Source organism: Quercus lobata, chromosome 9, assembly GCF_001633185.2.
Source record: "Quercus lobata isolate SW786 chromosome 9, ValleyOak3.0 Primary Assembly, whole genome shotgun sequence".
NCBI lineage: Eukaryota > Viridiplantae > Streptophyta > Magnoliopsida > Fagales > Fagaceae > Quercus > Quercus lobata.
In genome coordinates, this window is record NC_044912.1 from 29,855,676 (window position 1) to 29,927,764 (window position 72,089).

The 72,089-nt window shown below is 36.1% G+C and overlaps 2 protein-coding genes across 2 annotated transcripts; both read right to left on the reverse strand.

Moving 5' to 3' along the window:
* Window positions 1-16,490: 16,490 nt before the first annotated feature.
* Window positions 16,491-34,898, reverse strand: LOC115959796 (putative wall-associated receptor kinase-like 16). Its single transcript, XM_031078381.1, has 3 exons — window positions 33,872-34,898; window positions 32,156-32,353; window positions 16,491-18,004 (listed from the first exon to the last, which is right to left on the reverse strand). Exons 1-3 carry the CDS (start codon window positions 34,692-34,694, stop codon window positions 16,797-16,799), a joined length of 2,229 nt encoding a protein of 742 aa, XP_030934241.1. The 5' UTR covers window positions 34,695-34,898; the 3' UTR covers window positions 16,491-16,796.
* A 31,363-nt stretch (window positions 34,899-66,261) lies between these two features.
* On the reverse strand, window positions 66,262-67,883 carry LOC115961545. Its single transcript, XM_031080515.1, has 2 exons — window positions 66,894-67,883; window positions 66,262-66,342 (listed from the first exon to the last, which is right to left on the reverse strand). Exons 1-2 carry the CDS (start codon window positions 67,881-67,883, stop codon window positions 66,262-66,264), a joined length of 1,071 nt encoding a protein of 356 aa, XP_030936375.1.
* Between the last annotated feature and the right edge of the window lie 4,206 nt (window positions 67,884-72,089).

Consider the following 72,089-nt stretch of genomic DNA (forward strand, 5'->3'; position numbering starts at 1 on the left):
GTATTTTCTAGTGGATTGTTTACCGCTTGGAGGGCGGCGGAGAGGTTTTACGCCGAGGGCTTCGGTTTCCTCTTCGATAACACATCACGTGTTGTCTTTGTGTTTGTATCTTCCTTCCTTTCTATCTTTGCCCTTTTATTATCTGCTGTGGATTGTATTTTATTTTGGCTTAAGATAGTTTTTACCAATTCCATATTATAGTTTATGTTAAGTTTCCGCATACTAGTTGTTTGACATATTGCTTGAATTGGTTAAGTTGTAATTTGGGAGTCTAAACGTTCAAGGGTGTTTATACACGTTTTGAACTTTCACAAAACACTAAAGAGCTTTTCAATTAAAGCTTTTATCACAAAAGCTCTATTTATAAAACTCTATCATTATTGCCAAAGCTTTAAAACTTTACTTTCTATAATAATGCCAAAGGCGAAGTTAGTATTTATAATCTTTGGCAAATTACAGTGATAAAGTGTTTTAAAATTGTTGTCCCTATAATTTGGTTATTGGGAACCGTATAGATAAGAAGTTTTTGTTTTTGTTTTTGTTTTGTTTTTTGGTTGAGGAATATAGATAAGAAGTTTTTAAATGTGAGAAATGACAAGAGATGACTTATGTGGGGCCTGAAATTTGGAATCCCGGCCCACTTCACCTTAAGGGCCCAAAGCCCAAGCCGAGGAGCCTTATTGCCGAGGAGGTATGATGAGAACCCCTTAATGGCCCAAGAATGTAGCCGAGGATAATCTCACGCTCAACGCCTCACAAAACGCCTGAAGGAAAGGACAAAATCAGTACAAGAGCAGTACAAGCAAGAAAGCTGCCAACACCCTAACGTGGAGCCCAGCACCTGACAAGCCCATATCCCATACCATGCTATCCAGCTTTTCCCAACCACTCTGACGTGAGGATTGATAAGACGAGTAACCACCCCAAATAAGGAGAAACTGACACGTAGATGAAGAAAGGAAAGTGAATACTAGTATAAAAGGGAAAAGAGAGCTAAAAAGAGGGGACCGGGAAAAAGGAGGAAGAAAAGGAGGAAGAATAGTGAGAAGGTAATGCTCCTCGGAATAATTCCGAGGAGCCAAACCTTTCAAACCACATCCATGTAAGGCTTAGCTATACAGGCCAAATCCATCTCCGTATGGGCCTCCATGAAAATCCTGACTAAACCGCTCCCCAACGACCAAGGTCCAGCCTTTCCAAACCTACTCTCTACAAATCATATTGTTCGGGCCCTTTATATACGAGCCCAATGTCATCCTTGGGTCGTTAAAAATTGTGTCCTTACAACTTAATAAAAATGTTTTGTATTTTCATACTTTAATAAAAAATGCTAAGATTCATTTTATTATTATTATTAACTCTCCATCCCTCTAAAAGTAGGTGGGCATTGAGTGTCAAATTAAAAAAATAAAAAGAATTAATATTTATTTCAAAGAGAAATGCTAGGTCCACAACCTTCCACAAAAGGTTATAGACGTAGCATTTCTCATGTTAAATCATTATCTGTACTATCTATAATATGTGTTTTAGATTTTTGCTATTGTGTCTCCTTATGGATAAATTATAAGGTCTACATGGTAGATAAATGACGTGGACTATCATTCTATTAAAAGATTCACATTTGTTTAAAATTACTAAGTTAGAAATTTTTTTTAAATAGAAACTGATTACTGACTCAGCAATTTTAAACAAGTGGGGGTCTTTTAGTAAAATGGTGAACAAGTAGCGTTGTCCATCAGAAGACTGTATAATTTCTCCTCCTTATGGTTTTTAAATAATTGTTAATTATTAAAATATTTAGGGTATTGCACCAGGTGCAATTCACCCTACCATCTCTCACCAAAGAAAAAGAAAAAAAATACTTTTTACTTTTTTAATTTTTAATTTTTACTTCTTTTTACTTTTTTTTTCTTAGTTTTTTTAATCAATGGTTGAGATTGAAAATTACTTTTTGCAACAATCAATTTCAACCATTAATAGGAATTGAAAATTGTTAATTATTAAAATATCTATTTGCTAAGTGAGTATATTTGGATTAGGATCCGGTACAATACCCTAGGTATTGCACCAGGTGCAATTCACCCTACCATCTCTCACAAAAAAAAAAAAAAAAAATTACTTTTTACTTTTTACTTTTTTACTTTTTAATTTTTACTTCTTTTTACTTTTATTTTATTAACTTTTTTAATCAATGGTTGAGATGAAAACTTGCTTTTTGCAACAATTAATTTCAACCATTAATAGGAATTGCATCAAGTGCAATACACTAGATATTGCACGTGATCTCAATCCAGTATATTTCTTTCAAAAACAGTTAGTCATAATATATACATATATAAAAAAGTTAATCATAATATATTTTCTTCAATAAAAGTTTGTGAATAAATTTTAATATACATCACATTACAAAATAATTATATAGCGTTTGGACTCTGCAACATTTTCTTTCAAAAACCTAGAATAGTACATCGAAGAGCTTTAATGTTGAAAATTAGAATTACAGCTTTAACCTGAAGTTGTTTTTCAGTTTTCTTAAATGTGTAAGGATACCAAAGTCTCGTAGCTTAGTAGGATTACTTGCTTTTCTTTATGAAAAGAACGAGGATTCAAGTCTCTTGTACCCATTGTTGACGCTATCGATTTTTTAATTTAACTTTATTTTTATAAGGTCTAGCAGCATATGCATAGTCATTCGTGTACTGTGCAGGCCTATCTAACTTTATTTTAATATATATTACGAATGTAGCCAATGTCAATTTCTTAGCAGAACAATCCCACCTTTGATAATGTAGCAGTTGTGCACATAATTATGGTGTATGAGCCCGTGTAAAATTTTCCGACAGCAAGACTTTCAAGGAAGATATGAGCATATCTTATATTTTTATTAAGTGAGCATTCCCATACCCAGGCTGACAAAATAATCTTAAACTACTTCATTCACAACTTCCCCATCATTCTCATCCTTTACCTTGTCTCTGTTACTTGGAATGTTGGAATAATTGTACTTTGTTCATTTTGAGTCCTTGATTTTGGAAGATCCTAGGTGGACCAAGGGATCTAGCGACATTGAGAGCAATGTCAAAGATGAATGACATGTTGATGGAGACAGTAGTGACTTTTGGTGGAAAGTAAATATTTCCATTTGATATGGATTTTTTCTTGATTTAAATTAAGTGTTACAAATATAAATATTTACCTAGCACCACTTCATTAAAAAGAGGTAGTTAATGAAATGTTAGATTTAAGAAATAAAATCTTAACTGTGAAATGGGCTATTCCTATTTCAAATAAATTGAGAGGATTCTATAATTTTTGGGGAAGAAGTAAACTGCTTAAATATTCAGTTCTTTAACCTAGTACAGCACAGTTTTTTCCTGTGCAAGAAAATTTACAGGGCAAAGTCTTACCGCAGGTTCCTTTAGTGTTACAAATTCTAGGATAGTTGGGTTGTATGCATGCATCTGTTATTGTTATTTCAACACTTGTGTGGCTTGCACAAGATTCCATGAATATTGAAATCACAAGAGCATGTGCATTGGGATAAATAGTACAAGAATTGCTCTAGTTAGTGATGGTCACTAGCTCTGATGCAAGGACATAAAAGAGTACAAGTTGAGGCATAACAGATTCTACATCACAATAAGCGTAAGATGTTTTTCAAAGGTGAAAATGTTGTTTCTCAAACATTCTAATAATTGAAGACTTTAATGGGACCTTTTTCATAGATCCACTTGAAAAAAAGTTAAAAATTAGTTTTTTGGGTGGTCGAGTTCTAGAACAGCAATGCATAGCTGAGAATTCAAACTAGGGGCAGATGACAAATTAACTCTACATTTGTCAGTTTAAGATTAAATATTTTATATGGACATTAAAGCATTTTGATTACTGAATTAGTAGTTAGTAAGACATGGAGCACTTTGAGCAAGAATGGACCCTACCACTTTGAGAAAGAAGTGCATTGTACACATTCCAACTCCTTTTGTCCCAGATTAGCCTGCACAAATGTTAAATATAGTCTTTCATCCGACATTCCTTCAGCTAACTGCAATTAAAAATTGTGAGCTCACAAGCACTTCAAAGTTTGGTGCAGCAGGCTTCTTCTTTAGTATATTGAAAAAGCTCAAATAGCCCCTTTTGACAGAATGGTAATGTTATATCATTTTCAATGGCTAAATTCTGGTTTGATCTTCTTCCGGGGTAGAATAAATATTCGCATGGATTGATTTAATTATTATTTCTTACATCTTAAGTTGGGAGGGAGATTTGATCCTTGGATATCTTTGTTGGAAACAAACAAAAGGAAAATATGTCAATTGACCTATAAGTCCTTCGTGAATAATTTCAGAAGTAATATTTTTTTAATATGTTGTAATAGAGCGAGGATTTTGATTTTGTCTATTATAACTGACCTATGTTTTTCCTGAAGAAGAGAAAAGGACCATATACCTTGTATCTTAATTAAATTTTGTTGCTTCACTGACTCTACTTAGCTTTGGGGTGCCCCGATCACTGGTCTTTACACAAAATATTAATTGATTTCCCAGTGACAATGCTGATAAGTGATGACCATTATCCTTTTGAGGTAAAAGCATTTCTTTGTTGGCAAAATAGCATACAAAAGTGCCTAGATGCTTCTTTCGACTCCTTTAAATTTTTCTCAAGCTTTTCTTACTGAGGCTTGCTTGGCTTTTGAACTATCTAAAATTAGTGAAAAGGGTACTCTCCTCGTGTTTGCATGATTGATAGATAATAATAATACCAGAGTTAGGTGGGGTTTCTATTTTCTAAACTGAAGGCTTATAGGGCTTTAGGGAACATTTTTTATTATTGACACATGCTTCATCAATTCTAGTGTAGAAGTGGATATTTACCCATGCATGATTCAATGCAGTCATGTAAAACCAAAGAGGATGCATTTGCAATGTATTGAAATGATTACCCTTGTATATGTCGAGACTCAGACAAAGCTTCAAGGCGATTTTGATTGAGTTTTAAAAACTCTGATACTGAACATATTATGAACACGCTAACCAATGCTATGTATTTTCATGCGCGACATGAAATCAATCTCATGGCATGCATTATATGTAGGGAATATGTATGCTTACAAAAAAGTGCAAACCAAAATGGTAAAATACTGTTTCATTAATGTCACATATTGTCTAAGTGGCATTACTAATTATATTGCTTGATTAAGTCTGACAGCAAAGATTTCTTACCAGACAGAAGATTAAACAATTGTAGTACTCAACCAATTTGGGGTACGAAATATTAAACTCCCTCAAATTCCTCAATCTCACACACACAGATTCTATTTCTATATTAGACAATGAGAGCAACAACATGAGCTGCTCAGAAGATTAGTATTATCAAATACCCCATTGTCTGCCATTAAGTCATCTTTTCTCAAACACACAAGTTGGCAGTCTCCATACATTACTCAACATGTCTGCTGCAACAGTCTATCTAAAGCTGCAAGCTTTGAAAGTTAAAGCAGAGCTCTGTTCATTTCCTGAGTATTCAACATGTTAGGTTCTTGGAGGCACAAGTGCTTGCTCTTTACTCTTCTTGCTTTCATTGTTCTTTCAGAAGCATCAAGATTGCCTAAGGAATACTGGGAACAGATGCTACCTAAGAAGCTCCCATGCCCTTCCTCCTCTCCCTCCAAAGGCACCAATTCTCTATCTAAATCATCTTCCAAAGCCTTGAAGGCCAACAGAAACCTTCCTTCATCAGATGGAAAGGTCTAGTTGTGATTTGAAGAACTCTAATTCGGCACTTCACTCTTAGTTGTAAGAAACGCAATTTTAGAGTTGCACTGATGAGAAGGAAGCATGCAGAGTTTTGTATACTAGCCTTTTACAGCGATTTTGAATCGATCTGATGTGCTTATCATCAACAGACTCACACTCCTGTAGATTTGTTTCACTTGGTCAGCGGGTATAGTATAGTCTCTTGTAAAGATAGTTGAATTGGGGTCCTCATGAACAGAACGAGTTTACAGAAGATAATTTCAGGATGGGGAGGATAAAACACCCAGATTTTAATCGATTTACTTCTCTTTCCTTGAGAGACATTGCTCGAAATGATGAAACTAAATCACCTTACCATGGTGATAATCATTATTATTCTTCAATTTAATGTCTCTTAGAATCTGTATTTTCCTCAAAAAATAATGATATATAATAGTTAACAAAGTGTACTGTCTAGATTTTCATTTTCCCACCTTTTTGTGTCCCTGTAGTGTTTTAAATGATCTATATCGGATTTCTTGTGGTAGTTACAATTTTCCAAACTCTCACAAGAGCATAACAATATGTAATAATAATATGAATTTGTGGAAAACTGATGCCCAACACCTATGATGTGTTTCCAAAATTTTTTGTTACATCATGACCCTGACAAGTATGTTGTAGGATAATCATGCCAATATAAAGCTGGAAGATAGACTAGGAAGTGTGTTAAAGATCAGAAACTAAAACAGAGCATTCAGAACAAGCAAAGAAATTGAGAAAGAATGCAAAAGACTTCAAGAACCAGAGAGAGAATTTTCTGAGTAAGAGAGAAAATTCTTATTGCTAAAATTCTGTATTACAAGAAGTGATTGAAATACAAAGTACCACTGTACATTTATACTACGATTACAGCTCTACCAGAAGATGAACGAGCGGGAAGATCAGTAACCGTTTCTAACAGACTTTCTAACTGATTTTCCTATTTACAAGCTACCAATAATCATTAGCCATCTGTCCAATAACTCAGCCAAACCTCCCATATGCATGTCACGTGCTCCACTTATCCTTTCAATGCTGCGAGTAGTTTTCTTAACAAAACATCAATACTACTGTCGTTTAGTCTTATTATTTTCTTTTGTTCTTTAGTTTTCTTCACACGAGTCTTGCTGACTTTCTTCACCATTGCTCCATCCTTACTCTGTTGATCATGCTTCTTAATAGTCCCCCTCAAGACCAGAGCTGCCTCTGAAGTGGAAACAGCTACTGCGTCTTGGAAAGGCTTTGGATAAATGATACAGTTACTGAATATGTTCAGCAAACCCAATCTACTTATCAAATTCATGAAAGCTGATACACCTAATGCCTTTGTAAACACATCTGCTAACTGCATATCTGTCTTGACATGGAAAGTCTTAATCATGCCTGATTGAATCTTCTCCCTTATCAAATGACAGTCAACTTCAATGTGCTTTGTTCTCTCATGAAACACGGGGTTCGCAGCTATGTGTAAGGCAGCTTTATTGTCACAATATAAAAATGCAGCTTTTGAATGTTGGATTCTGAAATCCTCAAGCAAAAAGAAAAGCCAAGTGATTTCACAGCAAGTTGATGCCATGGATCTGTACTCAGCCTCAGCTGAGGATCTTGAAACAACATTTTGTTTCTTGGACCTCCATGAAATCAAATTGTCTCCAAGAAATACACAATATCCTGTAACTGACTTTCTTGTATCTGGGCAACCTGCCCAATCTGAATCACAGAATGCTTTCAACTGGAAATCTGATTGAGCTGAGAAGAAGATACCCTGCCCTGGAGTACCTTTAACATATTGTAGAACCCTGTATGCTGCAAGTAAATGGGGCTGCCTTGGTGCACTTAAGAACTGACTTAGCCTATTTACAGCAAAACATATGTCAGGTCTAGTCAAGGTTAGATACATCAATCTACCAATCAGCCTTCTGTATTGAGATGGATCATCAATCAAGCTGCCTTCACCCTTGGACAACTTAACATGCTGTTCCATAGGAGTTTTCATAGGCTTGCAACCAAGCATTCCTGCATCAGTCAGCACTTCTAAAGCATATTTTCGTTGGTTAAGACTTATCCCTTTCTCACTTCTAGCTACTTCTAACCCCAAGAAATACTTCAAACCACCTAGATCTTTTATACCAAACTTAGTATCCAAGATTCTTTTCAGGTTTGTCACACATTGGGCATCATTACCAGTGATTAAAATGTCATCTACATATACCAAAAGGGCTGTGAAACTTGAATCCTTTAAATGCACAAAAAGAGCATAATCTGACTTGGATTGTACAAAACCAAGTTCACTAATTGTGGCTGATAACTTTGCATGCCATTGTCTGCTTGCTTGCTTCAAACCATAAAGGGATTTTCTCAACTTACACACAAGAGGTCTACAACCAGAACCAGCAGCTAAACCATCTGAACCAGCAACTGAACCATCAACAGAATAGTCCCCCTTGCTGTGAAATCCCTGGGGCAAGGACATGTACACTTCCTCATCTAAATCCCCATGTAAGAAAGCATTATTTACATCTAATTGATGTAAAGGCCACCCTTTGACTGCAGCAATGCTCAACAAGACCCTGACAGAGACTGATTTAGCAACAGGAGAAAAAGTCTCAGAATAATCCAAGCCTTCCTGTTGAGTATAACCCTTTGCCACCAACCTAGCTTTGTATCTCTCCACTGAACCATCAGGATTATATTTGATTCTATAAACCCACTTACAGCCAATAGGACATTTACCAAAAGGCAAAGGTACAATGTCCCAAGTGTGATTCATTTCCAATGCTGAAATCTCCTTGTCCATTGCAGCTTGCCAAGCCTTAGACTTCATAGCTTGATGGAAAAACTCAGGTTCAACCTCAGCATTTACAGCAAGGGCAAAGGAATGATGGGAGAGTCCAATGTTAGCATAAGAAAGATGGGCAGCAATATCATATGGACTTCCTGAAGAGGGCTTATGAGAAATGGAATTGCAGGAGTAATCTTGCAGATAAGATGGAAGTCTATGTGGCCTAGTAGATTTTCTAAGTTGAATAGATGAAATATCAGGATTATGAGAGTCTAAAACAGTAGGAGTAGGAAGAGGGTCTAAGGTTGCATCAGGTTGGGCAGAGACAACATCTGTAACACATGTGTCAAGTGGTCTAGATTGAAAAAGACTAGGTTCATTTGGCAAGGGAATTGAATCTGTGGGAGTAGGAATAGGTATGACAAGTGGAGAAATTGAGTGAAAAGGATCAATGTGCTGAGAAAATAAATCCGATTGAAAAGGAAAAATAGTCTCATGGAAATGTACATCTCTTGAAACAAAAACTGAATGTGTAGCAAGGTCCATCACTTTATATCCTTTAATTCCAAGGGGATAACCCAGAAACACACACTTTACTGCCCTAGGTGAGAATTTGTGCCTGTGATGTGCAAGTGTGGAAGCATAACAAAGGCAACCAAAGACTTTGAGATGGGAAAAGGATGGAACTTGACCAAATAAAACTTCATAAGGTGTTTTGTTCTCAAGGACAGAAGAAGGGAGTCTGTTTATGAGGTATACAGCAGTAAGTACACAATCTCCCCAATATGCTAAAGGCACATTTGATTGAAATTTAAGTGCTCTAGCTACATTTAGAATATGTTGATGTTTCCTCTCTACAATTGAGTTTTGTTGAGGGGTTTCAACACAACTCAAATGATGAAGTATGCCTTTGGACTTGAAGAAGTCTTTCAACAGAAACTCTGTACCATTATCTGTCCTAATGCATTTAATTTTTTTATTGAATTGAGTTTCAACAAAAACATAGAAATGCGGCAAAAGAACTTGTGTTTCTGACTTAGACTTCAACAAATATATCCAAGTGCATCTAGAGAAATCATCAACTATTGTAAGGAAATACTTGTAACCATCTATGGTAGGAATAGAGAAAGGACCTCATAAATCACAATGAACAAGATCAAATGGAAAAATAGAAATATTATTGCTAGAAGGAAAGGGCAATCTTTTCTGTTTTGCTATTGGACATACATCACAATGAGCATTCTTATTACACTGTACAAAAGGCACAACTTTATTTAGAAGCTCAAGTTTACCACTTGAAGGATGCCCTAGCCTGAAATGCCAAAGATCAAGCTGAGTGCAGACAGAATGACAGAAAGGTAAAGCTGGAATATGAGACAAATCCTTGTTATTGAATTTGGTATCCAGCAGGTACAGTCCATTTTGCTCTCTACCCAGACCAATCGTGCTCCAAGGAGCAAGATCCTGAATGAAGCAAAATGAACCAAGAAAAATAAGGCAGTAAGCTTGTGTTTTGTTCAATTGACTGACTGAAATTAAATTGAAAGTGAAAGAAGGAACACACAACACATCAGTGAGGATTAAAGTTTCTGTGAGATGTACAGTTCCAATATGAGTTACTAAAGCCTTTTCACCATTAGGTAAGTGAACAAAAGAGTTAGAGACACAAGTGACAGAGCTAAAAACTGATATGGAGTGCACCATATGATCAGTGGCTCCTGTGTCAATGATCCAACTGCTATTGTGAAAAGCTGATCTATTAACTAGCTTGGCATTAAAAACAGTGGAATTTGGCATGGGAATGGTTGAAGGACAAAAGACTTTACCTGAAAAGTTATTCAGATAGTTTGAGGTAGAGGCACTTAATGCCAAAGGCTGCTGTGAAGTGCCTGCTCCTCCAGAAGGTAAGCTAGCTGACTGCTGAGAGGTTGAATGCTGAGTATCACCAACAGACTGTGAATTCAAGAAAGCCAAAAGCTGCTCACATTGTGACTTGGAGATTGGAAGCTGTGGAAATGAAGAGGTTAAGCCTTCACTGGTTTGAGCATGAGTGACATTCCCAAAAGTTGGCACCTGATTCCCAAATTCTGGTACTTGATTATGAGTAACTTGATTTGCCATAGACTTGTTTCTGAACTTAAATCCTGGTGGAAATCCGTGTAGCCTATAGCACTTCTCCACAGTATGTCCTGATTTCCCACAATGACTGCAGATTGGTCCTTCCTTCTTGAAATTTCCTCTGCCATTGTGTTTTGGACCAGATCTTGCATCAGAATAGAATGCTGTGGCTTCAATTGGATGAGTTGTGACTGCTCCTGAGAAGTCACCATTCTTGAAGCTTCTTTGTTTTTCTTCTTGCAAGATTAAGGAAAGAACTTTGTTGATGTCTGGTAGGGGCTCATAAAGCAAAATTTGGCCTCTAATTGCTGAATAGGAATCATTTAATCCCATCAAGAATCGCATCACCTGATCACGGCCATTGAGATCTGAACCAATCCTTTAAGATCCACAAGTACAGGGACACTTGCAAAGAGGAATGGTTTGATAATTGGCCAACTCATCAACTAGAGCTTTGAACTTTGTATAATAATCCTCCACTGAGAATTGGCCTTGCACAAGATAGGCAGACTCCTTTTGAAGCTCAAAAATTCTTGGTCCACTTTTCTGAGAAAATCTGTGGCGCAAATCAAGCCAAATTGCTCTAGCATTATCAGTGTACATGATACTTGAACCAATTCCAGGTGAAACTGAGTTGATGATCCAGCTCAAAACAGCCATGTTGCATCGAGTCCACAGAATGAATTGTGGAGATTCTGGATCTGGAACTGGTATTGTACCATCGATAAATCCAATTTTATGTCTCACAGTGAGAGAAATGATCATCGATCTAGCCCATGGAAAATAATTCCTTCCACCAACCAATTTTTCAGAAACAAGATGAACTGTGTTGCTGTCGCTACTGCTAAGAAGAAATGGATTGACAGAATCTTCATTCACAGTAGAAGAAGATTGATTGTTAGAAGAAGTTTGATTATTGGATGCTTCTTCTGTGGACGCCATTAACGGAGCTTAGAATCTTGAGAAAGCAAGATGAATTTTGGAAATTCGAATCGGAAATCAAAGAAAATTTCTGATCTGATTTGTTTAGTGCTCTGATACCATGTTAAAGATCAGAAACTAAAACAGAGCATTCAGAACAAGCAAAGAAATTGAGAAAGAATGCAAAAGACTTCAAGAACCAGAGAGAGAATTTTCTGAGTAAGAGAGAAAATTCTTATTGCTAAAATTCTGTATTACAAGAAGTGATTGAAATACAAAGTACCACTGTACATTTATACTACGATTACAGCTCTACCAGAAGATGAACGAGCGGGAAGATCAGTAACCGTTTCTAACAGACTTTCTAACTGATTTTCCTATTTACAAGCTACCAATAATCATTAGCCATCTGTCCAATAACTCAGCCAAACCTCCCATATGCATGTCACGTGCTCCACTTATCCTTTCAATGCTACGAGTAGTTTTCTTAACAAAACATCAATACTACTGTCGTTTAGTCTTATTATTTTCTTTTGTTCTTTAGTTTTCTTCACACGAGTCTTGCTGACTTTCTTCACCATTGCTCCATCCTTACTCTGTTGATCATGCTTCTTAATAAAGTGACAGAAGTTATAAATCTCATCAAAATATATTCTGATGAGCTAGAGTAGATAAATTTCATCTTAGTTGATAGCAGTTGATTGTAATTTGGATTCTTACACGTTTTGTACATACCTATCAACAGCCTCTAAGTAATCCAATGATGTATTCCTTCACCATGTTTAGGTGAGGTGGAAAGTTCAATTCAGTAGTTGTAAACTTTACATGGTATCAGAGCCAAACTGAAAAATATCTGTCTTAAACAACATCATTGATTTTGACAAAATCTTCTTAACACTTCATTCACAACCATCACCTTCATACACCTTTTGATAACTATTAAGTTCACAAGAGACAATTATCTCTGGTGGAAAGCGCAAGTGTTCCATGACCAAAGGATCAACATCTTTATGGATTTGTTGATAGATCAAACCCGAGTCCACCACAGGTTATCACCATTCAATCAAATTGTGAAACTAATGCCATATATCCTCAATCATACCTTCACATAACGGTACCTACAAGACCAAATCGTCCTAATTTCACTCATCTCATTTCTTTCAAAAAAAGTTATTGTGATTCTATATAATATCTAAAATCTGAAGTGTAGTATTTATTATTAATGCGTCCTGTTGAGCCACATTAGTGTAGTATTTCGTTCCACTTCAGTTAATTTGATACATTTCAATCCACTTTGGTCAATTTAGTCAATTTTGGTCCACTTTAGTTCACTTTAGTCCATTTCGATCTTTTCAGTTCACTTTGGTGATGCTTTGGGAGTAGAGGTTTGTGTAAAAAGAGGAGTTGCTTCATTGACAATTATGTCACATTTTTGTAATGAGATTAGTAGGTTTTTGTTAAAATTACATTTTTCTGTTGTTATTAAAGTCTTGTATTTTTTTTTCCTTAGATAAATGGTGAATTTACTTATATATGCTTCTTTTTTAGGACATTTAAGATATATAGAGGATTCTTCTAAAAAAAAGATATATAGAGGATAAATTGTTTGTAAGGTACGTTAGTAATAAATTTTAACCACACATTACATTATTTATAAAATATCTCGCCTATATAATAATTGAATGTAAAATGCAATATGTTTCTTTGAAAGAAAAAAAATTTACAAAATTTAAAATACTTTTAAATAACAAATATAAATAGCTTAATTTAGAAAATCTATATTGTATTAACCATTCTTTGTTAGAAAATAATTACATCATTTTAAAGGTTTTAAACTAATATTTATAACTCTTGTCTACTATTTTTATTTTCAATTAACCAAAAAAAAATGTTAATTTTTTCCACGTCGCACAGGTCTGCAACTAGTGTAGTTAAATGTGTGACCTTGTGAGAGGTTTAGCTAACCGTAGAACTCATTGTCATCTCAATATCCAGTGCTCCAACTATGCAGATTTGATATCAGCTTGCCTCCTTTAAGAAAGAGAACCTCTCCATAGCTGATTATTTTCACTTTTTAATAGCCTTTGTAAGAATTCTTACAAAATTTTTTAGAGAAAGTAGAGAGTCTTGGGAATTTTCTTCTATTTTATGTTGCAATAATGAATCTATACAAGCATCTCTGTTATATACACTAAGAAAACAGAAAAACTAACTTTCCCTCTCTTTTTCCAAACCATATGCTAAGTTACTTACAACACGTGTGATAAAGCCACGTGTGTTTTACACGTGAATAATTAGACTACTTAAACAAGGATTCTGGCATTTTACCCCTAATTTTGAAAAAAATTAGCAACATGCCCCTGTTTGCAAACTATATAGAAGCGTGCCCCTGTTTCGATACTCGATTATCCTAAAATCGAGTTTAATTAAATACTCGATTTGTAGAAAATCGAGTTATGCCCGATCAAACTTAAAAAAAAAAAAAATAAAATAAAAATTTCCATGGAACTCGAGTTTCAGGAAATCGAGTTCCATGCAAAAATTTTTTTTATAAGTGTGATTGCTCTATATTCAGGGAGCCCTATAGTGACGTTTTAAAGCCCTATAGCGGCGTTTTCCTGCAAATATTTTTAGAAGTGTGATTGGCCCATATTCACGGTGCCCTATAGTGGCGTTTTTAAGCCCTATAGTGACGTTTTAAGGCCCTATAGCGGCGTTTTTCTGCAAAATTTTTTATAAGTGTAATCGCTTTGTTCTGGGTGCCCTATAGTGATGTTTTTAGGCCCTATAGTGACGTTTTTAAGCCCTATAGCGGCATTTTCCTGCAAAAAATTTTATAAGTCCCCATACCAAGTTCAAGGGGCCCTATAGTAGCATTTTTAAGCCCTATAGTGACGTTTTAAAGCCCTATCGCGGCGTTTTGGAACTCGACTACCCTAAAATCGAGTTCTATGCTTTTTTTTTTTTTTTTTTTTTTTTTTTTTTTTTTTAGTTTTATTTGAAATAACTCGATTTTCTACGAATCGAGTATTTTAATGAAACTCGATTTTAAAGTAATCGAGTATCGAAACAGGGGCATATTCCTATATAGTTTCGAAAAAGGGGCATATTGCTAATTTTTTTCAAAATTAAGGGCAAAAGGCTAGAATCTCCCTACTTAAACTACTTGCAATTTAGCTAACTCTTCTGTCGTAACTGCTGTGTTGATCTTCAGGTTCTTTCTTTTCTTTTCTTCCCTTTTGATCTTTAGAACTTTGACACTCCCCTCAAGATGAGAACCAGAACTATGAATGTTTACAATGCTCAACTTGGAAAGTAGAGAAAAAAATTGTTGAGAACTAAGTGCTTTTGTAAGAAAATCTGCTAACTGAGAATGTGTTGGTGTATAGAACAACCTGTTGAGGTTGTCTTGTATCTTATCTCTGACTGCATGACAATCTACCTCTATGTGCTTAGTTCTTTCATGGAACACTGAATTCTCACCTGTTAAGAGTGTGATTGACATGACTTTATTCTGTGTCTTAATCCTGAGTTAGTGGTGCTTCCCAAATTTAAGTGTAAGATGGCATTCATGGGCTCAGGCGCTCATAGCACTCACCAACAAAGTCATAAACTCATCATTGGATGCCTAAACAATAGTTTGATGATGAAAAGCAAAGAAAAAAAAATTGAGAGTTGTATTTATTTTCATCTTTAAGGCTAATGTTATTTGGAAAATCCGTGCACATATAACAAAAGAAAAAATTGATGACTTATGTTTTCAGCCGTGGCTTGAATCAAGGCGTGCTTTCAATTGAAGAATCTCCAAATTGAAATGGTACTATTTCAGAGGGTTTGGAAATTACAATTTTATCTGAGTAATGCTATGCTTATAATATTTTTACAACAAATCTTAAATGTTAAATTATTATTAGTTATAATTTGACTCCACTACTGACATTATTTTTTTATTAACTAACTAATTATCTAAGTCTCTCAGAAAAAACTTATTATTTGAAATTTATTATGAAATTATCATTAAAATATTATGTACGTAATACTATTCAACTTATCAGGAGGGAAAAAAATTAAATATGACAATGATTAGAATGTGATTTGCGAAAAGAAGGAAAGAGGATAGTTGAAGGGATTTTTCATCCCTTTGGTCTCGTAAGTCGGTAAGTCACAGGTGGGCCTATCTGTTGCCCAAGGAAGGAGAAGAAATGGTGGGCTTTACTGCCACCAATCCTCCTTCGTGCAAGGCCCTTGGGTTTTAAATTTTTTTAAGATCATATCCAACAAAATTGACTTTGCAAGCACGTTCCCTTTTTCCGTATACTGTTAGGATATTAATTAAATATATGTTTTTTTTTTCTTTCTATTCTATAATAATTGTTTTAAGATATCAATTATTTTTTAGTGTAAACATGATTAATTTGAATATCATATTTTTTTTTTAAATGACAATAAATTTTATTAATTGAATTAATTGGAAACCATTTTATAGCTTTACTTTATAGTGTAATTAAAACATTAAAACTATTGGGGTAATTGATCATTTGTCATATTCTAGTTATTTTCAATCTCATTAACGGAATAAAAGTGGGGGGGGGGGGGGGTGAGGGGGGAAGTGTACCTCGCAATAAGTACTAGTTTAAAACATGTTCAAAAGCAATATAGTGTCATACAAAAAAGTTCATTTGCACTTCCACTTCGATCATCTAGTCTAAGTCCAACTAATTATTGGCATCCAAAAGAGATATATCAATAACTCTAATGTGTGTGAAAAAGGGAGGAAGAGAGAATTAGAAAATTCATAGGTTTACTGGTTTAGCAATAGAAAGAAATAGATAAATGGAAACTACACTAAACCAAATGATCACAATCAATAAGAAATCAATATAGAAGACTTGATCTTGATCGGACTCCTACGTCTTCATCATATATATAAACTTAAATACAATCACACTCTTAATTACTACATCTTCCAATATTCGAAATATAATTCACAAGACAAATACAATTGACAATACTCACACGATAGTATTTAATAAATACAAATATTATTTCAAGACAGACCCAATTGGCGTCAAACTTTCGAAACAATTTTTGACTTCCAAGATTGTTAGTTGATTGCTTACTTGGAAATTATTTTGCCCATCATAACACCATGTCAAATTCGATTGTCAATCGATACCAATATATTACGAAGGAGCAAGTAATTATCTCCCATTATCCACGAGTTTCAGTAACTGGTCATTCATGCTATCATATTCAGCAGTTGTACTGGTAGAACCACCGGTGCCAACATCAATATCGAAAGACTTACTAGTTGCACTGAGCAAGTATTCAGTCTTGTTCGCATAGACATCAGTGTTTTCCGATGGCTTTTTTTCCATTTTTTTCAATCTTTCCAGCTCTGCTGCCACCTCTTTCATAGAAGGCCTATCATCCCCTCTCAACCTTAGGCACCTTTTTGCAAGATTAGCAACTTCCGTTAGTTGCTCAATATTACCATCATTAACAATGTGAACTTCAACAATTTGAAGTAAGCGGTCCTCTTTTATGGCAGAAACAAAGGATGTTGCTAAATTTCTATCAATTTCAGGCCTATCAAAAGAAAGTGCCTTCTTACCTGTCAGTAGCTCTGCCATAACAACACCAAAGCTATAGACATCACTTTTTTCTGTTAGATTGCTAGTTTGTAAGTATTCTGGATCCAAATACCCCAAAGTTCCTTGCACCAAAGTGGTCAATTGTGTTTGATCAAGTGGAACTAGTCTTGAAGCTCCAAAGTCAGCTACTTTTGCTGTATAGTTATCATCTAACAATATATTCGCAGTTTTAATATCTCTATGTATAATTGGCATAGAAGTTGCAGAATGCAAGTATGCAAGTGCTTCAGCTGTTTCTGTAGTAATTTTCAAACGTTTTTCCCATGAAAGTAAGGATGATCGGCCTTTATCATGTATGTGGTCACAAAGAGTTCCGTTTGTGATGAATTCATAAACAAGTAAAGGCACTTCTGTTTCTAGACAACAACCAAACAACTTAACCACATTCCTATGGTTAATTTGGGTAAGCACAATCACTTCATTTATGAATTGCTCAATTTGACTCTGATCACCAATTTTAGACTTCTTAATGGCAACAACTTTGTTATCAGATAATACTCCTTTATACACTGTTCCATAGCCTCCATGGCCAAGGACTCTACTCTCGTCATAGTTGTTGGTGGCCTTTTTTAACTCTTCTGCAGTAAAGATTTTGGTTGTCATGGAACTTTCGTGATTAGAGACTCGTTGTTTTAACAATAAACCACCATTCTGCTGGAAGAATTTTTCTTTGATCTTGAGGTGCTTTCTTCTTTTTAGACCCCAATATATCCAAGAGCCTCCCAAAAGCAATATTAAGAGGCTTACGCTGATACCTGCACATATTCAAACTTGCATTTTCACCAAGTAGAACGTTTTAACTTCTTTAAATTTGTTAATACCACTGTCTCTGTAATGGCACAAATTTTGATACAGTTGAGAAGTATATTTAACATACGTATCATATGAAGACGCAATCAAGATTGGAATTATAATAGTTAATGACTGCCACAAAAACATATACTCCGCTATGAGCGGCTCTCAAATCTGGTAATGACAAATTATATCAAAATTAAAAATATACAATTGAAAGAGAACTGGTGAACCAGGTTTTGAATTGACATCCTTTTATAAAACCACGTTGAGTTCCTTTGTTAATTATGAAGAAGACATTAGCGAAGCTAAGAATGCATAATTTTTTCTTTAAAAAAATCATGGCATATATATCAAAGATTGGACCTCCCACAAGCAAGTATTAAGAGGCAATCCGTATGGTTTTTGAACTTGTTTGGATAGCGAACCTAGCTAGTTGAGAATCAAAAGCATCGTTTATATAACGAAATGCAGGAACCGTTTTTTTTTTTTTTTTTTTTTTGAAAGTCTAAATTTCTTATTTTCTTCAAAATATCTTATTTTTGCATAGTCTATGACAGTGAATTCAAAAAAAAAAAAAAAAAAAAAAAATAGCAAGCAATAAGAACATCGGATTGATAACATCTGTCAGTGAAGACCTCAACTCTTCACCAAGTCAATTGAAAAACAAAAAACCAACCCTCAAGTCTAACATTAAGGGTCTGTTTGATAGTAGAGTAATTTTTTTTTTTTTTAAATAAATAAATAACTAAAAATAGTTTTAGCTTTTAGAGCGTTGGACAAATTATAAGATAAAATGCTTTGAAGTTGATACCTCATTTAGGTAACCGACTGAAAAAAAAAAAAAAAAAAATTGTAAGAGATGATATCAGAGGACATAATACAAAAGTTTTGTATTTTCATGAACTCAATTAATTCAATCTAGTGCTAAAATTTATTTAATCACTGTTAATATTATGAATATCATCGTCATTCATCATATTCATTTGAAATAAAGAGTTTTAAACGTTAAAGCCCTGAATTTCAATATTGGTGTTTACTTAGATAAAACACAATAAAAGATATAATTATCATTGAACTATTACTTGAATCTCAACATTTAATTTAGTTGAAACCTCCTAATCCCCTCCAACATAGAGATCTAAGTCATTTTTCACACTAACAACGATGTCTGGTGAATAAAATTTGGGACATTTGCATTTACATCATTTCTCACTCTACCCGGATATTCTCTTGGAAATATAAAATATTTCCGTTAGAGCATCAGTATCTGGGCTTCTATCTGGGTTTCAGTGGTTACAAGTGGTTTTCGATTTTGGTGGTTCTGATTTCAGTGATGTTGCTGGATTAGTGGCAGTAGCTTGGGTTTTGTTGGTCATTTGTGGGTTTTATGTTGGCGGTGGTGGGTGATGGGCAGTGAGGCATTGGTGGTTTATTTGAGTTTCATTAGCTTTTTTTGGGTTTGTTCATGGTGGTGGTGGTGGCAAGTGGTTGCAGTGGCAGTGATAGGTGGGTTTTGAGTTTTAGTTGGGTTTTGGGATTTATTTGGGTATCGGCTTTAAGTTTTTGTTTGGGTAATTGGGTTTCGCTTGGGTAATTGGGTTTCGCTTGGGTATTATGTTTGAGTTTGAATCGGCAGCTGTGTCGACAAGTGGTTCTATTGGGCTGCTCAGCGGTGATAGGTGGTTGAGAGAAAGAAAGAAAGAGTCAAAGAGGAAGAGAGACAAAAATTAGAGAGAGGAGAGAGATGATTTTGGGTTATAGTATTTTATTTTGTAGATATATTATTTTAATGTGTTGCATGATAAAATAAAAGTTGAGATATTAGGTGTATTGTAAAATAAGATGTTATAATCATTGTTTTTAAACTCAGACCGGACTGGCTGATTTGACCGGGTTAACTGGGAACTGGTTCTATAAGAACCCAATTTTGCTGGCAAGACTTGAACTTGCTCTTAGTAAGTGAAATAACATGTCTAGCATGCAAACCATTGGGGCACGCATATCAGTTGAACTTGGGTCTGATCTCAAAAACATTGAACCTTTCATTTTTTTAGTTCATTAAATGGTTTGAGTTTCAAAATCAAGGTTTGTTGAGCACTCTTTTTTCGGCCCACATGGCAATATTTCATTGGCAACCCATGCCACATCAACATATTATTGATTTTTGGGTAAATCTCTTTAAGGTCCAAAATAAGCTCATATCTCGTTCAACTACATGGATTGGGCTCACATGGCCTGCGAGATCCTTACTTCAAGAGGCGGATTCATGGTTCACATTTCCTTTTCATTAATTGGGATCGTAACCCATGATATCATCAACATCAACGTATGGATCAGGCTTGAGCAATGAATCAAAACTCACGGCTCATATTACCTCTCTTACACATGCCAAGCGCTTTCTTCAACAAGAGTCTATATTTACACAAAATGACAACAAAACCTGAGGTATGTTATCTCATCTTCGGCTTATGATCCTAGCTCATAAGTCTCTTTGGGGAAACTTTGAGAGTCGTGGTTTAGAGGGCCAAGAGGTATATTCAGTAAAGGTCCAGCAGTTTAAAGTTGATAAAAGAGACATGTTGCTTAGCGTGTCTTTTCTAACTCCCTGAACTCTGATGAGTCCGTGTGTAGTGGGTAACATATGGTAAACATCTTTTATCACATAGCACTTTAGATGATAAAATTCTCTATTGTTCTTTTCCTAAAACTTAATATTCATCATGTGACAAATACTCAATATCTCCAGCCATCTAAATGCTGAGAAAATAACTATTTATTTAATCTCCAGCTGTTGCTATACAAATTTAGAAACTTCATTATATTATTCTACATAAATCTTATTACTACTTTCAGCTAAAATGCAACTCAAACACATGGCCTAATCTGATTGGTTATCTTTAATCTCCAACTATATACAAAATATTCATGATATCTTTAATACTCAGCTGTTGTCTCCCACAATCAGACCATATATTTTTTTGCCAGCTGCTAGAGCAGAGCATTAAATATTCTTTTTGCTCACCAAGATTATGTCACAACACAATGAGACCTTAACTAGATCTCTAAAGCTTCATTAACTTTCAACCAAACATTCTATTACTTACTAGAAATGTGTTGTAATGGAACCTTGCACCAAAAACACAAACACCCAAAAAAGGAAGCATTTCCAGCAAAACCCCAGCAGTGTATTCAGCACTTGACACCTGGCTGGAAGTGATATCATTAGCCATTTAATGCTGAAATCTCAGCAACCAGCTGCTATACCAAAAATAGCAAGAAACCCTTGAAAGAGATCTTACAATTTTTCAGCCAAATCTATGAAATAAATGCTAAATGTCCTCTCCAGCAGTCTGAAATCAACCAATTGACCTCATCTACCTTTGCCCAAAGCAATAGTTGTTTTATGACAGCTGTAACATCTGTGTCATGATTCATTGCTAGTTGAGACATATTTTAGCTGATATTCTTACTTTTCTTGAAAAAATACTTTCCTTTTCTGTTGCTCTTTCCCCAGCAGCTCTTACCCAAAACAGTAAGAACACCTTAAACCTAAACATACCATTTTTGCCCAAATCTTAAGATGGATTTTCTGAAGATTCATTTCTAGTTGAGACAGATTTTGGCTAATATTCTTTGCTAAAATACCCCTTTAAACTTAGCTCTAAGGGGACCCTGGATCAACACCTCAAAGGGGGGACCAAGGGAGAAGAACAACTCTCTCATAAAACTTCTCTATTCTCTCTCCCTCTAATAATCTTCGGAAGCTCTTAATGAAGTTCTGAGCTTCTGAGTTTTTAGTTTCTAAATCAGGAACAAAACTCTTCAGCCCTTGGCTCATAAATGCCCTTTATAAGCCCTCATACATCCTCCAGCAGAAAATCCCAGCGACATTGCTAAACACACTACAACATTATTACCCCTCTTATACTTATTCTCTCACTCTCCATGTTCAGAAAATACACCTATCTTACTGCTCCTATCTCCAAATACCTAAACACATCTCTATACCCTTCTCTTCCAAACTCTTTCCTCTTGGAAAGCAATCTCTACAACTTCTCCAGAGGTTATAATCTCATATTTTTACTATCTTTAACCTCCATATCTCTCATACTTCCATATATCATACATATTACGAATATTACATCCCACAAAACATCTATATCTTTTACTATCTCCACACTTCTCAAGAGATATCAAGCACTCGTACTAAAAGTCTTTCTTATGGAAGGCATGAACTTCTATTACTAAAACCCTTTTCTTAGAAGGCACCATGATCTCATATCAAAGCCCTTCTCCTAGAAGGCCCAAATCCATCTTACATAAAGCCCTTCTCTTAGAAGGCACAAGTACTCCATAAAAAAGCCCTTCTTATGGAAGGTAACACTATTCATAACTTCACAACAACTAAAAGAGCATTGTCAAGGGGAAAACTCATTTAAATGCATGATAAGAGGGGCAAACCTAACCAGCCCCTATACACAGTTGGGCATACTCTCTCTCCCTCCAGTTGTACCAATTTTTCCCCTTCAATCTTGAAGTCATCATGGCAAATTGCCTCTCTACTGCTAGAGTCATTCTGTTGGAATCCTATCAGCTCACTGACGCTATACAGCTGGGGCTACAAACCATACAAAGATAAGTGACTTTGCTTCCATATCTTTAAATTTACGTCATTGAGTACATGATTACTTTACATTTAAATACATATTACTTTATTCCAACTACTATTACAACTGTTAACCAAGGCTTAAACTCATTTAAATGCATGATAAGAGGGGTAAGCTTAACCAGGCTCTACCACTGGCATTCTGCTGGAATCCTATCAGCTTATGATGCTACACGACTGGAGCTCCAAATCATACGAAGATAAGTGACTTTGCTTCTATATCTTTAAATTTGCATCATTGAGTACATGATTACTTTACCTCTAAATAAATACTACTTTATTTCAACTGTTATTACAACTACTAATCAAAGCTATCATTTGAAATGCATATTATATATTTATTCGACTATTATCATGATTCTTAGACTTTGGTTTAATGGTTTTGTAAGCTTAAAAGTACGCCGGTAGCCACTGGACCACGTGGCCCAATGTTGAGTTCCGGATGCAACTCCCCAAACAGAACCAGGGCCTAGTAAGGTTATCACTCTAACGGACCACACATAGCTGGGCAATCGAAAAAGGCCTGCCCTCGAACATTTGGCGACTCCACTAGGGAGTTGCATGTATTGCCATGTCATGCCTCCAAAGTCTAGAATCACATATCATAGAGGAGAACTTGATTCTGAATACTTAAAATCTCTTGATCTAGCAGCTCACGACGCTGAGTTACAATAATATTACATCATTATTATTCAAGAAAATGCTATTCCACGTGTCCCTCTATCATTCGAGCTGCACCAAGGCTTGCAACATACTTATTACAAGCTTATTAACCCCATAAAAGATGATCTCTTCCCCAAAAGCAAGCTTATCCATCATACCAGCCATAGAGGGCTTCAGCAACAGAAAACCCTCTTACCGCTGGGGATATACACTCTTATCTGTCATACCAGCCACAGAGGGCCTCAGCAATAGAAAACCCTTTTACCGCTGGGGATATTCACTATTATCCATCATTTTAGCCACAAAGGGCCTCAGCAGGAGAAACCCCTCTTCCCGTTGGAGATATTCGCTATTATCTATCATTCCAGCCACAGAGGGTCTCAGCAGCAGAAACCCTTCTTACCGCTGGAGATCTTTACTACTATCCGTCACTTTAGCCACAGAGGGCCTCAACAACAGATTACCCTTCTTTGGCTGCACTATTACCCAATAGTTTAACATTAGAGGGCTTTATCAGCAAACCCTCATACAGTTAGGCAGATCTATTATTATCCAGCAATCCAATAAGCAAGGGTCTAATCGATAGCAACCCTTTTTACCGCTGGACATGTTCATCTCTCCAGTAGCAAAGGGCCTCAGCAACTAATTACCCTTCTTTGGTTGCACTATTACCCAATAGTTCAACATCAGAGGGCTTTATTAGCAAACCCTCATACAGCTAGGCAGATTTATTATTATCCAGCAGTCCAACAACAAAGGGCCTGATCAGTAGCAAACCCCCATGCTACTAGACATATTCATTGTTATCCATCACTTCTGTAGCAGCAGGCCTCATTAGCAGAAAACCCTCTTTTTGCTAAACAATCTATTTTCTCTAGTAGTTCAATAAAAAAGCCTCCAGTAGAAAACACTTCTTCAGCTGGATGAATTATTATATCTCAAATCCCTATTTACCCACTCACCAAATACAAAATACTTCCCACATATTACCCAAATACTCTCCACATTATTACCTAACTTGAGCTCCCACAAATATTCCTATATAAGCCCCATAAGTTACCTTGAGCCCTCTCACAAATACTACCAATTATATCCTACATATTATCCAACTTGGGTTTTCCACAAAAATACGTATCACATTACTATCAAAATTGGGCCACAAAATTATACTATCTCTACAAAAAAGCCCAAAATCATTTACCTTGTGGGCAAAACCTAAAAAACCCAACAAAACCTTCACACAAAGCCCGTTGCTACACGACACCTCTAAAGCCCGTTACTACACAACACCTCTAAAGCTCGTTGCTACACGGCATTCTTACTAAGTCCATTGCTACATGACAATATTTTTTACAAAATCCTACAAAGTCCAAATACTAATTTGGCATCTATTTTATAAAGCTCAAATACTAATTTGGCGTCTATTTTACAAAGCCCAAATACTAATATGTCACCTATTTTATAAAACCCAAGTATTACTTTGGCACCTATTTACAAAAGCCCAAATATTATTTTGGCAAAAACAATTGCATTATACTCAAAAGCATAAATACTATCATTGGCAATATTTTACAACTGTCCAATACTATTTTGGCAATATCTTATCAACAACCCAAAACTACTACTTTTTGACAAAAAATTATTTCATAACAGCCCAAATATTATTTGGCAAATAATATTATATTATGCTCAAAGTCTAAAGTTAATACTTTGGCAATAATATATTTCAAAAGCCCATGATTCAAGTCCATGGCAAAACTATCTTATCAATGGAATTCAATTCCAATTAAAAGTCCATGGTTCAAGCCCATGGCAATTACTTATCAAAGCCCATGGTAAATCTCATGGCAATTGTCTCTGTTTCACTAACATATAGGTTATCATTTGAGGCCTACATCCAAGAAATGGAGAACTTTGCAAGAGAACTTTCCTAATTCATCACGGATCATACCAACATTTTGCCACATCACTATTCAACCTACTTCCATTGCTACATGGGGAATCTTTACCGAAAAGTGTTTCTCATGAAGAATTGAGGATCACTCTTGCTGCTCTCCATAAGCAAAAATCAGATCCAAGTCTTACTTGAATCCATCCAGCAATCTCATGGCACTATTCCAAACTACCTACTGCTGTATCTTCGCATCACACAATCTCCCCAGCTGCTGCAAAGGTCTAAAAGTTACTGCATCAATAAAAGCCTTGTGCCGCTGGAAAGTAAGATGAGTAATCCACAGTCCTTGTTACTTCTCATCATAACCCAGCGAATTGTGAAAAATGCAAGAAGCCAATGGCCAACAACTTGACAAGAATCCACCTACCACTGGAAAAGATGAGGTAGTCTCCAAACTATCTAAGTCCAACAAAGAATCACCTACCAACATTGTCAAGTGGCACCCTCGATTCTTACTTAAGGGCAACAAGAGGTTCAATTGAACTCACTTCCTAAACACGAGGGGAAAACTGTCACCATCAATCTGGTATTTCCTGTTTTACCGCTAGAACTCATGCCAGCCATACTTTCCTAGAAGCTGCCAATGCTATTTCCTTCATAGACAATGACACAAAGATCAAATATTCTCAACCATTATCATTTACTCAATAGTCATTACATTCAGCAAATCAAAAAGTCATCCAGAATGATGAATCACCTATTCAAATCAAGAAAAGATTACTCCAGCAGTAAACTAACACACACCCAGCAGCTTGCTTGGGCAGATAGAACAAACCCCAGCTACTCATGTTCAGAACTCCAGCAGATCCATCAGTTTATACAGATGCCTCCAGCAAATAGACTTACTGATTCCAGCATGCTCAATCAAGCAATCATCATACGAGATCATTACCACAAGTACCTACACTATGTCAAGTAGCAAAAGTGCAAATTTCACTGCTGAATTTGTCAAGATACTCCTCACTTGCTAATATATGCTTATCCAGGGCCTCTCTACACTTGGGGGCTTGATCTCATTAATCCTAAGGTTCCATCTCTGGGGACTACAATTGGATATTTATCACAACAAAGTACAACAATATCACTAGAGTCATTTCCACTATACAAGTCTATTGGTCCAACGGCAGCCAACTTCTTTCAAGAACACATTACTTATCAATTTGGCACTCTCACAAAATTACAAGCAACAAATGGAGCTCTATCCCTTGAATTACTATTATGTCAAGTCGTGGAAGTCCCACGCACCCTCTTCAAAGTCGTGTCCCACGCACTACACTATTAGAATCATAATGGTCTTATGCATCACATCGCTGGAATCTTTGCAACGTCATCATCAAAGTTGCAGTAATCTTACACTTGGGGGCTTGGATTCTCACTATCCATTTGAGAGGACTACATATAAATCTACATGAAGACCAGTCACTCTACCAATTAAATCAAGGTTACTACTCCAACTATGGACTTTCTACTACATTAAATCTCTACATGTCCAGCGACACCTATTTTATTACTCTAGCAGTACTATCAGATCCAGCAATATGATCATTACCTACGACTCTATTAATACAATCATGATCATGCAGCCAATCCTACAAGTGGCCATTCAATCTCTATGCTTCCTAAAGCAACTCTTCCAACAAGGACGAAATCTCAATAGGAAGCTCATATTATCTTGGCCATCTCCATCAAACTTCTTCAAGAATTGACTACAATTAGCGATATGAGCAAAATATTCATCTGCTATGATATCAAAATACATCCTAGACTGCCCCAGCTGTAAACTCAGTATTCAGACATTTAGCAGTGACAACTTCAATTCGCTGAAGCAAGAGTAGTATCCTTTCTAGCCGTAGCATTGAAAGTTGGGCTCATACTATTTTCGAATGGACCAACCGCGATTGCAACTACAAGAATGAAGTTAGCTCCAAATGCATCAACTTCAACAAACACAATCATAATTGAAGTAACACCACATCCAGTTGCAATCCTGACCAACTTTAACATTACCTTGCTGCCCTCAATCGACAACACCACATCCAGCTCCAATCGTAACCAACTTCAACATTACCTTGCTGCCCTCAACCCAGTAGCACCACATCCAGCTGCAATCCTCACCAACTTCAACATTACCATGCTGCCCTCAACCCGGCAGCACCACATCTAGTTGCAATCCTAACCAGCTGTAACATTACAGTGCTGCCTTCAATCCAGCAGTATCATCTCCAGCAGTTAACAATCATAGATTGCCTCATCTAAAAAGGTCTTCAAGCAAACCCGTTACTCGTGCATGCCTTTGTAGTATAAGCCCATGCACTTAGGGGGCTAAATGTTGAGGACTCTTTTTTCAGCCCACATGGCATTACTTCATTGGTAACCCATGCCACATCAACATATTATTGACTTTTTGGATAAATCTCTTTAAAGCCAAAAATAAGCTCATATCTCATTCAACTACATGGATTAGGCTCACATGGCCCACGAGATCCTTACTTCAAGAGGCGGATTCATGGTCCACATTTCCTTTTCATCTATTGGAATCATAACCCATGATATCATCAACATCAACATATGGATCAGGCTTAAGCAATGAATTAAAACTCACGGCCCATATTACCTCTCTTACACTCATGGCAAGCGGCTTCTTTAACAAGAGCCCATATTTACACAAAATGACAACAAAACCTAAGGTATGTCATTTCATCTTTAGCTTATGATCCAAGCTCATAAGTCTCTTTGGGGAAACTTTGGGAGTCATAGTTTGGAGGGCCAAAAGGTATGTTCAATAAACCTCCAGTGGTTTAAAGTTGATAAAAGAGACATGTTGCTTGGCGTGTCTTCCAACTCCCTGAACTTTGACGAGTCCGTGTGTAGTAGGTAACATATGGTAAGCATCTCTTATCACATAGCACTTTAGATGATAAAATTCTCCATTGCTCTTTTCCTAAAACTTAATATTCATCATGTGACAAATACTCAATATCTCTAGCCATCTAAATGCTTAGAAAATAACTATTTATTCAATCCCCAGCTGTTACTATACAAATTTAGAAACTTCATTATATTATTTTACATAAATCTTATTACTACTTTCAGCTAAAATCCAACTTAAACACATGGCTTAATCTGATTGGCTATCTTTAATCTCCAACTATATACAAAATATTCATGATATCTCTAATACCCAGCTGCTGTCTCCCACAATCAGACCATATATTTCTCTACCAGCTGCCAGAGCAGAGCATTAAATACTTTTCTTACTCACCAAGATTATGTCACAACATAATGAGACCTTAACTAGATCTCTAAAGCTTCATTAACTTTCAACCAACCATTCTATTACTTACTAGAAATGTGTTGTAATGGAACCTTGCACCAAAAATACAAACACCCAAAAAAGGAAACATTTCCAGCAGAACCCTAGTAGTGTATTCAGCACTTGACACCTGGCTGGAAATGATATCATCAGCCATTTAATGTTGAAATCCCAGCAACTAGCTACTATACCAAAAATAGCAAGATACCCTTGAAAGAGATCTTACCATTTTTCAGCCAAATTCATGAAATAAATGCTGAATGTCCTCTCTAGTAGTCTGAAATCACCCAGCTGACCTCATCTGCTTCTGTCCAAAGCAACAGCTGTCTTATGACAGCTGTGTCATGATAGTTGTCACAGCTTTTCCTAATAGCTGGGATAGCTTTTTTAGAACAAATGTAATAGCTGACCCAGCAGCCTTAGCATTACTGATTTTCCACATTTGGCTAAAACCAAAACCAACTAAAGTAATTATCTTTTTCTTGCCAAAATACTTTCCTTTTCTGCTGCTCTTTCCCCAGCAGCTCTTACTTAAAATAGCAAGAACACCTTAAACCTAAACATACCATTTTTGTCCAAATCTTAAGATGGATTCTCTGAAGATTCATTGCTAGTTGAGACAGATTTTGGTTGATATTCTTTGCTAAAATACCCCCTTAAACTCAGCTCTAAGGGGACCCTAGATCAACACCTCAAGGGGGGGACCAAGGGAGAAGAACAACTTTCTCATAAATATTCTCTATTCTCTCTCCCTCTAATAATCTTTGGAAGCTCTTAATGAAGTTCTGAGCTTCTAAATTTTTTAGTTTCTGAATTAGGAACTAAACTCTTCAGCCCTTGGCTCATAAATGCCCTTCATAAGCCCTCATACATCCTCCAGCAGAAAATCCTAGCAACATTGCTAAACACACTATGACACTATTGCCCCTCTTATACTTATTCTCTCACTCTCCATATTCAAAAAATACACCTATCTTATTGCTCCTATCTCCAAATACCTAAACACATCTCCATACCCTTCTCTTACAAAATCTTTCCTCTTGGAAAGCAATCTCTACAACTTCTCCAGCGGTTATAATCTCATATTTTTACTATTTTTAACCTCCATATCTCTCATACTTCCATATATCATACATATTATGAATATTACATCCCACAAAACATCTATATCTTTTACTATCTCCACACTTCTCAAGAGATATCAAGCACTCGTACTAAAAGCCCTTCTCATGGAAGGCATGAACTTTTATTATTAAAGCTCTTTTCCTAGAAGGCACCAAGATCTCATATCAAAGCCCTTCTCCTAGAAGGCCCAAATCCATCTTCCATAAAGCCCTTCTCTTAGAAGGCACAAGTACTCCATACAAAAGCCCTTCTCATGGAAGGCAACACTATTCATAACTTCACAATAACTAAAAGAGCATTATCAAGGGGAAAACTCATTTAAGTGCATGATAAGAGGGTGCAAGCTTAACCAACCCCTACACGTAACTCTGCATACTCTCTCTCCCTCCAATTGCACCCATTTTTTCCCTTCAATCTTGAAGTCATCATGGCAAATTGCCTCTCTACCGCTGGAGTCATTCTGCTGGAATCCTATCAGCTCACTAACACTATACAACTGGGGTTACAAACCATACAAAGATAAGTGAATTTGATTCCATATTTTTAAATTTACATAATTGAGTACATGATTACTTCACATTTAAATACATATTAATTTATTCCAATTACTATTACAACTGTTAACTAAGGTTTAAACTCATTTAAATGCACGATAAGAAGGGTAAGCTTAACTAGCCTCTACCGTTGGCATTTTGCTAGAATCTTATCAGCTCACTGATGTTATACAACTGGAGCTACAAACCATACGAAGATAAGTGACTTTATATTTTACCTCTAAATAAATACTACTTTATTTCAACTATTATTACAACTATTAATCAAAACTATCATATCAAACGCATATTATATATTTATTCGACTATTATCGTGATTTTTAGACTTTGGCTTTAATGGTTTTGTAGGCTTAAAAATACGCCGGTAGTCATTGGACCACGTGACCCAATGTTGAATTCCGGATGTAACTCCCCAAATAGAATCCGGACCTAATAAGGTCATCCTTCTAATGGACTACACATGACTGGGCCCTCAAACAAGGTTATAATAAATAAAGTATCTTTTTAGACGGTAAAATATGATATAATTTGCAATTGCATGCTCTTACGCTTCATTCATTCTTAAAAGTTTTCTTTATTTATTTAATGGCCTGGCCGAGAAAAATCAAATAGAATGTTTTATGGTAGATTAAATCATTACTCACAGAGGATAACTTTGCTTTAAAATAAAAAAATAAAAAATTAGAGATGATAATGATGATTCTGGTGTCCAGCAGACAACATGAGTTACGTGACCAAAGAAAGAGGCCAATGGGCAATGGCAATCCATAATAAGAATGAAAAAAGTTTCGTGATAATTCTCCGTTTGGAATCTTTGGATCAATACATCACAGACTTTGACTTGTGTAAATATGTCGTTTTGTTTAAAGAAGCGATAAGTGACATATTGTCGGGTATTGTAGCTGGTAGGGACTAGGGAAGTCTGTGTTTCTCCTTTGGTTGAAACTTGAAAGAAAGTGACATGAAGTCATAGTGCGTTATCAGAAAGAAAAAGTGAGAGAGCATGGAAAAGTAAAGAGGGGAAAAAAAAAAAAGATCGATATTTTGTTGGCCAAATTATACTTTTTGTCAGTTTCAATTTGTTTCTTTTATATTATCTCAATTTTAAATTAATTGATTTCAATTTTTTATTTATTTATTTATTTTTATACAAGATAGAATTCTATTTTAGTCTAATCTAAGTGTATATGTGTGTGAACCTCCTTCTTGAAGACTTGAACCTCAGCCCTTGTCCCCCCTCACTCTACAAACATTTATACTTGTGGAGTGACCATCGCATTAAGAGAGTACGGTGGTTCAAAATTATCTTTTAACTAAAACAACTTATATGCATAAAATTGAATTTATTTTAAAAGTTGATGGATGAGTTTGACTATATAAAATAGAGTATTCTGTTAATAATAATAATAATAATAATAATAGTAAATTCTTTTTTTTGGTAAACATAATAATAGTAAATTCATTACCTTAATCCTTAAGATATAGAATAAAAAATGACTAACAAATGTTTAGGAACTAAGTTAATTTTAGAAACCAAATTAATCACTTTTGAAATGTATTGATGTATCAATCTAAATTTGAGAAAATTATTAAGTATTCCTGAAGTACCATAAATGCATACTCCCTCCTCTCACATGAATGGTGCATACTCCCTCCTTTCACATAAATGATGGGTTCTACCAAAATTTAATTAGTGGGACACACTATTCATGTGAGAGAAAGAAGTACATATTCATGATACTCGGGAGTACACAATAACTTTTCCTAAATTTGAGAGCAAGTTAATAATAATAATAATAATAATAATACAATTCTTATATATATTATTATACTTACACAGTGCAATGATAGATGTCTTCATAAGTTGGTTGCCTTGGATGCGTTGACAGCCTGTTAGTACTGTTCGGTCGCCCTTTCCATTCTCTTCGTGGATTGGTTCGTACCCCTTCCAACAAGTGCAATTGTAACCCCCATTAGTGTTATTGCATATTTGGTACTGGTGGCATGGGTTTGATCCTTCGCATTCATTAATATCTGAAACAGTTGCAGACGATGTATCAGAACATGAACAACCTTTGTGCTCATTTAGGTTTTTATTTAGGGAAGAAATGGATAATATTACTTTTTATTCTGACACTATATTAAATTGTTGATTGTTTTAAATTATTGTGATATAATTAATTTAATCAATTAATCACGTACTTTTAACAAGTTGCAATGTTCTTAGCTAGTTAATAACTAGTGTAATGCATGGAGAATTGAGAATATTAACAACTTTTTCCCTTTTTTGTTAATATGTTTTTATTATGATTATGTTTTTATGAAACTATATATTATAATATTTTAAAAAAATATGATGTGACAAGATTCTATGTGTTAGTACTTAAATATAAAATAGAATTCAACACTTAATTAAAAATATATATCAGAATAATGATATGTAAAATTATAAAAAATTAAAAGATGATGTGACAAACTATTATAAATTCAATCAAAAAATTCAAATGTTTTCGGTTTTATATATACTAGTTGCTAATCTTTACAATGCATAATTTTTTTTTTTTCTTAAAGTTTACACTTATTCAAAAAAAACAAAAAAATCTACATCACAACTAAAATTATTTTCTCTATTATCAAGGTGAATTTTTTTTTTTTTTCTCAAGAACTCTAAAAGAGAAAGAGATAAATAGTCATTTCCAAACAATATTTAATTACAGAATTAAGTGCGTCATCAAAGTACATTTGAAAATTATAATTATTACCCAAAACAAACTTTCTTAAAATCCAAACTTCTTCAATCTATAACCAAAAAACATGTTGCATATCGAAAATTTTATAAATTAAGGGCGGAAAAAATGAAACAAACACTTTGACACAAAATCTAATAAAACATGATTCAAAACCAAAATGAAAAAAACCAAATCACATCAAAATCCAAAATTTCACTCTAATATCCAAAATAAAGAAAAGTATTTCAAAATTTATAACAAACCAAAATTAAAATAAGATTAAAGAAATAAAAAGATAAAATTATCAAAATGGAAACATATATCTGTAAATTTTATTATATTAAATAGCACAAATTAATTAAAATATATATATATATATTTCAAAAATATTATTGAAATTTTAATAGAGTTTCATCTAAATTAAATTACCAAAATGCAAATATATATTGAACCACTTGCCATATGGTAAGCAATGTGTAAAATTTACTATATTAAAATACAAAATTATAATTGATCAAAATAATTGAAATAAATTTTAAATTTCATTTTAAAATTCTTGAATTTTTTTGAAATATAATTTTAGTTGGAGTAAAATCTTAAACTTTTTAAAACTTAGCTAATAGAGTTTTACCTAAAATTAACTATAATTGAACTATATATATATATATATATATATATATATATCCTAATTAATAATAATATATCCTAATCAATTGATACAGTCACGAATTTTAGAACCAACTTTTACATTTTCAATTAATTTCATACTTATCAACAAAAAAAAAAAAAAAAAAAAAAAAAACTAATATATATTAGCTAGTACCTGTGCAACCATTATCGATGTATGCGTTCCCTTCAAAACCTGAGGAGCACTTGCAAAGATACCCAGGACGGTTGGGTAATTTGTAACATTCACTATTATTTGCCTTACATGCTTCTCCGCATGTCTTATTTGCAATTGTCAAATCAAGCACCACAGGAACGGTTGATTTATTTTGTAAATTTTGAAGATCTGAAGAGGGAGAGTGAAATTCCTCTTTTTTCACTACAAAAGCGAAAACACAAGAATTGTAGTAGGATTCCATGTCATAAGAGACATCGATGTCCACAACGAAATTTACTACTCCTGGTGGTATAGTAGTCTGACAACAGCCCTTGCCAAAGCAGTGCCCTTCAACCACACTGCTATTACTGTCACAGCTTGATATGCATGGACTCGCATAGATACCCGATGAATCTCTAACATACGCAATAATGTCACAACCAACAGCAATGAATTTGTTCTTCCTATCTGAGATGGGAAACTTTGAATATATGCTCTGCGTCTGTGATAGTGAAGAAACATTGTTGAAACAACGACGGGTTAAAGGGGTTGAGACTAGCAGCTCACCATCTTCAAGTGATATGTTGAGGACTTCTATGTTAGAATTGCCCAGAACTGGTTTTGGAATCCCAGATATGTTGTCACAATTGATGTGAAAAGATTCATCAAGGTAGCAACCCCAGCTTGTTCCAAACGGGTAGCGGATTTCAACATTTCCACACTTCCTTTCACAGTTCGAATTGGATTGAGGTCCAGCTCTTACTGCTGAAATTATCAACAAAAGTAGCAATTGTTGGTGCAAAAGCAGTCCATGTAAAGCCATGGTTTTGCCTTTTTTGGTGTCTCTGTTCTTTTGTAAAATTTAGACTCTCTTAATTTGTGCTATAGACAGCCTAGAATGGCCAACTTTATAGAAGGCAAGTAACTCTTTGGGGAGACTAGCTGGCACTGAATGTAGGTGTATACATGGGTCGCTTGGGTGATCAATTATTGGCCAAAATCGAGAGAGAGAGAGAGAGAGAGAGAGGCATAAGGAATAGGAATTAGAGGGTCCTATGTTATCCGGAATAGTGATAGAATTATTGAGAAGCTCGTGCTAAATTACTAAATTTACCTTTTTAATTCAATTTAGAGCTCGTTTAGTTGTTCTTTAACACAATCCAAAAAGAGCTTTAGGAGCGATAAAGTATTTTTTGGGAAAAGAAAATAAAAGAAAATAAAAGAGGGTGTCTGCTCGCAAGAGCATATAGAGCTTTGTATGTCCCATGAAATTCTTTTGTATTTGGTTGGAGGTGCGGAAAAGTGAGAGGATAGAAAATAGTAAGAAGATGAAAAAGTGAGGATAGAAAAAATTTTAATTTTTCTCATTTTTGTTTGGTTGGGAGTGAAAAAATAGAGGGATGAAAAAAGTGAGTTTGTATAAATTTATTCATATACCCTTGTTAAAAAATGATGGCCAATTAAAAAAAAGTGACAAAAAAAAAGCAATCACCCAATTTATTAAAAAATAAAAATCATGTCCTAAAAAAAAATCATGTCTAGTTAAAAAAAAGAAGAAGAAGAAGGAAAAAAAAACAACTATCACAGCCCAAGAAATTAAAAAAAGAAAAGAAAAGGCAACATTCAGTAAAGAAAAAAAAAAAAGAAAAAGAAAAGAAAAGGAAGGAGTGCAGAAAGCACAAAAATAAAAATAAAAAATAAAATAAAAAAGAAGAAGAAGAAATTAATTGGACATTTTCATTCATTAAATAGCCTTATTTTCTCCCTTTAGTTTTCTTTCTATTTTTGAGAGAAAACTTTTTGGTGGACCGAAAATACTTAGGCCTCATCATTTATTTTCTTTCATCTCTACATAACCAAATACACTTTAAAAAGGTTTTTCTTTCTATTTTCTCTTCAAAATTTTCCATCCATTCTATTTCACCTCCAAACAAACACACCCTCAATATAAGCTAAAATTTGAATTTTTATTTTTAAAAAATCTAAAATTTACTGTTCATACTCTATAAATCTAGAGCTTTAAACATTATTCACTATTATTTTAACGAACGTTCAAAATACTGAAGACTTTTTCAATTAAAGCAGTATGTCGCAAAAATTCTATCACTAAAGTCTACACAACACTGACAACAGTGTCATTCGGATACTTTTGATATAGGTAGTGTTTATTAAGTTGGAATCTACCTTCTTCGGTCAAAAAAAAAAAAAAAGTTGGAATCCATTAACATTTTAAAAATTGTTCTTTTATTGATATAAAAAATAATACCATGTCATGTAATTGATATTCTCACTGATGAGGGTCAAATTTTGGCAGTAATAAGATGTGGACTTTTAACTGACAACGCCTATTCATAATTTTCACACGATTCAGGGTGAATTCTTATGGGGTGTCAGGTGTGTTTACACACTAATACAAACAAACATGAAACTTACATATGTGCACGTTTTAGAATAAAATCGTGACTTAAAGTCACGATATTAGTTAAAAACGCATGTGTGTAAGTTATTTCCCAAAATTTTCACACGATATCAGTTCTTTCTATTTTTTTAGTTTAAAAGTTGAATTTATTTGCAATACTCTCACAGAAGTTTAAAGTCGGATATTTAATTCTCTTTAAAATATGACAACTCCGGGTAACATGATTTTTCACCCATGCAGGGCCTTCGATGGTCTGCCTCAATCTCTGAAATTAGAATTTCAAGTAGCATGAATTATCTGACTTACTAAACATTGTCTCTAGCGATGCATCTTCCTTTGTCCATGTGCCAATCTGCCAGATGTCTATCCTTTTGTTAGCTTAATTGAATTAAAAGGGGGAAAAAGAGAGAGTAAACGGTACGTTTTAACAGAATGAACTTGTCTGCAACATGCTAAAATAACTCCAATTCTGTCATATAGTCTATATGGTCAAAGCTAAACAATATATACATTACTCTCAATTAATGCAAATGTATTACGATGAATTAACTAATTATCTCCCTTCATGCATCTAAGGGTTTCAATACATAGTTTCTCCTGCTATTGTACCAAACACGTACATTGAGAAGATTTTTTAGGTAGTTAATATAATTTATAAAGATCATTAATTAACCCAAAGACATCGTGGGTTCTAGTTCAACTGGTAAAGTCTCTGATGGTTGTATAAGAGATCTGGGGTTTGATCTCTGCCTATACCAAAAACTGATTGGTGTCTTGGTCTGATAATAAAGAGCTATCATCAGGAGCGGATGTCATAGGTTGAAACTCTCTCTCAAAAAAAAAAAAAAAAAAACCCAAAGACAACAATAAAGACATCATAAACCAGAAAGAGAACTTTTGTTTTTAGACAACAACTTAATACCTTAACCACACTCATATCAATTATAATTTGGATGAGAACAATTCCTTCATACCCCTATTTAATCAATTTTATTATTTAAGGTCTTGATTTCAAGTTCTTAGAGTTTAGATAGTGAAACGTCTATGTTAATTGACTTTATTTAGTGACAAATTTGTATGTATTTTGTTTAATTATTTTAATATATCTTTTCAGGACTTAATTGTATTTGAGGTAGATTGTACATGAGCCCCTTTGCTTTTGTGAAAGCTACATTTAGAGTTATCTTATAACCTCAGGCGATCTGATTTGCACACAAATGACACGTGACAAAAAGCCAGGATTTGAGTGCTGATTAGGCAAGTCGTGATCATCTCATGACTAGCCAGGCCACAACAAGGTCACAAGTTGCACAATTAGTGTATTCTGTTCTCTGAACTTTTTCTGTCCACTGTAATTCTGCCAATACACACACTATGAGTTGTTGTGTATGGCTGGGCCTTTAGATAAGGGTTATAGCAAACTCTAGAACATAAGTTGAATATCCAAGGGGCCACATTTTTAAGAAAAGAGAGAGAGCTTTTAGTTTTTGAGCAAAAACACTCTACATCTCTTTTCCATCTCTTTCAATCTTTGATTGAGATTTGTATTCCCTTCATCTCACACCAATACACAATGCCTTGTGAACTTTGAATGAAGTTTTTGGAAACTTAGGAAACCACATTTAAAATCCAATTTATTTTATGATTTCTCCATTGGTGCTTCAACAGAGGGTCTTTGGTAAATTAGAAGGAGAAAGGGCTTGGTAAGGCTGTTTGCTAGCTGGAGTTTAGAGGGCTCAAGTACACTAGGTTTATGGGTTTGGAAGGTTCATAGTGTCCTATGTACTGCAACTATATTGTCTAGTGGAGATTTCCAACAATATGGTTGGGAGAGAGGTTTTTCTGCTTCGAGATTTGAGTTTTCCTCAACACTTCTTGATATTTATCTTTGGTTTGCATATTTTTCCCTTATTTTCATATTTCCTTTTATATATTGTGCTTGTTATAGCTTAGTTATTGTTTTTATGTAAATTGGCTAATAATTTATATTATATTAAATTGTTAGTTTAGCTTAAAAGTGATTAAGCTGTAAAAAAGCATGGTTTAGGATTTTAAATATCTGTTTGGAGTATATTAGCATTTTTCAGATAGCAAAATACAATGACCCCATACTTCTTTAAGGTGAATTTCTACAATTAACCCTTTTTTCTTTTGTTGCTGAATGTATAAACAAGAATTATAAGTGTACAACATAGGATTGATGAGTCATAAAATTAAAAAAAGAAAAAAGAAAAAAGAAAAAAAAAAAAAAGAGGAGGATTGATGACTTTTTTTGCAAATGAAGACCTCGACTCCCCCCGCCTAGTAAAAGAAAAGAAAGGAAAGAAGACTTGAAGTCTAGCATAAAGTCATTGCTGACGTCCTTATAATCGAGTGTTTTAATACTTGCTGACGTTCTTTTAGCATATGGACTGTGACTGATAAAAATCAAATAAGGTATTCTCGCTTTTACCCCATAAATTTTAGTTTTTATATATAACTTTTTAAAATCTTATTTTTTTTATATATTTTTTTACTTTTTAAAAATTTTAAAATACAAGTGTGGGGTTAGAGAATTTGTGACCCCGGCCCACTCTACATTAGGGCCCAAGGCCCAAGCCGAGGAGAGGTATTGCCGAGGACATACAATGAAAGTCCAAATAGCCTAGAGATATAGCATTTCCGAGGATGATTCTGTCCTTGGCATCCCAAAGCACTCCTGAAAGAAAGGACAAGTACGGTACATGAACAGTTTAGGGAAAAGCCGAACACCTCTACATTGATGGAGAAAGGACCCCTGGACAATATGGCGACAAAGGACAAAGGAAAGACTGCCATTACTGCAATTAAATACTCTGCACCTGACAGAGCAATGCTTTTCAGTTTTTACAACCACCCCCAACCACTTTGAGTATGGGCTGATGGGACAAGTATTAGCCCTGGAACGCTGAACCTACACGTGAACGTTGGAGGAAGGGTAAAGACTAGTATAAAAAGGAAAGAGAAACAATTTGGGGGGGGGGGGGACAAATCGTCTCCCAGATCATGGAACCCTAAAAAAGAAGAATAATAAGAACATGAAACTCCTCGGACGAGGTCTAAAGACCGGAGCCACTCAGGTCGTATTGGAAGAAGGTCTTGCCAGACACGCCAGGTTCACCTTTGTGCAAATTGCTATAGAAACCATGACCAATCATTGTCCGGTGATCAAAACCTAGCATTTCAGTACACGCTCTACAAATTATATTGTTTGGGCCCTTAACGTACGAACCCAAGACCATTTTGGGTTCGTTACAAATTGAGTTCTTACAATTGGCACCGTCTGTAGGAAAGGCTTATGCGTTGGCACAGGCGGTGGATCGAGAAAGTCCCCCCATCACTTCCAACAGCCCGTTGTTGTTGCCCTAATATAAAGTTCCATTAGGGGCTACGCTTTGAAGCGTCAATAGCGCGGACAGTTCTAAGGGCTTCCAACGTCAGATCAACGCCCCACACCTTGGCCGAGGGGCTAATCCACCAACTACTTAAAGAAAATCTAAGTTTTGGACAGAACCAAGGTATTACATGGTCCTCGGACTCAAGCCTATGGGGAAACCAACTACTTAAAGAAATTTCTAAGTTTTGGACAGAACTAAGGTATTGCATGGTCCTCGGACTCAAACCTATGGGGAAACCAACTACTTAAAGAAAATCTAAGTTTTGGACAGAAGCAAGATATTGCATGGTCCTCGGACTCAAACCTATAGGGAAACTAACTACTTAAAGAAAATCTAAGTTTTGGACAGAACCAAGGTATTGCATGGTCCACGGACTCAAGCCTATGGGGAAACCAACTACTTAAAGAAAATAGAAGTTTTGGATAGAACCAAGGTATTGCATGGTCCTTGGACTCAAACCTATGGGGAAACCAACTACTTAAAGAAATTTTTAAGTTTTGGACAGAACCAAGGTATTGCATGGTCCTCGGACTCAAACCTATGGGAAAACCAACTACTTAAAGAAAATCTAAGTTTTGGACAGAACCAAGGTATTGCATGGTCCACGGACTCAGGCCTATGGGGAAACCAACTACTTAAAGAAAATAGAAGTTTTGGACAGAATCAAGGTATTGCATGGTCCTCGGACTCAAACCTATGGGGAAACCAACTACTTAAAGAAATTTCTAAGTTTTGGACAGAACCAAGGTATTGCATGGTCCTCGGACTCAAACCTATGGGGAAACCAATTACTTAAAGAAAATCTAAGTTTTGGATAGAACCAAGGTATTGCAAGGTCCTCGAACTCAAACCTATGGGGAAACCAACTACTTAAATAAAATCTAAGTTTTTGACAGAATCAAGGTATTGCATGGTCCTCGGACTCAAACTTATGGGGAAACCAACTACTTAAAGAAAATCTAAGTTTTGGACAAAACCGAGGTATTGCATGGTCCTCGGACTCAAACCTATGGGGAAACCAACTACTTAAAGAAAATCTAAGTTTTGGACAGAACCAAGGTAATGCATGGTCCTTGAAATCAAACCTATGGGGAAACCAACTACTAAAAGAAAATCTAAGTTTTGGACTGAACCAAGGTATTGCATGGTCCACGGACTCAAGCCTATAGGGAAACCAACTACTTAAAGAAAATAGAAGTTTTGGATAGAACCAAGGTATTGCATGGTCCTTGGACTCAAACCTATGGGGAAACCAACTACTTAAAGAAATTTCTAAGTTTTGGACAGAACCAAGGTATTGCATGGTCCTCGGACTCAAACCTATGGGAAAACCAACTACTTAAAGAAAATCTAAGTTTTGGACAGAACCAAGGTATTGCATGGTCCACGGACTCAGGCCTATGGGGAAACCAACTACTTAAAGAAAATAGAAGTTTTGGACAGAATCAAGGTATTGCATGGTCCTCGGACTCAAACCTATGGGGAAACCAACTACTTAAAGAAATTTCTAAGTTTTGGACAGAACCAAGGTATTGCATGGTCCTCGGACTCAAACCTATGGGGAAACCAACTACTTAAAGAAAATCTAAGTTTTGGACAGAATCAAGGTATTGCATGGTTCTCGGACTCAAATCTATGGGGAAACCAACTACTTAAAGAAAATCTAAGTTTTGGACAGAACCAAGGTATTGCATGGTCCTTGGACTCAAACCTATGGGGAAACCAACTACTTAAAGAAAATTTAAGTTTTGCACAGAACCAAGGTATTGCATGGTCCACAGACTCAAGCCTATGGGGAAACCAACTACTTAAAGAAAATAGAAGTTTTGGACAGAACCAAGGTATTGCATGGTCCTCGGACTCAAACCTATGAGGAAACCAACTACTTAAAGAAATTTCTAAGTTTTGGACAGAACCAAGGTATTGCATGGTCCTCGGACTCAAACCTATGGGGAAACCAATTACTTAAAGAAAATCTAAGTTTTGGATAGAACCAAGGTATTGCAAGGTCCTCGAACTCAAACCTATGGGGAAACCAACTACTTAAATAAAATCTAAGTTTTTGACAGAATCAAGGTATTGCATGGTCCTCGGACTCAAACTTATGGGGAAACCAACTACTTAAAGAAAATCTAAGTTTTGGACAAAACCGAGGTATTGCATGGTCCTCGGACTCAAACCTATGGGGAAACCAACTACTTAAAGAAAATCTAAGTTTTGGACAGAACCAAGGTAATGCATGGTCCTTGAAATCAAACCTATGGAGAAACCAACTACTAAAAGAAAATCTAAGTTTTGGACTGAACCAAGGTATTGCATGGTCCTCGGACTCAGACCTATGGGAAGATTATCCATTAGAAAATGGATTAAGTCCTAGATAGAATGGAAGTCCCGACCTATCCTCGGATCCCCAACTCTAAGGGAACTAATGCAAACGAGTGTTTAGGTCCGGTACAGTTATACCTCGGTCCTCGGACCAGATGCCAAAAATGGTTAAGGTTATGAATGTTATTAGGAACGTGGCAAAGCACCTTAGTACGCGGCGACCCTCTCGGATAGTTCATTTTGGGTTACCCATCCTCGGATGAACGCCTCATACGCAATAGAAAGCATTCAGCTGTTATCTCGGTTAGTCTTATATGTATAACCTTTTTCAGGTTGACATTATTGTGCCTGTTAGTCTCAGTAAGTTCAAAATAATAGCTTTTTGTTAACAAGGGTTTCGGCCCTAAGTATCGTTCAGAATAAAAAAAAAAAATAGCACATCCATTCACAATATAACTATTGCAGAAAAGAAAGAATACTTAGAATAAAATAAAGTCATCTTTTATTAATACAAAGAAATAGTACAGCGTACAATGAGGGGCTTAAGCAAGCCTATACCAGAAGCTAACTACAAAAGCAAAAAGAAAAGTAAAAAGGAAAAAGATACAAGGGAACGATAAATCCTTCAAAATTCTGCTCTTATGGCGACTAAGCGTGTCAGGATGGCCCCTTTGATGGAAGGGGAGAAGAAGCAGAAGAAGAAGCAGAAACACCAGGATGCCCCTAGTGATGGAAGAGAAGTAGAAGCGGAGGTAAAAGGAGGCACCAACGAAAGAAGAGAGGAGGAAGCGGGGATGCCTAGTCCTCGTACCAGCTTTGACTCCTATCAGGCCAGTGCCATATTAGCAGCGTTCGAGAGAGAGAGCGGATGGTACAGACGATGAGAAACCCCAGTGCTGTCGCACCAAAAATCTGATGCGACCAACACCTGCTTCGAATTTTGGCTGAAGGACGAGAAGGCTTCTTTCTCGCCTTATCAAGGGGGAGAAATGTCTTGAGTCTCTGTCTCCTTTGCCTTGATCAGGCCATCTTGAGTCTCGGAGAGACCTAGTGTTTCTGGAGAGGGTGTGGTCCCTTCATCCCCATCTTCGCCTCAACCGTATCACTCCCTAAGGCTTAATCCCACTGGCAATGAGGACTTTGAGCACAGCTGGTGGTTTAGGAATTTGAAAAGATTGAGAAGTCTGTACGTGAAGGAAATGACCTCCTACCTTGCTTCTTATATGGAAGGCAAGTCTGGTGGCATTCAATCTGTATAGATTTCCAAGAAAAGCTACAAATGAGATAATTCACACTCAACTCCCAACGCCGTCTACAACCGTTGGATTGGCGTTGCCTCGTAAAGGGAACTTATTAAAGACACGCCTCGTGCACTGAAACGGCAGAAGCACGACGTGAGTAAAACTAAAGGAATGTCTCATAACCAGGAGCATTTCCCAAGCAAATGAAGAGACACCGACATTAATGAAGAACAAAGCTGGGCAAGCCATGATATAGGCCTGACCTCACCAAAACCCTCCTCCCCGACCAAGGGGTCGGACAGCAAGATTTTGAAGGGCTATTGTGGGGTCAGAGAATTTGTGACCCCGGCCCACTCTACATTAGGGCCCAAGGCCCTAGCCGAGGAGAGGCATTACTGAGGACATACAATGAAAGTCCAAGTAGCCTAGAGATATAGCCTTTCCGAGGATGATTCTGTCCTCGGCATCCCAAAGCACTCCTGAAAAAAAGGGCAAGTATGGTACAGGAACAGTTTAAGGAAAAGCCGAACACCTCCACATTGATGGAGAAAGGACCCCTGGACAATATGGCGACAAAGGACAAAGGAAAGGTTGCCATTATTGCGATTAAATACTCTGCACCTGACAGAGTAATGCTTTTCAGCTTTTACAACCACCCCCAACCACTTTGGGTATGGACTGATGGGACAAGTATCAGCCCTGGAACGCTGAACCTACACGTGGACGTTGGAGTAAGGATAAAGGCTAGTATAAAAAGGAAAGAGAAGCAATTCAGGGAGGGGGGGACAAATCGTCTCCCAGACCATGGAACCCTAAAAAAGAAGAATAATAAGAACATGAAGCTCCTCGGACGAGGTCTAAGGACCGGAACCACTCAGGTCGTATTGGAAGAAGGTCTTGCTAGACACGTCAGGTTCACCCTTGTACAAATTGCTATAGAAACCATGACCAACCATTGTCCGGTGACCAAAACCTAGCCTTTCAGCCCACGCTCTACAAATTATATTGTTTAGGCCCTTAACGTACGAACCCAAGACCATTTTGGGATCGTTACAAATTGAGTCCTTATAACAAGTATATTTTATTATATTTTTAGCAAATATTTTTTACTTTTTCAGAATTTTCAAAACTTAGGAATGTTTTACTATACTTTCAGCAAAATATTAAATAAGCTGTTTTTAATTCTTGCATTTAGTATTCAGTCATGTTGTTTAGTACAAGTCACAACGTGACCAAAGGGGCCAAGGGCAATTCCAAAAGCAAAAAAAAGGTACGAGATATTTTTCCATTTTGATAGGGACCACAGTTTTTATATTCCAAAAGCAAAAATAAAAGTGAAATGAATTGTGGAATGAAGGATTGTGGTTCGGTTGGTAGGGACTACAATGTTTGTCATTTGGTTGAAAGAAAGGGATGTGTTATGGTGACGTGCGTATAATTTAGGGTAAGTTTGGTTTAGCTTTTTGATATTGTATTTTTTGAAAAAGTGGGAGTTTTAAAAAGTGCTGTATGAAATTGAGTTTTTTGTAAAAGCTGAATATTTGGTAAAAGCTGTAAAAATGTGTTTTTTTTTTTTTTTTTTTTTAAATTGAGTGTATGACTAACACTTATAAAAGTGACAGTTTGAGAGATAAATTACCAAAAAGGATAATGTATATATAAAGAGAATTATTTGTTTTAATTATCTCTCTTAATGCAAGTTATGGACACAATATTTTCACAAAATTTTTACAATAAAGTCTATATGACAAGTTGTTAATGGTAGGAAAAAAAAATGTCAATAGTAGGTCTAAATGAGAACTAATAACAACTTACTATGTAAACTTTATTATGAAATTGTTATAAAAATATTCTGTCAATAGTACTTTTTTTTTTTTCTAAAGAAAAATAGTACTAATTTAAAAAGTTTAGAGATATAATAAAATGTCACAATATTTTTACAATACTAATTTAAAATTAATCTTTGTAAAATAAAATTTTATTAACACTTATTTTTTAAATGAGTTCTTTTAGGATTATACATGTACCCACAATTTTTTCTCCACTACATACTCTATAACATTACAATTATGAAAAAAAAGTTGTGAAATAATCTATATTCTTACTCTCTATATTTTCTTCCACGTTGCTTTACCCAAACCCAAAAACATTTTTTTTTCTTTCTTTCACTTTTTTCTTATCCCCTCGTCTTTCACGTTGCTTTACCCAAACCCAAAAACTATTTTTTTTTTTTTTTCACTTTTTTCTCATCCACTTGTTCACTTCTTCCTCATCTTTTTATTTTCCTTTTCTTTTACTTTCCTCCACACAAAGGCCCCCACACACACAACTCTCTCTCTCTCTCTCTCCTCCTCCTCCTCCTCCATATTTTCCATTTATCTTACCAAGTTCAAAAGGTTTTTTTGAGATTAGATATGTAAGACGTAAAAATTAAAAAAGAGAGAGAGAGAGAGAGAGAGAGAGAGAGAGAGAGAGAAGAGAAGAAGAAAAAGCAACATAGAAAAAGAAGAAGAAGAAGAAGAAGACGAGATGCCACAGCACAACAACATAGAGGAGCAGAAAAAATCATGGGCAATTTAGGAAAAAGAGAAACCCACTAATGGTAATATTTTTGTTTTGAGAAAATGCATTTGTGCGTTTTGCTAGAGGAAAGTGCAAACAAACGGGCACTTATATGGAGCAAACTGAGCATCGAAGAGCTCAGAAAGAATAACAAATAGATTCACTTTTTGTTTTTTGGAAAAGTAAAAAGTAAAACACTTTTTTCTTAGACTAAATACAAATAAAAGTAAATCTATTATAAATGTTAGCTGCTTATCAATGATTAGCAAATTTTTCACCACAGACAGTGTTGACACTCCGCTTTGCAATTTGTATTTAACTTCACATAGAAGGTAAAATGGTAATTTCACATTGGAAAATAGGCATCATAATTATGGACATTAGATCCTTAATTTCATTTCATCAAAATGATCTTGATGATGTAACGATCAAATCAGCTGGTCATAAGCTCTAATCAGACCATCAGATTAAAAGTCAAATAAAGTTTTAATGGCTGAGATGCACTATCACAAATTGAATCTGACTATATGTGATTATGAATAGTTGATTCCAATTGGTTGTAATTATAATCAATTTGAGATTAATGACGTGTCATAATTTGATTGGCTAGGACTACATCTTATGGTAAGGTTGCATACACTTGATTAATTAGATAATCAAACATTAATTATTCAATGAGTAATTTGTGTAATTATCTATTTAATTAGGGTAAATTTGGAACTGATTAGGTCTGAAATGGAAATGATTGGAGCCTATTAATGTTAATTGTAAAATAATTTGGGACCTATTAATGTTAATTATGCTGAAATTATTTTCCAACAAATGACATTTGCTCACCATTTTGTTGATATCTCTTAGAATATTTTGAATCTATGAGTGAGGTTAATTTTTCCAGAAACTAGACACTCGAGGCTTCAATTTGAGCACAAAAATGAGACAATTCCAATCAGAATTGAGTAAGATATAATTTTTTTTAACTTGGCTCTGCGAGCTCTTACAAAAGCTACGAAAAAAATCGAATTCTAGGTCATGTTGTTTGTTCATCACTCCCACCAACCTCCACATTTAATGCACAAGATTTCTCTAAATACTAAAATAGGGTCTAAGTTCATTATTCTCTTTGATCCTTTGTCAATTCTCATTAAATGACCTTCTATTCATATTTTCTCCACCACTATTATATAAACCCTTCCTCTTCTCTATTCCAAGGCACACAAAAACACCATCTCTTCTTCTCTCTTGAGCTCTAGTGAAGTAGAGTAGTCTTGTTACATCTTGGTTTTTCTGAGACTCAAGGTATTGAGTGAGACTCACTCTCCCTCTCCTAGTTATTCTTCTTTACTCCACCCTTAGGACCTCCACCAAGAGTCCTCTTCTCCATCGTATGGATCTTGCATGCAAGTATAATTTATTTCCCTAACTTTTTTTTTTTTTTTTAAATTACTATGATGAGATTAAGATTATAATATGCTAGTGTTTATTTAAATTCCATAAATATGTTTGAATGTTCTTAATTATTCATATGCATTCTTCATATATTCTTGGTTATTCATCACATGTTCATGCATAACACTAATTTTAATCTTAAATTCACATAAAAAATATGAAAAATATGTTTGTTTCATAATTCTCTCAATTTTTTGAATCTAGGATATCACCATTCACACATATTCACTAGAATTTATATTTTCAATTCAAATATAATGATTAATAAATGACATTCCATTCATATTTTCTTCACTACTACTATTTAAACCCCCTCTCCCATTTCAAGGCACACAGAAACACCATCTTTTCTCATCTCTTAAGTTCTAGTGAAGTAGAGTAGTCTTGTTATATCTTGGTCTTCCTAAGACTCAATGTATTAAGTGAGACTCATTCTCTCTCTCCTAGTTCTTCTTTTCTACTCCACCCTTAGAACCTCCACCAAGAGTCTCCTCCTTTATCATGTGGATCTTGCATGCAAGTATAATTTCTTTCCCTAACTTGTTTTTTTATATTACTATGATGAAATTAAGATTTGAGCATGCTAGTATTTATTTAAATTCCTTGAATATGTTTGAATGTTCTTAAATTTTCATATGCGTTCTTCACATGTTCTTGGTTGTTCATCACATGTTCATGCATAACACTAGCTTTGATCTTAAATTCACATAAAAAATATGAAAAATATGTTTGTTTCATAATTCTCTCAATTTCTTGAATCCAGGATATCACCATTCACATACATTCACTAGAATTTATATTTTTAATCCAAATGCAATGATTAATAAAGGGAATTAGGATTTATGTGCACACACATTAAATTCAACATGCAATTGATTGATTTGGATGATATGATATGAATGTTGGCCACCATAGTCTAGAATACCAGTTTCACTGGAAAAGGTGGGTGCCTAATACCTTCCTTTCTTATAACATAGCCCTTAAGCTTAGATCAAGTGTTAGTAGATCAAATGCTTATCCATGTAGTTTTCAATCTCTAGATTTTAACTAGAAAACAAAGCCATGTACTTTATCTTAGATTGTATTTAGAACCAAAGCCATGTAACTTCCTATGATCAATGTACATTCATTCTCAAATCAATAAAATAGGGAATTTTTCAATTATTGTTTTCTAATTTTTTCCAATAATTAAATAAGTGGCAACTCTATTATAAAATCCTTAATCTAAAGGGGAAAATATAATAAATCGAACCTCCATTTTGAGAGGTTGTGGACACAAGGGGTGTTGGATCACCACCTAGTTTTTGCAATGGTTTAGGAACCATACATTTTGATTTTATTACCAGAGATATGGGTTTGGAGTCTAGGTATGCTTTTGGGAAGGTGTTAAGCACCCAAGATTGCCTAACCCTAAGGTTTGCCTCCCATTATTGTGTCTTATGTCTTAACATTATTAAAAGTAAATTCAACACTTGTATTCTAACTCACACACACGCTAGGATGCATCTAATATACAACATGGCATCATTCATCCCATAACACATATCTATCCATAAAGTAATAAAGAGCCAAACACATATGAGAAACCTTATCATATATCAAACAAAGCAGCCACCTAAGCATGGCAACAAGCATATCATTATGAAATCATGGAAACCTTTACGTTCAACACCATACAAAGTTTATCACAAAAGATGTGTGTTCATGTCAAAACATGACTTACCTTTACTTACCTTGCAGCACCTCAGCACCTATGGCATCATGAATGGACATGTGAATGCATGTTCATGTCATCAAAGCAAGAAACAAACATAAAACCCTAATCTAAGCATGTTAAAGACAAACAAGCATATAAGACAGAGACTAAAATACATATAAACATAAGAAAAAGATTTAAAAAGAGACAAAACATGTGAAACAAACAAAACAAACAACTTAAGAAATCTGAATTAGGGTTTCTAGGCAAGCACCTGCGTACATAGGGTTTAACTTGCGTACGCATGCTCACGGCATGCGTGCATGGACTTGTTCAACAACCTTAACCCAGAAATGTGAAGCAGAAAACAAAGCATAAGCAAAAACCCCTAATTCTAGCAACCAAACATGCTATGAACATAAAAGAACTATAAAACTAACCTAAGAAAACATGCATAAACCTAAACTAAGCAAAGAAACAAGATTAAAACAGAAAATAAAAAAGAAAGGGTTGAAGCTTGATACCTCAAAAAGGAGTTCCCAAGTTTTGATTTTGACTGTTCCCCTCAGTCAAATCTATTACAAGTCATTAAACAAGCGATTGGCAACGTTAAACTAAAAGGATTGGGGCCAAAAAAGGTCCCAATAAAATAAAATTGACTTAAGGGTGTTTTGTAAAAAATTCCCTTTTGATTCACTATTTTTCTAGTGAATCTTAGGTTTTTTTCCCGTGAGATTTCTATGTGTTTTGAAAATGTACCATGTAAGGCTTTTTATAGTGGAAAAAATGGGTTTGGAATGGTTCCTAGACGATATAAGATTCACTCCAAACCTCAGCCATTATTGTAGAAAACTTGCATTTTCCATGCTTCTAAAACCCTAGTTGTATACATAGGAATGTGCCTATGTATGCATGCTTTGGCCCATATACGTAGGCTGCTGCCCACGTACGTGGGCCGAGGGCCACTTTAGTATTTTATTTTCAAAAATAGATTTTTGTTTATTTAAATGGTTATATTTTTCATTTTAACATTCCTCAAATCAATTTGATATCTGATTAGGCTCTATACTAGCCTTGGGCCTTAGAGTTTGAGTATTATTAGGGAACAGGGGCCCGAGTCATAAGGGGTACAAAATGTGGGATCTACAGAGGCAATAACACGACTCCATCTATACATGTGGGTTTGACCCAATACCAAAAACGGACTGGGGGCGCGGTCTCTCACAAATAGTGGGTTATTAAAAAGTATAAAAGAAAAGTCTAAGAGTCCATTTGGGAATAACTTATTTAGTTGAAAATGAAAACTTTTTGTTGAAAGTATTGTAGATAAAGCTAAAAGGTAGTTGAAATAGTACAGTGAGACCCATAAATAGTACCAAAAAGTGCAATGGACCCATGAATAGTAGTAAAAATAAGCTAAATAGTTAAAAAAAAAAAAAAAAAAAAAGCTTTTTAAGCCAATGCCAAACGCAACCTAAGTTAGCACCCAATGTAGCCAGTGCATCAGCACATTGATTAACTTCTCCATGCATGTGTTTAATCTAAGTTCTAGGAATGACCATTAATAGGTTATTGCAATTAGAGAGTAAAAGTTCCAATAGATGGTTAGCAGAGATGTTTTCCATAAGTTGAAACGATAGATAGTGTCACGCCCCAAACCCAAGCGGGTTCAAAGCATAAGAAAAAAAAACCATCAAGATTAATGGTAAGGGATTTTTTTTTTTCTTTCTTATGATAAAGATAAGTAAACATTTTGAACTTTTCACAGTATAAGTTAGAGGTCTATAACACAATTACAAATGATACAATTGTGAATCATGTCTCCAATTATACATAAACTATTTCAAAACTCAAATGAATTAACATAAGGTTATGATCCTTCCTAAAATATGCAACCTTAACCATAAAATCTAGACCTACTACACCCAAGGTTAACAAACCTCAAGGGCCCAACCTCCAATAGGATTAGATATGGCCCTGATAAATTAAGCTCCATGACCAAGGTATAGCTAATTGATCTATAAAACTGCATAGTGTACCTTTATACACTGCTCCATATCCTCCTTTGCCAAGGATTGTATTTTCATCGTAGTTGTTAGTGGCCTTTTTTAGCTCTTCTGATGTAAAGATTTTGGTTGTCTCGATAGACCATTGGTTACTTGAGAGTTGTTGTTTTAACAATAGGCCACTGGTTTGTTGAAAGAATTTTTCTTTGATTCTGATGTGCTTTCTTTTCCATCCCCGAATTATCCAAGAACCTCTCAAAAGAACCACAAAGAGGCTTATTATGCTGATACTTGCACATTCTCAAACATGTAGTTTCTCACCAAGTAGAACATTTTAACTTTATACTTTTGTTAATACCATTGCCTTCGTAATGGCAAACATTTTGACACAATAGAAAAATAAATATATAACATATGTATCATAAGAAGATGACACCATAAAAATTTTATTTACAGTGTAGTTTGCGGTTGCGACTGCTACAGTAACATACTATGAGTGACTATCAAATTTCTTTCATCTCAAAAAAAAGAAAAAAAAAGAAAAAAAAAAAAGAAAGAAAGAAGCACAACTAAAAGAGAATTGGTGAACCAACTAACATCGATCCTTTCTAAAAAAGACAATATTCCTTTGTTAGTTGAGAGTAAGAAAATTAGCTAAGAATGTATAATTTCTTTAAAAATACCATGGCAAATTTTAAACAATATTTCAACGCAAAGAATATACATGGTTCAACATTGTTCTTATGTCTAAAGGAGCGAACAACTAATAAGTAATAACTCATTAAATGTGAAAATAGGATTAAAACTATATTTACATAAAGCAAGACTTAGGTACAGTATTTAGGTGTTATTTCTTAGGAATTTAGGTGTTATTTCTTAAGAAGAGATCCTAAAAAATAGTATCAAAGATATTGTACATAAGTTTTGTTCATTTACATAACCTAACATTATCCGATCTTTTCTTAAAAAAAAGAAAAAAAGAAAAAAAAAAAAAAACTATCATGTGTAAACTCCTAGAATGCCATTGTATCTTATAGAGCGGCGTTACTCGAACTATCAAACGAACTATAATTAAGGCCCTTTGACTATAGATCCAAAGTCAAGTATGAGCCAAATTTAAAATGCATTGCCTTTGACCTGTTTGGGCAATGAACCTAGTTGAGAATCAATATCCTCGTTTATGTAACAAAATATTTTATTATTATTTTTTAAACATTTTTATCTTTTATAATTTGATTGTTACGATAAAATGATTTGAACTATAAATAATAAATGTCTCTATTGTAAACATTAAAAATGTATATGTTGCTATAATGCTTTTGTCAAATAGTTTTTTAAATATAAGAGATGTAAAAAAGGACATAAGATTTTTTTTTTCTCCTTGAACTCAACTAATTTGATTAATAATTAATATATTTATATAATAATAATTATTGTTATTATTATTTATATATAATGATCTTCATAATAACCATATATGGTGTTTTTCTTTTTGATACAAGATAGAATTCTACTCTAGAATAATCTAAGTGTATATGTGTGTGAAACTCTCTCCTGGAGACTTGAACCCCAGCCTTTGCCCCCACACTTTACAAGCACTTATACTTGTGGAGTGACCATTGCACCAAGGGAGTGCGGTGGTAACCATATATGGTTATTATGAAGATCATTATTTTATTTTATTATTGCTATTATTTATCTATCATCATCCTCATTTAAATTGATATCTCTTTCCCCTACTTTCTTAAATTTCTCTTTCCCGAAATAATGAATTATAAAAAAAAGGGGGTTGGATATTGAATATCATATTGACAAATATATTAGGATTTTTATTTTAATTTATTAAATCTATTAAAAAGTGAAATAGTACACTAAAGAGTTTTAACATCAAAGTTCAGGATTCCAGCTTTAGTTTAGGATCATCTATTTAAATTTTCGTCCAAACTTGAAGAATTTGAAACCTATTTTTCATTTAAACAAACCAGTTTTTCAAATATACCCTTTTAAACAATGTCCTCATATTTTCTCTATTTTATTAAAATAATTTTTTTTTCTTTTTATTTTTTAATTTTTTCTCCCTCAAAATTACTATATTTCATTACTTATTTCTCCCTACACTTAATCCATATCCAGTCTGCTAAATTCAAGAGAACCTAGAGAGAGAATTTTCTTGAGGTTGTGTTTGTGACGGTTTGTTGGTATTGAGAAAAATTACAAAATAATTAAGGGTTTGGAGAGCTATAATGACTATTTAGATGTAGAAAATCACTATAGCAAATGACGTGCGTAAATTCGTAATCGCCCAGAATGAAGGAGTAACGTACAACCCTAACAGATGAATGACCGTTGAGGATAATAAATGTCTAGTACTTATGGAAAGTGTTTCTCAATTCCTAAATGAGAACATTCATTTCCAAAATGAAGATGAATGCTATAAAACCAATACCATATGGAAGAAAAAATAGGCACTCTGATATCTACAAACTAGCCATATTATTTTCTCAAATTGTATTATTAATTGAGTTTTTTTCACTATTTTTAACTTGATAATTGGAGGGCCTTTGGTCAATACCATACTAGTGTTCTTTTCCTCTTTTCTCTGACTTTATTTGTAGATCGATCGTTAAAGAAGCCCTAATATCGTCCATCAATATAGACGAGAATACAACTGACAATTTCTTACATCGTCAACAAATTTATTCTTTAGAGTGCTATAGGGACTCATTGGGCACAACATTGATATGTAATACATCTTTCACATGGAATGAACTCATGTGAGAGGAATGTTATATATCATCGTTACATAAAAAAATAAAAAATAAATAAAAATTCAACAGCAGCCATTGGAGCTTCAATTTTTTGTGATAGTCTCTAGAAAATAAAGAGGAACAGCTCTTTTTCAACTTTTAAATGTTTAAAGCTAATTAAAGGTTGTGCCCTTTTAGTATATGACATATATGTCTCGGCTGAGAAAAATCATAACCATAAAGAATGTTTTATTATTCTAGCTTTTAAATCGAGTCCAACTGAAAAAACTAAACAGAGAAGATAGATAAAAAGAGGATAACGTTGATTCTTTCTTTTATTACCGTGTCACTTTCTCCAACAAAAGTGTGACAAACGTGACTAATAAAGTTGGTGATATTTCACCGTTTTGATCGATTCTACAGTTACATCACAGACTCTACGTTTGTCGTTTAGTTTAAAGAAGCGGGGCAATTCAGCAAAGAAAAGGAAAAAAAAAAAAAAAAAAGAGAATAAGTGCGTTTGGTAGAGGAGTTTGTGTCACTTTAGGTTGAAAGAAAGTGACATATTTTTGATGCGTTTTATAGGAAGAAAATTTGAAAGAGCATGGAAAAGAGCAAAGGGAAGGTACTGGTTAAATGGATTGAGAGCATTATGTTGGCCATATTATACCTTACTAAGTTTCAATTTCTTTCTCGATCATATACTGTATTTTATCAATTTTATCTCTTTAATTATGTCAATTTCATCCCCCAAATCAATTTTAACTTTAACTAAATCAACTTATACGCATAAAAATGACTTCATATTGAGTTGAGGGAAAGAAATGAATTTTTTTTTTTTTTTTGAGAAATAATTACAACATGCTGCTAACCCTGTAACGAACCCTTTCCCCCCCTAGATCCCGAAGCACTTTGTGCATGGAGAGGTGCCAATTCAGCTACAAGGTCTTTGGCAAGAAATGAAAAATTAAAAGAACTTCTTTTGGAAGTTTTAAAGATGAAATTGACATAAGTAAATGTATAAGATGAAAATTGAAACTAAAAATATATGAGGACCAAAAAATTGTAGTGTGTAATTGTCTCAATTTTTTTTTTTGCAAATAATTTAGCAATTATCTTTTTTTAATATTATTTTTATAAATAAACTAGCTTTTAGAATTCTTTCCTCCCCCTTTCTCCTCATATTTTCATTTTCTTACCTTTCTATTGTTCTTATAATAAAAGGGAAAAAAAGAAAAGAAAAGACTAAATCGTATATGAGATATGAAAGTTTGACGGAGTGTTCTCTGCTCTAAACTCCAACGTGTTTTCGGGGACACCTTTGGAACAACGACGGGCTATCGAGATTGAGACTTGCAATTCACCATCCATTGATATGTTGAGCACAGGTACTATAGGGTCCATTTGGATATAACTTATTTTGCTAAAAACTGAAAACTAAAAATACAATAGTAAAATAATTTTTAAATGTATGAATAGTACCATAGGATCCATGAATTTATAAACAGTGCATTTTGTTTCTACACAGTAAATCCATGTGTATGAACAGTACAAGTTACTGTTCATACACGCTAAAAAAAAAAGAAAAAAAAAAGGCAAATGCTGAACTTAAAACACGGATCCAAACGCACACTTAGTATTAAGACAGAAATGGTTTTGGTGTAGTCTCAAAAGTGTTGTCACAAGTGATGAGGAAAGATTCATTAAGGTAGCAACCCTTTTCTGTTCCAAACGGGAAGGGGATGCTAACATTTCCACAGCTTACGTTTCCACAGCTCGAACTGGGTTGAGATGCATTTGTTGCTGCTAAAACTATCAACCCAAGCAAAAGCAGCATCTGTTGCTTTAAAAGCACTCCACACAAAGCCATGGTTTTCCTTTTTCTTTGTCTCTGTTTTGTTTTGTGCTATCAACAGCCGTGAATGGCAAACTTTATAGAAGCAAAGGTACCTTTTTCGAGAGACAAATCACTAGATATAAGTCTGTATTTGGTCGCTTGGGTGAGCAATATTAATTGGCCAAAATCATGAGAGAGAAAGAGAGAAGAATAACTAATAATAGAAATTAGAGGACCCTATGATATCCGGAACAGTGATGGAATTGTTAAACTTATTTTATTAAATGAGTTCATTTTAATCCTAGAAATTTGAGGATCCTATGATACATGAGTGTTAAATGATTAAATTCATCATTTTAATTCAAATTAAAATTTATTTAGTTGGGCATTAACATAATCACTAAAGAATTTTAAGCATTTTATCTTATTTTACTTAAAAAAATTGTCAGTTATGAAGAATGAAAAGAGCTTTTAACTAGTCCTATAAAACTCTCTTGTAGTTGGATTCAGATTTTTTAGATTTCTTAAGATATTCTACCAATTAGATTTCTTTAAATCTTAAAATTTTTTTAGTGATTTAATGGTCTAGATTTTGCCATGTTAGCATTCTACTAAACAATAACCTTAATTGTTTTGTTTACAACATTATTTTATAATTTTAAGAATATTATCAGTGGAATGCTAATATAGCAGAATTTAGACCATTAAATTATTAAAGTGTGATTAGAATTTAAAGAAATCTATTGATAAAGTACCCTAAAAAATTTAGAGGATCTAAATCCCTTGTAGTTAAAGAAAAAAAAAAAAAAAATTGAAATCTGAAACTTTTAGGAAAAAATCCACAATATGCTATTCATGCTCTATAATTGAGTTTATAAATCATTGCTGACGTCCGTTTCGCATATGGATTGACTGAGAAGAATCATATAAAATATTTTTATTTTATTTTATTTTTTATTAAAAAAAAAAACGATAAGCAAATGGATAACGATGATTCTTGTTTTTAGTATCTGCTCGTGCTGTCCAGCAGACACAACGTGACTTACGTGACCAAAGGAACCAATGGCATTACAAAATCCTTAAACCAAGTGGGCATTCCAAAAGCATAGAAAAGGTTCGTGATGTTTCGACATTTTGACAATTGATAACAAAACTTTTTTTGGGTAATGTGTTTGTGGTGTAGTTTAAAGAAGCTGTGCAACTCAGTAAAGAAAAAGGTGAAAGGAAGTGTTGAATACTTGATCGCACTACAGTGTTTGTCGGTTGGTTGAAAGAAAGTGATGTATAGACTATAGACGTAAAACGTCAGTGCGTTAGATCAAATATGGAGAAAAACTGAAAGGGCATGGAAAACAGCGAAGTAGCGAAGAGATGCTAGATTGTGGTCCATCTCATGAAAAATTCTATGAACAACCAATCACTGGAACCTTTGCTAACTGATTACAGGAAACATCTGACATTTCCTAGCAATCGAGTTGATCATATCTACCGTGGAAGTTGATTGCTAAGCGGATGCTCTTGTAAAATTTGGTGCCACCATCTCTCTAGCACTTTCGTTGTATTTTTCTAACCCGCCTCCTGTTGTGGTGGAGTTAATAACCCTTGATAAAAGGGCATAACTATTGTTTCACTTGAAAACATTTTATAAAGATAATTTTTTATATTTTTTTAGTCTTTGGTAGCAACAAAAAAAAAAAAAAAAAAACTGATTAACCAAAAACTATTGTTAGTCAACAAAAAATACTAATAAAAATAAGGCTTATTTTTATAGGTTGTTTTTCAAAATTTTTTCTTAGAAAACAATCTCTCTCTCACTTTTTCTCTCTTTTCTTTGCTTTTTCTCCCTTCACACTCTCACCGTCATTAAATTTGGTCTCTTCTCTTCCATAGATCTCTCTCTGTCTCTTTCTCTCTTTTCTCCATGTTTCTTTTCCCCTTTATAACACAGTTCTTTGATTTGATTTTTTTCCACCTTACTAATTGGTCAATAGTTCCGACTTGCAAAGAAGAACAGATTTGCAAAAGTAATTATTTCATTCCTCTCTACCAAAATCTCAATTCTTTACTTTGAATTTCAAGCTTGATTTTATTTTTTCTCTAAGAAATTTTCGGTTTGATGGATTCCAAGCAGAAGTTACTTCTTTTTTGCACATAAAAGTTCAAAAGAAAAATAAAAAAAAAATAAGAAGAAGAAAGAATGAATGAAGTAAAAGACGAAAATTTTAAACATAGTGCATATATGGCTCTAAATTGCTTTTACATACGACAATCTTTATGGTAAATTAATAATATTGTTATCTCTATATATTAAGTGCATTCAGAAAAGTTAGCTATGGTTTCAAAAAAATGTCAAAAATACCCCTAATCTAATTAGATAATCTTTATTTTTTTAAAAAATGGGGTTAAAATTGTAATTAAAAAAAAATAGAGAAACCTTTTTCCTAAAAATTAGCACTCTCTATTTAAATATATCTCACGCATGTTTGATATATTTTTTCCTAAAAGCTAGCACACACTAAACGTAGCAGTTTACTCCATTTCAAATCCTAAATTTTAGTTTCTTAAAAATTCATTCTTGTGTAACCTCACTAACAATAGATTAATTTTGCAGGAAAAAAGAAGAAGATAAATTCAAATTGAAAAATTACATTAAACTAAAAAAAAAAAAAAAAGCCTCATCACACGTGTGGATATTATGTAGGGGAATTTTTGTTGGCAGATTCATTGTGCGGATATTATGTAGTGATGATATATTATACAAATACATTATGTTAATATATAACTTAGAGTAATATTGAAGACTTGTGGTTGACCATAGTAAACAATTAATGTACCAGCAAAAAGAGTAGACAATTAAATGTTATTGTTATTTGTACTTATTGAAGATGTATTTCCCTGTCAATTTTAATATATATATATATATATATATATTACTGTCCATATATATGAGCAAGATAAGTGGTAGAGATCATGAAAATTTGACAAATGATTTTGATTGTATGTGATGAGGTGCAAACTCGTCAGTCTCAGGAGGCAGATGGAACTCCCCGTTAGCGTCTGATTCTCTTCAAGAAGGATGGTCACCGGTGTGGTGCCTGCCACAACGTCTCTGATGTCAAAGTTAGAGCAATCAAGATGTTTATAGAACTAGCAGTAAGAAGTATCTTTTCAGAATTGTAGTCTCGTACCTTATGCTGTGAAATGTGAGAGTTTTATACCTGTGAGCTAGACTGCTAGCCGTTGGAGTATAAATGCTCTTCTTTCATAACGCTTCAAGCCCAATTATGGGGCTTTTATTAGTCCTCAACGGTCTGCCTTACTGGTTTCGTAACTGCCCAGGTTATTTACTAGTACCATTGAATGACTTTCATTTCCTCGTCGTTGATGGTTTGTTCGTCATCAGGGGATATCTTCGTCATTACTGTGTCCTCGTCACTACAACGTGTTCTCGTCGATCCCATCAATTGCCCCCCCAGCTTCTGTGGTCGTCGGTGACGTGTTGTGAGGACCACAGAAGGTGAAGAGTTTCGTTCATTGAGTTGTCTGTGACGCTTGGGGTTCCGCTTCAAATTTAATGAGAGATGGCGGCATGGTATGGAACGTGGCCACGTGGCATCTGCTAATTGGGGGTATTAATGGCATGCCTCTTGGGTTTCCCGCTGCTTTTCAGTTTCCTTGGGTTTTTGGGTTTAAAAAACTTTTCCTTTCCTTCATTCTGATTTTTCCCTTTTTGTTTCGTTTCTGATATCACTCCGATCTCCTTCCGGTGACTTTGACTTTGCTCCGGTGACAAATTTCTCCGGTGACACATTTTTTTCGCCCTCGACTGTTCCTTTTTCCAAGGTACGTTGTTTCTTCGATCCTTCGGTTTATTTTCTTCACGAGCCCTTTATAAATTCCTGATTTTTCTTTTGTCTTTTGCTGTTTTTGGGTTTGGGCGTTTTAGGATTGGGTTCCTTTTTCATGGTTAGTTCTTCTGAGGTTTGGGTAGCTTGCCCCTCAGTTTCTTTCTTTTTTGCTCGCTTAGGGGCGGCCTTAGGTGTCTCCGGGGACTTTTTTCCTTTGATAGGGGATTTTCTTTTCGAAGGTAGTGGGTTGAGTGTGGTTCTGGGGGAGCTGTCTCCAATTTTGGGCCAGTCATTGGCTTGGTTTGAAAGAGAGACGAGGAGAATGTCGGAAGTGAGATCTAGTGAGTCAGACACCGGGTTGTCGTCTAGCGGTGGTCCGATCGAGGGTGATACAGCCGTCTCTACCCCTCGTCAAGTTAGGGCTTTTTATGCTCTCAACGAAGAGTGTGGGCTGGACGCTGACACAGTGGCCAGGTTTAGAGATAGGTTCCAATTCCCTGCAAGGGTTCGGGTTCGTCGGCCTGGTCCTGAGGATCGGGCTTGTCATTTCTTCCCAGGTGAAGTGTGCTTCTATGAGGCCGCTTTTACCTCCGGGCTTAGGTTTCCCGTCCATCCCTTGGTGATGGAGCTATTGGATTACTTTGGCATTGCTCCCGGGCAGCTCATGCCGAACTCCTGGAGGATAGTCATTAACTGTATGGAGATTTGACTGGCTGCCAACGAGGATTTGATCAAAGTGAGTGAGTTCGTCCATATCTATCGTTTGAAGGAATCAAAGGAGTTTGGGTATTACGAACTAGTCCCTTGGACGAGGAGGACTAGAATCGTTAAGGGTCTAGCCTCGTCATTCAGGTACTGGAAGTCCCGTTTCGTTTTCGTGTCAGGGGATGACTTTGAGACCCCTTCCAGTGAGGCTTGGGGTGATATCCCAAGGTTACTTCGTCGGTGGGGAACCCCAATTTTAGGTGCGTCTATGTTCCTTCTCGTCTGTTTATTTTTCGTCTTGTATGTTTGGTCGTCATTAACAACTTACTCATTTCTGTGTGCAGCAAAAAAGGCGTCCCAAGTTGAAGAGCAAATACCAGGAACGTCTTCAAAAGGCAATCACATACTCCCAATCGATCGAGAGTTGGGACGACCTCTTGGACCCACGGACACTTGCTTTCTATTGTTTGGGCCCGGATCCGTCTCCCTACGTTTTGCGCAGTATCAACATCGAGGAAAAGAAGAGTAAGTGTTTTGCTTCATCCAGCCTTTAATCACGCATTTTTGGATTTCTTAACTCCTTTTTTTATTTTTTTTTATTTTTTTTTTATTTTTAGAGATGACTACCAAATTCAACAAGGACATGTATGCCAAAATGAGAGCCAAGAAGGATGAACCCTTGGCTAGCATCGGCAAGAAAGTAGTTCGTGTGACGGGGAAGGGTTCGTCCGCCGTGGATGCTACTCCGATTGTCCCGGGGGTAGAGGGTGTCCGAGTAGCTTCGCCTGCCACTTCCGTCGAGGAAATCCCCACTCCGTCATCAAAGAGGCCGAGGATTTCAGCCAAGGACAAAGAGAAGGAGAAAACAGGCTCGTCCATATTTGATGACGAGGGTGTGGCTGTAGAGCGGGCACACAACATTGTGAAAGCTGAGGACCTGAAAGTCTTTTCTGGGGTTCCTGTCAATGTCGTCGCGAGTCAGCACGTCCACAAGATAATGCAGGTAAGGCTGTTCACAACTTTTTCCTTGGTCTCTTCTTTCATTTTTTTTTTTTTACTGACGTTCTTATCTTGCTTCGTTAGGTGTTGGGGGAGAGTCTCCATCTGGCTTCTGAGTGTCTTACTCAGGAGGCTAGGGTGGCCTCCTTGACCTCTAGGATGGAGGCTCTGGAGAAGGAGAATTCAGCTTTGAAGAAGGACCTTATACAGTCGATGGACGAGTCTGCTACCTTGAAGGAGAAGGTCAAGGCTCTTAACTCTGACTTAAGGGTTGAGCGTCAGCTGAATCTGGAGAAGGATGACCAGCTTCAGGCAACCAAGGAGAAATTGAAGACAGTTGCTGCCAGGTCCGTCGAGGCCTTTTAGCAGACGGAGGAGTATTCCACTGTACTTTTCAGTTGGTACTTCAAGGGATTCGAACTCCTCCGCCGGTACCTCGTCAAGTACCCCACAGGGGTTGATCTGCCAAGTCTAGATCTAGAAGTGGTGGATCAAGTGATGGCTGCTGACGAGGCTGCCCAACCTTCTGCTCCTGACAGTGATGCCCCTGCTGCTGACGATGCTCCTCCGGCTGCTGCTAATACTGTTACTGACGCCCCAGACGCCCGAGCCTGATCCTTAGGAAATTTATCACTTATATTTGCCTATTATGTTTTAGGCCCTTTTTTGGTGATGTATAAAATTTTTTGTTTTTATTTCCATTTTCAGAACAATACTTTTTTGGTCCTGTTATGAGAACAAGGATAATTGCCCTATGTTTTTGGGCCTTTCTATGATTTAATGTTTATCTGCTTCTGTTGTTATACTGTTATCTATACATGTGCGTGATTTAGTATAAACTTCTTAGCGTACCTTGCATTGAGCTGGTACTTAGTGCAATTTTCTTGTGATTCACTCGTCATCCTTTATCTTTTGTTGTAGATGTCTATCCTTCTTCTTTTTCTTTTTGCTCTTTTCCTTGCTCTTTTCTTGTGATTCGCGTGTCCCTCGTCAGTGATTTGCATCCGTCTTGGCGGAATCTTATCACTTAGCCTTTTTTATGGTGACTTACATCCTATTAAGGAATCTCGTCACTTCGGTCCTCGTCAGTGATTTACATCCGTCTTGGCGGAATCTTATCACTTAGCCCTTTTTATGGTGACTTACATCCTATTAAGGAATCTCGTCACTTTGGGCCTCGTCAGTGATTTACATCCGTCTTGGCGGAATCTTATCACTTAGCCTTTTTTATGGTGACTTACATCCTATTAAGGAATCTCATCACTTCGTACCTCGTCAGTGATTTACATCCGTCTTGGCGGAATCTTATCACTCAGCCTTTTTTATGGTGACTTACATCCTATTAAGGAATCTCGTCACTTCGGGCCTCGTCTGTGATTTACATCCGTCTTGGTGGAATCTTATCACTTAGCCTTTTTTTATCTTATTCATTGGTGTTGTCGTCAGTGACATACACTCGTCAAGGTGGACTCTTGTTAGTCTGACTCACAATTGACTGGACTTATCTGCATAAAGACATCAAGGGATAAGAAATTTTTATTGAATTCAAGAGCGACTGCCTTTGTCTATTATATTTACTGGTGGTACTTTTTTAAATGCTCAATATTCCATGGTCGAGGGAGCCTTTGTTCGTCCATGGTTTCCAGGTGATAACTTCCTTGTCTTGAGTAGTGAGTGACTCGGTAGGGACCTTCCCACGTAGGACCTAGCTTTCCCTGGGTAGGGTCTTTAGTTGCCATGTTGGTCCTGCGTAGGACGAGGTCCCCTATGTCCAGGCGTCTCAGTTTGACCCGTTTGTCATAGTATTCGGCCATTTTCCTTTGATACCTCATCATCTTGCTGGATGCGTTGACTCTCACTTCGTCTAGACAATCTAGGTTCAGTCGTAGTTCGTCGTCATTGATCTCTTTGTTGAAGGATCGACGCCTGATACTTGTGACCCCTACTTCGACTGGGATTACTGCTTCTGTACCATAGGTAAGCCTGAAGGGGGTTTCTCCCGTCGGGGTTCTGGCGGTAGTTCTGTAAGCCCATAGGACATTTGGTAGTTCTTTTGGCCAGGCACCTTTCGCATCGTCCAGTCTGGTCTTGATAATCTTGAGCAGCGTCCGGTTCGTCACTTCCGTCTGTCCGTTTGCCTGAGGATGTCCTGGGGATGAGAACTAATTCTTGATCCCAAGGCTTGAGCAAAATCCCCTAAAGCCTTGACTATCGAACTGCCTTCCATTGTCTGATATGATCGTCGAGGGAATCCCGAACCTGCATACTATGTTTTTCCACACAAAGTTCTAGATCCGAGCCTCAGTGATCGTTGCTAGGGCCTCTGCTTCAACCCATTTTGTAAAATAGTCAATAGCAACAAGAAGGAATTTTACCTGACCTTTACCTTGGGGCAGAGGACCGACGATGTCGATTCCCCATTGTGCGAATGGCCATGGGGAAGCTATGGTCGTCATTCTCTCTGCTGGAAGCCGCTGCACATTCCCGTATCGTTGGCATTTGTCGCACCTTCTGACGATGTTAGCAGCGTCCACCTGCATGGTTGGCCAAAAATATCCTGCTCTTACCACTTTGTTTACTAGGGATCTGGAGCCGGCATGGTCGCCACAAATTCCTCCGTGTACCTCCTCCAAGATGTATCTGGCCTCTTCCTCGTCGACACACTTCAAGTAGGGCATCGAGAAGCCCCTCTTGTACAAGACGTCATTCAGGATCGTGAATCTGGCTGCCCTTTTCTTGATCTTTCTGGCTTCTTCAGTGTCTTCAGGTAGGTGCCCGTCCTAGAGGAAGGATATTATGGGCGTCATCCAGGTGTCTTTGCTTTGGATGGAGAACACCGCCACCTCTTCAATACACGGGTGTTTCTGGATCTCTATTGCCATATCTGTGCTCGTCTCCTCTTCTTCTGATGACGCTAGTTTTGATACTTCGTCGGCTCCAATATTCTAGCTTCTTGGTATCTGGACGAACTCCACTGTGTCGAACTCTTGAGTTAGTTGCCTTGTCAGTTTAAGGTATTTCTGCATCCTTTCTTCCTTTGCCTCGTACTCTCCACTGATCTGTTCGATTATCAGCCTTGAATCACTCTGGATCAGCAAGTTTTTGGCACCAAGAGCTTTCCCAAGTCTCAAGCCCGTCAATATTCCTTCATACTCGGCTTCGTTATTGGTGGCTGGGAACTTCAGTTGAACCCCATATTTCATTACTTCTCCGTCGGGGGTGGTTATGACAACCCCTACTCCCCCTCTCTTTTGGGCTGATGAACCGTCTGTTTGTATTGTCCATTTATCAACTTCGTCTGTAATTCCATCTTCGTCTGGCAGAGTGAATTCAGCGATGAAGTCAGCCAGAGCTTGTGCCTTGATAGCTGCTCTTGGATGGTACTCGATATCAAATTGGCTGAGTTCGACTGCCCATTGGACCATTCTCCCTGCTGCTTCTGGTTTGTTCATCGATTTCTTAATTGGTTGATCCGTCATCACAAGGATAGGATTTGACTGGAAATATGGTCTGAGCTTGCGCGAGGCTACTATAAGTGCAAACACGATCTTTTCGATCCTTGGGTACCTGAACTCAGCTCCTTGAAAGGCTTGGTTGACGTAGTACACCGGGAGTTGCTTCTTGCCTTCTTCTCTAATCAAGGCTGCACTTACTGCCGAGGCTGACACTGCCAGGTATAGGTATAAGTTCTCCCCTCCTTTGGACGGGCTCAGGAGAGGTGGACTGCTCAGGTATTGCTTCAGCTCTTGGAACGCAGCTTCGCATTCGTCGGTCCAAGCAAAAGCCTGTTTGAGGGTTTTGAAGAAGGGCAGGCATTTGTCTGTGGCCCTAGAGACGAACCTATTCAGGGCTGCTATCCTTCCTGTAAGTTTTTGTACGTCCTTGACGGTCTTGGGTGAAGCCATGTCGATGATAGCTCATACTTTCTCTGGATTTGCTTCTATTCCTCTCTAGGAAACCATGAATCCCAAGAACTTTCCCGAGGCTACTCCAAAAGCACATTTGCTTGGATTCAGCTTCATCTGGTGTTTTCTCAGGGTTGCAAAAGTCTCCTCCAGGTCGTCCAGGTGAGCGAGCTCCTCCTTGCTCTTGACGAGCATATCGTCCACGTTTACCTCCATGTTCCTGCCAATCTGTTGGCTGAACATTTTGTTTACCAATCTTTGGTACATAGCTCCAGCATTTTTCAGCCCAAACGGCATCACCTTGTAGCAGTAGAGTCCTTGGCTTGTAACGAAGGCAGTTTTCTCCTGGTCTTCTTCAGCCATCTTTATCTGGTTGTACCCTGAGAAGGCGTCCATGAACGTCAGTAGCTTGTGTCCGGCGGTGGAGTCCACGAGCTGATCTATCCTTGGTAGAGGGAAGCTATCCTTTGGGCATGCTTTGTTCAGGTCGGTGAAGTCTACACACATTCTCCACTTTCCGTTTGCTTTCTTTACCAGGACGACGTTGGCGAGCCATTCTGGATAATATACTTCCCGGATAAATCCAACCGTCAAGAGTTTGGTTACTTCCTCTGCTACTGCCTGATCTCGTTCTGGAGCGAAGGTTCTTCGTCGTTCCTGAACGGGCTTCCTGCTGGGGTCCACATTCAGCCTGTGCTGGATGACTTCTGGAGGTATGCCTGGCATGTCCTCGTGACTCCATGCAAAGACGTCTAGATTCCCCTTAAGGAATTTTATGAGTTTTGTTCTCATCTCGGGACTTAGCGTCGTCCCTATCCTGGTCGTCTTGTCCGCATTTCCTTCTACCAACTCTACTGCTTCCAGGGTCTCCATCCCGTCCTCCTCTTTTTCTTCAATCGTCCACGTGTGGTTCTCCTTTTTTGCCAGTACGGCCTGATAGCATTCCCTTACCAGGACTTGGTCACCCTTCACTTCACCTACGCCGCTGTCTGTTGGGAATTTCACCTTCAAACAGTAGGTTGACGTCGCCGCCTTCCACTTGTTTAGGGTGGGCCTCCCAATGATGACGTTGTAGGACGAGGGGCAATCTACCACCAGGAAGTCTACTTGTTTGGTCAACTGCATTGGGTAGGTCCCTGCCGTCACCGTCAGAGTCACTATTCCCCTGGGGTAGACCCTGTCTCCACTGAAGCTGACGAGCGGAGAGTCAAAAGGACGGAGCCTTTTTGGATCTAATCTCAATTGCTGGAAGGCTGGGAGGTAGATGATATCCGCTGAGCTCCCATTATCAACAAGGACCCTTCTGGTATTGAACCCTTCTGGTATTGAACCCTTCAATATTCAGCACTATGACCAGGGGATCGTTGTGAGGCTGCTTTACTCTCCTGGCGTCTCCTTCATTAAAGGACATGTCTTGGTATGTTCGTCGGTGCTTGGACGGAGGCATGGTGTGGACGCTGTTCACCTGTCTGTGGCATGCTTTTTTGAGTGATCTAAATGATCCCCCTGAGGATGGTCCGCCCGCGATCATGTTTATCTCCCCGATCACTTTGCGTGGAGGCTGGGACGGATGGTCGTCATCCCGAGTAAAGGATTCATGTTGGGTCCTGTTGTCGTCTTTGAACTTGCTATATTCTCCTTTCTTCACATATTTCTGTAACTTTCCTTTCCGTATTAATTCCTCTATTTGTTCCTTCAGGTCTCTGCAGTCTTCTGTGTTGTGGCCGTGGTCTCTATGGAACCGGCAATATTTGTTCTTGTCACGTGCGTTGGGGGACAAGTGTAATGGCCTGGGCCATTTGAGATAATGCTCGTCCTTGATCTGCGTGAAAATCTTGTCAACAGGCATAACCAAAGGGGTAAATTTTACCTGACGAGGATTTTTGTCGTCTCTCCTTCTATTCCCGTCGTTGTTCCGACGTTCTGGTCTGTCTCTCTTTTGCCCTCTGCGGTCGTCTTCTCCTTTGGATTTGTCCCCGAGCCTGTCAGTATCTTTTATGGCAGCTAGAGCATCTTCCGCGTTCATGTACTTTTGTGCCTTCAGGAGCATCTCAGCCATTGTCTTCGGGGGGTTTTTTGCAAGAGAGGCCACAAGGTCTCTGGATCTCAATCCTGCTTTGAAGGTCGTCAGCTGCACCTTGTCATCAGCTTCGTCCACTTCCAGAGTTTCCCGGGTGAATCGTTTGACATACGACCTCAGAGTCTCCTTCTCTCCCTGTCTTATGGTGAGTAAGTAATCTACTGGTCTCCTTGGGCGTTGTCCCCCTATGAAGTGACGCAAAAAAGCACTACTTAGCTGATCGAAGTTGTCTATGGACGAGTTTGGCAAATTAGTAAACCACTCTCTTGCAGCTCCTTTGAGAGTTGTAGGGAAGGAACGACACAATATCTCGTCAGGTGGCTGCTGGAGACCCAGAGTCGTCTTAAAGGTATTAAGATGATCCTGAGGGTCCTTGAGTCCGTCGAATGGCTCTAATTGAGGCAGGCGAAACTTTGACGGCACGGGGCAATCAAGTACTGCTGCAGTGAAGGGCGAATCTGTAGCCCTTATCATTTTGTCTACGCTCCGGTCCGTCTTTTCTTTAATAGCACTCCTTAGTTCGTCCATCTCTTTCCTCATTTCCCAAAGAAGATCTGAGTTCTGTTCATCCGGATTAGTTGGTCTCCGGGGGGTTTCCCTCTGCTGGCTATCCCCCTCTCCCTCCGTGTTACCCTTAGACCGGTTTTCTTCCTGTTGAGCTTGTTGAACCTGCTGGAGCCGCAGCTTCATTTCCTGGTTCTGTTTGGTGAGTTCTTTAATGGTGGCTGCAAGGGCCTGGACTTGCTGGGTCAAGGCTGCTGAGTCAGGGTTGGATTCCATCTGAATGTAGAGAGTTGATGGGAACTACGCTTTCAGATACGAACCTGAAAATATCGTTCCCCGCAGACGGCGCCAAACTGATGAGGTGCAAACTCGTCAGTCTCAGGAGGCAGATGGAACTCCCTGTTAGCGTCTGATTCTCTTCAAGAAGGATGGTCACCGGTGTGGTGCCTGCCACAACGTCTCCGATGCCAAAGTTAGAGCAATCAAGATGTTTATAGAACTAGCAGTAAGAAGTATCTTTTCAGAATTGTAGTCTCGTACCTTATGCTGTGAAATGTGAGAGTTTTATACTTGTGAGCTAGACTGCTAGCCGTTGGAGTGTAAATGCTCTTCTTTCATAACGCTTCAAGCCCAATTATGGGGCTTTTATTAGTCCTCAACGGTCTGCCTTACTGGTTTCGTAACTGCCCAGGTTATTTACTAGTACCATTGAATGACTTTCATTTCCTCGTCGTTGATGGTTTGTTCGTCATCAGGGGATATCTTCGTCATTACTGTGTCCTCGTCACTACAACGTGTTCTCGTCGATCCCATCAGTATGTATTGTCAAAATTTTAGTATGAAAACCAAATTCAATTTTTTTTTTCTTTTAAAATATTGATTACATCAGTTGGTTTACATGATACACATGTTTTAAATTATACAATAAATATAATAATAAAAAATTGCATACCAAACACTAGAAAACATTCTCAATCTCATTTTCAAGGTTGTTACCAAACACCGAAAAACGAGATAGTTTTTTAGAAAATACTCTTTAGAAAATGAATTATTTTCCAAAAAACATTAATACTGAAACAAACAGAGCGTTATTGCTTCTTAGTGACACCTGAATGTCCCAAGTTCTAACCAGTTCAATATGATGCTAAAACCCAACCAAGATGTTTTTGAAGTCCAACAAATAAAACCCATTATTTTGAATGAATTTTCCCTCAAAATTAAAAAGATTAATGTGTAGTTTCTCCAATAAGTCAAATAGCATTTAAAAAGGATTTTCTAGGTATGTTTGGTAATAGTTTTTGTTTTTCTATTTTCAAAAACTTGTTTTTGGGAATATAAAGAAAAAACAATTTTCTTGTATTTTTGAAATCAAAAACATTTTTGGTTAGTTGAAATTAAAAAAAAAATTGAAGAAAAAAATAAAAAATACTAAAATATGTTATTATTAGGATTTGAACTCAAATACTAACTCATTAAATGAGACAGATTCATTAAATTAAATGTGTGTTTTCATTGACTTTTGAAAATTAGAAACTGAAAACAACCTTTTGCATGTTTTCAGTTTCCTTCACAAATTGAATTTTGAAAACAGCTTTTGTTTTTTTGTCTATTTTGGGTTGCCAAATAAGTTTTTTATTCTAAAAAAGAGAAAATTATTTTTGGAAATTGAAAATAAAGGGAAAAAAAAGTTATCAAACATACCCTTAAGTTTTATGTTTAGCAATCCTAGGTAGACAAGTCTTTTAATTTATTTCTAGTTTCTATGAGTCTTATTTGACTATGGTCTTGAAAAGGTAATATTTTAATTGCTATTTTCATTTTCCTATCCTTTGGGTGGTAAGTTTCGGTTTTTGTATATCTTTGGGTGATGCTAATTTGTATTTCATTGAGTGGCGAGTCATTTCAATCCTGTATCCTTAGTAGAATTCCGTTGGTTGGGAATGCATGTATCTCATTGGTCTTTTTGCTTTGGTAGTGGGCTATTTATTCATTTTATTATTGAGTTTTTGATTTATTCCATCTATTCAAATAATTTGTGATTCATCATTCATCATATTAGTTTGGGTTCCTCCATACTTTTCCAGTATCACTTAGTTTACTGAATATCCCTTTTCTACCCAAAAAAAGAAAACAAGAAAGAGATTCATATTTTGTTTTGTGGTAAATTAAAATTAAAAATATTATTTTATTTTCTTAAGATGAGAGAAGAAAAATGAAAGAAAACAAATGATAAAAGAAAATGATTATATATATCCTTCAATGTATAATCTCCTTTTACAGTAATAAAGTCTCAAGTCTCCGGATGGTAAAAATAAAAAAAATATAAAATCAATTATACAAAAGAATAATTATCTGAAGAGATCAAGTCATTGGTTCCTTTTATAGGTTCCAATAGTAATGATGGTTGACAAAGACTACATTTGGTATATTGGGACTGGTTGCATGCATGAAAGATATTGTGTGATTGCTTCCTTAGAATGACCCAATATTAAAGATGGTTGATTAGAGTTAGATATTGTAATATTGGGATTGACTTGATTCGGTATCTTGTCTTAATTTCCACTAATACACCCTCGCAAGCTGTTGGATCGATAAAGAACAAATCATGAGCTTGTCAGCCAGAATTGAGCACTAGTAAGGTCCTTGCCGAACACATAAGCAATTTGATCCAAAGTGTGAATGTAGAACACCCAAAGCTCGTTATGCACAACCTTCTCACGAACATAGTGATAATATCATAATAAACTTTGAGATGTTTCATACAAGCATAAAAAAAGTGGACTAGAGGATTTGGAGCAGAGGAAAATGGAGCTATAATATTATCACACCATATAAAGTTGACAGAACCAAGAGAGGTCAGTGGCAGTTTGAGCCAATTAATGGTAGTTCGTTTTGGTGCTAAAGCAAGAAATGATGGCCTATCTCTTGGTGCTTGACAAGATAGATGAGAACTCAAAATAAATGCAATAACCACGAGTGGAACAGCGATAAATAGGCCTCAAGGCTAAGAGGACTTGGATTAAAAAGAAGCCTGTTATCGAGATTCTAGAGTGCCTTTGAGACGCAGACTAATGAGATGTCCTAGGTTGATGCATGTATTGGCACACCTAGTTGATGGCAAATGGATGGTCAAGACGGTTGAGGGTAAGGTTTGGAAAGCACCAAAATGCTATAGTAGGAGATGGGATTAGGACCATAGGGAAGAGTATGGTTTGGCAGAGTCCATGCATGTAAGAATACATTAGCAAAATTAGTGGCATACATAGTTTGTGTGTGATGGAGATTGTCACCAAGTTAAGAGGTTTCATCAATAACCAAGGAAATAGTGTAGGAACTTGAGATCTTTTATGGCAAAGTGGGAACCCAACTAACCAAGTACCGAACTATTGAATGAGATGAGTAAATAGACTACAAAATACTTCACTTGTTTCGACCCACTAATTTCGAGGATCCAAACAAACACTGAAAAGAGGTCCGAGTGAATAAGTCTCGACAGCTGTATTCCAAGAGACATTAAAACCCTTGAAATAAGCCAATACAACCGTTTGAGAAAAGGCGGAACAGTTTTAGCAGCATTCCCGCGAGAGTTTTGGCTCCAAATATTACATTTTTCAGCACCATTTTAACGTAAACCTCAAAATAAAGATATCCTAAAATTTTCAACCCACAAAATAAAGCCCATAATTTGAAAAATAAAAGGTGCGGCGGTCGATGAATTAGCTCCAACGACGATCTTGAAAGCTTTTGCGGAAACAATATAAAACAAAATCATATTTTCATTTAAAGATCGTTGTACCACACAACCATGGATTCTAAATAGAATAAAATTGCGTACCTCTCTTAGCAACCCAAGCGTGTTGCCTCCCAAGGTATTCACGTCTCTCTCTCTATTTCTTTTTGAGTTTTCAGAAGACTGCAGTATCACACAGTAGTTCTGATGGCCAACCACTAAATATGATATTATAAAATCTTATTTTATAGTAGACTTTTAAAAACCCTAGAGAGAGATTGGACGTGGGATCCTTAGGGATCCTAATCTTCAGCCGTAGGATTTTATCAATAACTTTTTGAACGTTATTGACTTATCTTGAAACTCTTTCCAAAATTATTTCTTAATTTTCTCAATCATTTCAAGAAAATATCTGAACTTCTACATATTGCAATAATGTCCATCAACACATTGCAATTGACCCCTGAAGATTAGAGATTTACAAATGAGGTCCCATTTCATACAATTTTATATCTATGTCCTTCCACCATACTATATTCCCACAAGCCACTAGGACTGGATAAATATCATTGTTATGTCCCTAGCTTATGTGACCCTTAATTTCTTGATTTCATAATTTCTATTGGACTCCAAAATATTTATAAAAACTCTTTAAATATATATATATATATATATATATACACAATATTATATATATATGAAAAAACATTTTTGAAAAATGTCACCGGCCGGTTTTGTTTTGAGTCCAACTT

Excerpts from the sequence above, each read along its gene's own strand:
- LOC115959796 (XM_031078381.1), bottom strand. The coding sequence starts at position 34,694 with ATGGCTTTACATGGACTGCTTTTGCACCAACAATTGCTACTTTTGTTG. Across the intron at positions 32,354-33,871 it reads CATCGATAATGGTTGCACAG|ATATTAATGAATGCGAAGGA; the intron begins GTACTAGCTAAT and ends CAACTGTTTCAG. Across the intron at positions 18,005-32,155 it reads GACATCTATCATTGCACTGT|GTATCAGCGTAAGCCTCTTA; the intron begins GTAAGTATAATA and ends GAATATGTGCAG.
- LOC115961545 (XM_031080515.1), bottom strand. The coding sequence starts at position 67,883 with ATGGAATCCAACCCTGACTCAGCAGCCTTGACCCAGCAAGTCCAGGCC. Across the intron at positions 66,343-66,893 it reads ACGACAAAAATCCTCGTCAG|AAGGGTTCAATACCAGAAGG; the intron begins GTAAAATTTACC and ends GTTCAATACCAG.